This window comes from Struthio camelus, chromosome 18, assembly GCF_040807025.1.
Source record: "Struthio camelus isolate bStrCam1 chromosome 18, bStrCam1.hap1, whole genome shotgun sequence".
In the NCBI taxonomy this organism is placed as follows: Eukaryota; Metazoa; Chordata; class Aves; order Struthioniformes; family Struthionidae; genus Struthio; species Struthio camelus.
This window is the reverse complement of record NC_090959.1, coordinates 2,890,263-2,960,497: the sequence shown is the minus strand read 5'-3', so window position 1 is coordinate 2,960,497 and position 70,235 is coordinate 2,890,263. Positions and strand designations below refer to the sequence as shown.

General features: G+C 51.1%; 2 protein-coding genes across 9 annotated transcripts; both read right to left on the bottom strand.

The window, feature by feature from the left end:
* Positions 1–16,256: 16,256 nt before the first annotated feature.
* CHMP4B (charged multivesicular body protein 4B) lies at positions 16,257–41,659 on the bottom strand. 4 transcript variants are annotated; one of them, XM_068912787.1, is made up of 5 exons: positions 41,238–41,659; positions 21,408–21,585; positions 20,514–20,628; positions 19,991–20,117; positions 16,257–17,076 (listed from the first exon to the last, which is right to left on the bottom strand). In XM_068912787.1, the coding sequence occupies exons 1-5, from the start codon at positions 41,431–41,433 to the stop codon at positions 17,009–17,011; spliced, it is 684 nt and encodes a 227-aa protein (XP_068768888.1). In that variant the 5' UTR covers positions 41,434–41,659; the 3' UTR covers positions 16,257–17,008. The 4 variants fall into 4 exon arrangements, with proteins under 4 accessions (XP_068768888.1, XP_068768887.1, XP_068768885.1 ...); XM_068912786.1 differs by having other exon boundaries at positions 16,257–17,079; positions 41,238–41,655; XM_068912784.1 differs by having other exon boundaries at positions 16,257–17,079; positions 41,199–41,627.
* Positions 41,660–47,172: 5,513 nt separating this feature from the next.
* ZNF341 (zinc finger protein 341) lies at positions 47,173–69,960 on the bottom strand. Of its 5 annotated transcripts, none has more exons than XM_068912781.1 (16): positions 69,821–69,870; positions 65,368–65,463; positions 65,064–65,174; positions 63,314–63,501; positions 62,053–62,205; positions 61,169–61,408; positions 59,672–59,867; positions 58,353–58,437; positions 57,118–57,308; positions 56,055–56,248; positions 54,649–54,857; positions 52,941–53,037; positions 51,126–51,258; positions 50,166–50,277; positions 49,577–49,647; positions 47,173–48,274 (listed from the first exon to the last, which is right to left on the bottom strand). In XM_068912781.1, the coding sequence occupies exons 3-16, from the start codon at positions 65,170–65,172 to the stop codon at positions 47,760–47,762; spliced, it is 2,493 nt and encodes an 830-aa protein (XP_068768882.1). In that variant the 5' UTR covers positions 65,173–65,174; positions 65,368–65,463; positions 69,821–69,870; the 3' UTR covers positions 47,173–47,759. The 5 variants fall into 5 exon arrangements, with proteins under 5 accessions (XP_068768882.1, XP_068768881.1, XP_068768880.1 ...); XM_068912780.1 differs by lacking the exon at positions 69,821–69,870 and adding an exon at positions 65,600–65,722; XM_068912779.1 differs by lacking the exon at positions 65,368–65,463 and having other exon boundaries at positions 69,821–69,960.
* Positions 69,961–70,235: the final 275 nt, after the last annotated feature.

The window sequence follows — 70,235 nt, the reverse complement described above, 5'->3', positions numbered from 1 at the left end:
GTTTTCAGCCGCCGTGCGCTTCGGAAAGCCGGGGCCTGGGGTGCTCAGCGCCGCCGGCTGCCGCCGCTCTTCCTCCCCCCGGCTCCCAGAACACAAACTACTTGTGTTATTGCAACTTGTTCAAATGTCACCGCAGTGAAATGCCAGACACCTTGTTTGCCGCTGACATTTCCGAAGCGGCTGTCACAGCTGCTCGGCGGGCGCCCCGGGGCTGCGTGTACCGCTCGCGCGCTGCCGCGGGCCAGGCTTTCTGCCGTAGCTCAAGGCCTGGCGCACCTGCTCCTCCTTTCAAAGCCAGGGCTGCAAATGCTACCTATCCTCCCCGGCTTTCGCATCTCATCTCCAGATGAGAGAGGCCCTTGTTTTTCGGGATTCGAAGGCCGGGCAGCCGAGAGCACAGCTCGCCTTAACGCTCTTCTTTCCAGCCACGAGTTCTGCAGTGGGCTGCATTTCACATACAAAAAAAACAAAAAACAAAAAACCAAACCTATTTCAAGCACCGGTCTCGCCGCGGCCCCCAAGGCCGCTGGCTCCGAGTTGTTCTTCTCCCCGGGCTCACGCCGCCGCCGTGGCGGCCCCGGCCCTAATGGGAGCCGGGAGCCCAGAGCGAGCGGCTGGGGCGGGCGCGTAGGGGCCGTGGCATGCTGCCTGCTGGCCGTCTCAGGCTCTGCCCTTCCCTCCCACCCCCGAATTCCCACGGGAGCATCCTTCCTTCGCCCTCTGGAGAGGGGCCCGCTGCCAGCTCACGCCTCGCGCCAGCGTGGGAAGGACACAGGCACGGCCGTGTGTCCCAACCTCGGACGCCTCCAGGCCTGGTGACACCCACCTTCCCCAACTGCTCCTCCGTTTGCAGAGCTCTGTCTCTCTCTGCCGCGGATACCTGGTGTCCAGCCGGAGCCAGGACCCATCTACTCTCAGCAACCGCAAGCAACAGTTTCTACCCGCTGGCAGCGTGGAGACCAGAACGGGGCAGGTCAGCCGTCAGCCAGGGCCTGCTTGAGACAGCGGCCATCAGCCATGCCCAAGCAGCAGCAGCATGGTGGCCGCTGCCTCTCCCCGGCTCCTGTGGCTCTGACGTGCTCAGGCACCTCCTGTTCCACCAGCGCATGGCTCCGACCTTCCCGGAGATGTGCAGACGGCAGGGCTGCGACCTGCACGCAGTCGCTAGGAGGGACGTGGAACTTGGGCTCCTGAAATGGGGACTCACCCAGAAAGAACGTGCCGTGGCTGTGAAAACGCTTGCGTTGCGCCCGCCTCGAGCGGCGCAGACCCCAGGAGCTGCTGGGACCGGCGTGCCTGCTCCCCCTGTCCAAACAGCCCCCAACCGCCCGGGCCGCCAAAGTAACTTCCCAAGGAAGTCATTAGCTCTCGGCGACTCTTCCTCTCCAGCCTCTTCCTCCTGGCTGACCGCACTGATTAGATCATCGTCACGCTAAGAATTACCACCCAACAGATGGCCGCTGCATATCACTTTTGTGCAAAATGATGACAATTATCTAAAACATTTTTGTAAATAATTAGCAAAAGTTAACACAAAAGTCAGCTCTAATTATCATATCAAACCTAGCTTTAATTAGAAAGGAAGGACAGATGGCTAACCCCCCCCAACACGTGTGCAACACATCCCTTCACAAACACCTCCTCGTTCGGCAGGAAACGCATCTGCTAGATAGCACGCACCCGCTTAGAGAGATTCAGCGCTTGCCCCCCGGCTCGTGCCTGCTGCGCAGCGCGGGGTTACGGTGAAGGCTGAGATGCTCCGCCATGGAGGCTCCCTCGTCCCGTGCTTGTCCCCTGCACCGGCACGCAGCCCTGAAAGATGTTGCTGCTCCCAAGCCATCAGGGCTTGCTGCCACAACTATGCAGGTGCATATGCACCTGCATTTATTAGTGGGCTGGAGAGGAGGCAGGTGGAGGAGGGGGCTGTAAAAGCTGTGCTCGTCAGCCTTTCCCTTCAGGTGCAGCAGCCCCCTTTCCACCCAAAGCCACCCCCTTGTTCCCACCTCATGTTCAGCTGTGAGAAAGGCCCAGAGGGAGCTACGGTCTGGGGCGAACCTGTCCCCCAGGCCAGCACGGCTTGCACTTGGCCAGGCCACCAGAAGTGCCCGTTCATTGCAGCCATGCAGAAGAAGATACAGAAAGTTACCCAAAGAAGGAAGGAAATTGGTGAAACTCCCAAAAAGACAAAAAAAAAAAAGGACTTTCAAAGAAGCAGCACATGGGTTTTTGGGGAGCAGGTCCAAGGGGACCAGAGAAATGGTCTCTCTTCCTCGCAGCTCAGCCGTGGGTTGGAGCCTGCCTTCTCCAGCCGAGCTGTCCCTGCGCGCGGCGAAGGGCCCAGCCGAGCACTCCTGCCGCGGAGCCGCCGCCATGCCATCCGGCCTCGGAAGGGACAGCTCCATGGCTGCGTGTCGGCAGAGCTGCCCAACAGCCCTCGGGGATGTGCCCGAGGCTGGCAGCACGGAGACCTCACCTCCCAGAAGGTTTCTGCTTCGGGCAAATTTATGGCCGCCGACGCTCCTTGGGGCTGACACGAGCTGACTTATCCCTGCACTGAGCAAAGCTAAGTCGTCCCTTTCCTACGAGGCAGTGCCCTGCTGGTGCTGGATATCCACAGCAGACCTCGGTCACCATATCGAGACCTCAGGATGCATCAGGCAACAGGGAATGGCCAGCAATGCTCCTAGATAGAGCAAGCCAAACCCCTGGCCAAAGGCGGTGAGCCAGCAGGGACCAGCGCACGCAGCAGAGCTCACCTAGCCAAGAGCTGCACTGCAGCCTGCGGACCCCCCCAGCTGGGACATGCGGCTGCTGCGAACCTGCCTAGTTAAAAGCATCACGGAGGCAAAGAGCTTCCCATTCCCATTTAGTTTGACATTCATTGTCTAAAACTCTTCGTTTGCATCTGTAATTGCTCCACTTACAGTAACATGCTGTTAAGAAACCGTATGGCAAATTTCCACTTGCTAATCTTCCATGAAAGGTGAAGGAGAGGAAGGGTTGTAAGTATTAATAACGCTAATACTACAGACACAGGAGAAACGTGCCGCCTGTCTGGATGCCAAGGCACGAGGTGGCCCTGATGCCTGGAGAGGAACCGCGTGTCCCGGGACAGGCAGAGGTTTACTGAGTGCTGGCTTCTCCAGTTGACTCCTCTCCTGTCCCACTGTGCAATGCTGCTGCTCCGTGCCTCAGTTTCCCCATCTAGAAAACAGAAATGGTTAACTCGTCTCTGTGGTACCACTTCCACCTACAAGCCTGGTTTCCCCTGTGTCTTTCCCAGTCGCATAACCAAAAAAGGGATGGTGAAACTGCTGTAGGAGCTGCAGGTGTAAAAGAAGCCAGTTCAGTAGGAACCCCTTCACTAAGCCTTTGAACATCCCAGCATCCATCTTAATACTTTGGAGAACCTGGCCTGGAGCAAGTTTTACTTGCCTTCCTCTAAATAAACCGTTTTTTTCTTATTAGAGATGTGAGAGCCAGGGTCTTGCAGGATATAGACCATCCAAAAAGATCACACGGGCACCAAGCACCCCCCTCTTTCACATCAGTGAGCTCAGGACAGCCCGAAGCAGAGCCCGTCGCTGCTTGGTGGCAGCTGGGCTTCCCCAGCTACGTATTGAAAACCCTCCGAAGCAGGAGACGCAGAGATGAACGTTTAACGCCTGGCATCGGGAAGCCCTCCAAGTCACGTGGGCGAGGAGGGACAGGCGAGACTCACCATGTCCCAAAAGGACAGCCAGATCTGCCCAGCGCTTAACCAGCCTGCCTAGGATTTATTGCATGGGCCAGATTCCTATTTGCACCAAAGTCTCTTTATAGCCCTCCAGCCTTCAAGGAGGTGTAAACTTTAGATACGTTGCCACGGTGGGAAAGAAGAGCCTCGGATCTTCCCTGCAATAAAGAAGTATATTTTATGTTGTATCTCAGCGTTATCGCTAGGAGAGACAGGGCCCTGAAGGTTTTACTCCAATGTAGTTGTTGGCGATGCACCCAGAGCAAGGGTAGGATATAGGGACACTTTTCGTTAATGGAAACAAGAAATACTTGCATTTTCGGTGCCCAGGGATTTCACAATTGGGCAGCTGTCATGCCAGAGGGGTTTTGGGCAGCAGGATTTCAAGAGAGACCACCCTGCTCCTGCCCCTCACACTTCGGTGGGGGCAAGGGCACGACGCAGAGGTGAAGGGAGGCTGGCACAGGGTTACACGTGGTGGGACGGGCAGCATCGCTAAAGCTTTGTCTCACAGCCAGCAGGAAGGGGGCAGCTTGGGCACAGTGAATATGCCCACGCTAAGCCTGCCCACCTGAGGCAGGCGTGCCAGGCTCCACCAGCTACACGGGTGTCCTTCCTGCCCCCAGGGCACAGTGGAGACTTGACCCTCTGGCCTCCAGGGAGCAGGAATGGGATGCGTGAACACCAGAGCAGGAAGAGACTCCACCAAACCATGGAGCGCCCAGCACCATCCCTGTGGCATTTCACCCAGGGAGATGATTATCAAAGGAAAAAGAGCTGCTCCGGAAACAGGTTCACACAAAATGAGCCCTCCAATCTCCTCTCAGTCCCATGCTCATGACACAAACACAGAGCCTTTGGATATTGCTGACAGAGCAAATAGCTCTGCAAGGCTACTATCATTTACATCACCAACATTAGGTTTCAGAGTGAACTCTAGATTGGGAGAAGTGGAGCAGGTCATTTCTCTAAGACTTGTGGTTCCTAACAGAGCCTACAAGACCTCTTAAGGGACAAGCAGCTCTGGATCTACTCTCCTTCCCCTCTCCTCTGTGGCTTCAGCCAGTAGCAAGCAGTCTTTTTTCCCCAACAGAGATGGCCAAACAGCTGGAATTTCATCCTGTTCACGGTGTCCATGAGACCATCTCTTGGACTGTCTCTTTCTCTTGAGATCCCCTTAGAGTAGACATCCTCTGTGATATGATTTCCTGTTGCTATCTAATCTCCTGTCTCTGCCCACATCTCTTCTTTTCCCTGGAGAAATTCACCTCTCTCGCAGAGCAGGGATGCCCTAACCCTCTGGAAGCAACTGGGTCTGTGTCTCCCATGTCAGCCATGACCAGCCTTAAGAGCGAGCAGCTGCACCAAGTGGGGTGAGAGCGGTGCACGGGGAGACAGAAGCAGCCTGCTCTCCACCAGCACCCGGCAAGGTGGCAGCAGGGCTCTCCTGTTGCTTCCAGGAGGGATCAAGCCAGGATTCGCCTTCATGCGGGGTAGGGACAAGGCAGGCCTGAACCATCTTCAAAGATGTTTGGATGTGGATTTCTAGTCATAAATCAGCATGGATGTTTCTCAGGAGCAGTGAGAAAAGCCTGCATGACTGACAGTGCTGGAGATGCTGGGGCTCTCGGGGGCATCTCTGGCTCTGCACTTCTCAGCAGCTCCCAAGACTGAGCTCTCCAGCCAAGGTTTCTTCCATGACTAGTTATCCAATGTACTTAGGAGACTGATCAAGGCATAAACTAGCACTTGGGGATTTAAATCAAGCAAGGCTTATGGTGAAAACAGCTCTCTGATGGCATCTGGGGCCAAACCGGGTGATGGCTTGTGCTAACAAGCAGAGCCTGTGCTGGAGCATTGCAAGTTGAAGACGAGCCACAGCGCACACCTGGGAACACAGCCACCTAAGGACAGCTTTGCTTGCACCTAGCAAGGAGCTAAATTCATTGCACAGAGCTTCACAACCGGCTCTTGTGCCTTGGAGCTGATTAAGGCAGCGGGAGAAGATGAGAAAACGGGTCCCCAAGGTGCAGACAGTCCCAGAGCTGTCCCCAGTGACCACTGGCTCTGGCCACATGAGGTCATGGGCAAGGAGGGCTGCCTGGCTGGGATAAGCTGCCAAGAATTCAGAAAAGTGACCATCGCTTCAAGGGTCTGCACAAGATCATCCCTTGCACAAGTGTGGCCCTTCCAGTGCAGACAAAGGTCCGGCAGGGCCATCGGCCGCTCCTGAGACCACCACGGGCAGGAGTTACTGCTAGACTACTATTATTACTAAGTGAGAAGTCATTTCCTAGCAGCTCCAACCTTCTGCTCATTTTGCTCCTTTGCGGGATTGCTCCGTGCCTCCGGCTCCGGCCTGGCCAGGCCGGTGCTTGCTGTCAGCCATCTCCTCGCCAGCCTTCAGGCTCCCCCGCCAGCGCTGGCCCCACGCTAGGGCCGGGGGTGAGGCATCCCCACTCTTCCCAAGAAGAAACCCTTCTGCAGCTGCCCATCTTTCCGTGGCCCCTTCCAGCAGGGCAGCGAAGAGCAGGGGCAGGTTAGAGATGGTCCTTCCTGAAGGCAGAGACCAAGTCCCAGAAAGGCCAAGGATGAGGGCTCAGGACATTTTACTCCAGCCGTTTTCTAACTAGTGAGCAGGCTTTTGACTCCAGCCCCAAATATCAGGGCCAATAATGCTCTTTATCCATAATTGATGCTGGAGTGGGTGTATATTTAATAGTAAAGACAGCATATATTTTATTTATGATGAAACAGGCCTCCTGGTCCAGATCTTTTCACAAGAACAAGGCAAACTTCTTCCCCGGAAGCAAGAAAATACGTAATCTTGGAAAATGCAGACTGCAAGTCCAGACGGGGTTTCTTGGCTTTGGGGAAAGAGTGTGCTTGTGGCAGCACTGAGAACTGCAGCTTTACTGAGGGGCAAAATACAAGAATTAAACGTAAAGAGATAATGGGCTTTGCTTTAAAAAGGGGCAGGCAGGGGTGGAGCAGGCTCTGATCCCCAAACCTGGAGCCTGCACCCAGGGCAGCCCCGCAGAGCGGCGTGCTCGGAGCCACTGGCACCTCGCCTCCCAGCTCTCCTTCGGCTGTCCCAACGTCCCCGAAACACGTGCAGCCCCGAGCAGGCCGTGAGACTACCAAATCGCCCTGCACTCGTTATCTTGGCAAGACCGGCCGGGGTGTCGGTGCCTCTTCATGCTGCTGCAAAGCCGAGGCGACGGCCATCTGCTGAGCGGAGGGGCTGGTTTTGTGCCTCCAGCCGTGTCTCCAGCAGAGAAAGCCCGAGGGGGCTAATGCAGTTGCTCAGGACCTGCTCCGTGTCTGTGTCCGCACCACAGTGTGATGCTCCCAAAAAATGGAAGGCCAAAAGTCTATGCTCCCAATCCTGCTCTTGCTGGACCTACCCTCTGTCACCTCCAGAGACAGCCAGGTAAGAGCAGGAAAATGCAAGCTGCTTCTCCAGCGCTCCTTGCTTTGCAGTTGCTGCAGCAAAAAGGGAAAAAAACAAGCTTAAACCTGGGCAAAAATGAAGCCTCCGAGTCTCCCATCAAAGCTGCGAGAAGGACGAGGTGGGCTCAGAAACCATTGGTGGAGAGCAGGGACGGGGATCACGAGCGCTGCAGAACGGTATCGCGTCCCAGGCCGGCACGGCAGGGGCCGCAGGACACGGGCTCCTGCCAGGGCATCTCGGAGCAAGCTGTGGGTGCAGCGTCACTCACGAAAGATGATGCTACTTTTTTGCAAGATGGGATGCATCCCTGCATGGCTGAGCTGCCATGTCGCAAGAGCGTGCCACGTGGGCGCACCTTGCTTGCCCGGATGGCAAAGTGCAACAGTGGTCTATACCCTTTGCTGATAAAACTTGACTCACTATCACATGAATATAGCAAAAAACAAAAAAAAAACCTATATCACTTTGTGCTTGTAAGATCACAAGATTGCAGCTCGCTTGCCAGGGTCTGGAAACAGCTAGGGCTGGCACGAGTTTAACTAGGACGCACATGACGGTCCTGCTGCCGAATGCCACTCGGCTGTCTCCTCCCAGCCTCCCATCAGCGCTGCTTTGACAGAAGGCCGTGGCATCAGGCAGCCGCGCACGGTGCCGCAGCGAAGGTCCTCGCCCCCCGCTTTGGCCTTCCGCCCTACCACGGTGCAACTGCACGGCTGCTGCATCACGGAGACCTGCAACGCGGCTGCTCCCTGCCCGGGGGCAGCGAGGGCTGCGCTCTGCTCAGCCGCCACGAGACCTTCCCAGAGCCAAGCGGGGGACGGGAGCACGAGCCGTGCTGGAAGTCATTGCGTTGTTTTCAACAGGTTGTTAATCTGCGGACACCCGCCTTCCGCCTGTTCCATGCGGACTGGTGGATTTTAGCAGACGTGGGGGTCTTCTGCGTGGAAGAGCGTGCTTTCCTGCCGATAAGTGCGGCTCTCGCTTTGATCCCTCGCGAAGCGAGCATCCCCCAGGCCGTGCTGCGCTCCCGCCTGCCTCCTGGCTCCCGGCGAGCGCGACCGCCCCGTCCCTCCCCGGCTGCCGGCGTGGTGGACGAGAGCGTCGGCACACTGAGCAGGGAGGCCCCGTTGATCACCGCCGGCTGGAGGGATGCCGTTGCCTCTGCCGGCGGGGCGGGAGCGCAGACCCAGCTGGGAGGCTCGCGGCCGCACAAAGCGCTGCTCCCTGCTCCCTGCTCCGCGGAGCTTTCGCGAGCGGCGCTGAGGTTCCTCGCCTTTCCTCCCTGCCTCCCAGCGCAGCTCGGCCTGGCCCCGCCGTGGCAGCAGGCCACCGCGGCACAGCCCAAGGAGGCCCTTGCTCTTTGGGAGCTGCTGAGATGCTCAGCGCCATTCAGGATCCAGCCCCTTCCAGCTCCAAGCAGGGCACAGCCCCGCTCGCGGAGCTGGCTCCTGCTCCTGCATCTCCTGTGGCACAGCAGGGCCAGCGGCCTCCGGAGCAGCTCCCTGGGCATCGCCCGCTGCGCGGGGCTGCTGGGAGCGGGAGCAGAGCTGAGCCCTCCTGGCTCTCCCGCCCGGGCCCTGGCCGCCCTCGTCCTGCCTGCTGGCATCCTGCAGCAGCCCAGGCGGACGGCGAGGTGGCGGCGATGCCACGTCCCAGCCTGAGCTGGTGCCCCGCAGAGCCAGCGCGTGACGCATCGCTTAGCGAAGTCCCAGGCAGCCCCCCACATCCCTGCTGTCCCCCGGCTCCAGCCACCTCCATGCGGTGGGAAGCCATGCCAGGCTCCCCGGCCAAACCAGCCTGCGCCTCCCCCTTCCCCCGCCGGCCTCGGGTCACCTCGACGCCCCGGCACGGCTCCCAGTGGAGGCCGCGGCTGCCGAGGGAGCCCGGTCCCAGCGCCCCATCTCCTTCCCCTCCAAGGTGCCTCAGCTGCGCGGTGATGGAAATCCATCCCGGCATTGCCCTCTGCTGGCACGCGCTCCTGGAGAAGCCTTGGGCCGGGGGCCCTCGCGGCGCGGGGGCCGCCCAGGCCGCCCCTCGCTTGCCAGCGCGGCGCGACAGCAAGAGGAGAGCGAGGCGGCGGCGGCGCTCGCTGGGCCGGACTCTCGCCTCGCAGAGCTTCAGCTAGAAGCCTCAGCGGGAGGCGCCCGCTGCGGAGAGGCGCGCTCAGCCCCCGCGGCCCGGCCGCAGTCACGGCCCGGACCTCGCCGCCCCCCCCCCCCCCGGGTTTCGCTCGCGCGGCCTCCTCGAGGAAGGCGCAAAAACGCCCAGAGAAAACGCCAGGAGCTGCGCCGCCGCCGCCGCCGCTGGAGAAGCGCCCCGGGCCTGAAGGGCCGCTGGGGCCGAGCGGCGGCTAGGGCAGGCCGAGTCGGGGCCCACTAAGGTGGCAACGGCTGGCCGCTCCGGCGAGCTCACGGCGTGTCCGGGCGCAGGAGGCGGCCGAGACGCCCGCGGACAAAGCGGGGCGCAGGGCCGAGGAGGGGGCGGGCGGCGGCGGCGGCGGGGGGCTCTGCCAGGGCTCGGCCGCGGCCCGCGGGGTTGTGCGGGTGGCGACAGCGTGTGGCGACGCCGTCGGGAGCAGGGCGACGTCCGGCTGCCAGGCTGCAGCTCCCCGGGCCGGAGCGCGAGCCGCTCGCCCCAGCTCGCAGGCGCCCGCCACCACGGCCCGGCCCGGCCTCAGCAGCGGGAGAGACGGCAGCACCTCGGCCATTTGCAGAGCACAACCGGCTCCGAGAAATCAGTTTTCATGCCCGAGCTGCCAGCCCTTCACTGCAGGGGGACGGAGCAGCCCCCTGCGCCCCGCTCCCAGGCAAAGCCCCCCCCAGCAGCCAGTGGGTCGGCGCCTCCCCCGAAAACGGGAGCGAAGAGCTCGGAAAGGGGTCTCTCGGTCCATGTGGACCTGCCGCCGCTCCTGCCAGCCGCACCAGGAGCCCAGGCCTGAGCAGGGAGGTGGGAGCGGGAGACGGCACGGGGGGGAGGTTGCGGCGTCGGCTGCGCGTCTAGAGATGCAGTTTTGCCTCCAAGCGTCCAATTGCGATATTGCACTTTGATGGTGTTAGCTGATCTAATCCTCTCACATGGTTTACAAGTTGCGTTTGCATGCACTAGGCTGCGTCCGGCATGCAGAGGGGCGGTGTGGGCGCAAGCGTGTGTGTGTGTGTGTGCGTGCGTGCACACACGCGCAGCAGAGAGCACAGGACAGCCTAGGGCAGCAGTATGACGCTGTGTGTCTCTGCACCTCATAGCCCATCTTGCGCCCTAGTGGTGCCTAGGACATTTGGGAGCCTAAGGCTGAGGTGCTGCCTACCCTAGGCCCCCCAAAAGGCCATAGAAGCCTCCATTCCACCGAACCCCCAAAGCATCACTCCAAAGCCATCTTTGGTGCCACTGCCTGAGCCCCTCGACACGGCCGTCCCCACCGGCCAGGAAGGCTGAGGCAACTGATTTTAGGAACTCACCCGAGACAGGGGTGATCTGGGCTCTCGGTGCTCCCTGCCCAATCCCTTTGGCCCCGGGCGTCACATCCCTTCACGGAGGAGGACGGTGAACTTCACCCTGTCAGCCTAGAGGGTGATGAGAAGAGGAGCGCTACCGGAGGCAAATAACTACAAACCAAAGGGCAGGAGAAACCCAAGAAGGGCAGGAATGGGTGACACGAGCTGGCCAGGGCAAAAGAGTCAGGAACTGAACCTAGACCCATCTGGAACCGGCCACATGTCCTCGCTTTGCACCTTATGCACAGGAACTTTCTTCTCCTCCCATGTCAGCCAGGGCTGCGAGCTGCTGCCATGGGACTGCCAACAACGGGACGCTCTCGGCCGCAGATCCAACATGACACACGCAAGGACATCGCAGGGTTCCCATCCCAGACAAGACAAGGGGAAACCTCAGATAATGCGCCAAAGGGTCACCTCCAAATCCTGCCAGCTGACCAGCTCCAGGCTCTGGAGAGACAGCCAGCAGAGCTGAAACACCCAGAATCAGGCAACGGAGGGAAGGAGGGAGGAGGGGATGGGCTGCTGAGAGCTGCAAGATCTGGAAAGTATCACTTCGATTTAATGGACCTCTATGTTGGAAAATTAAATCAAGAAAGCTCTTTTCCTTGCCACTGGGTTGAGCGTAAGCTGAATGCGAGCAGGATTTAGAAGGGAAGAGCTTTCCAGATGAGCAGAGTGCAATTTTGTAATGAGGACCAAAATAATGATTAAAAATAACTAGCAGGGGGAAAAGGGAGCTGAGCGCGCAGCATACAAATGTCAAGCTCCAGCTCCTCTCAGCAGAGCCATAATAAAAGGGTTTAACCTATTATATCGATTAGTGGTATTACACCTCTTGACTGAGAAGAAACTCATTCTTACAGGCAAGCTAATTTCATAAATACTCTGCTTTCAGAGGCTTCAATAGGCTGATCATTTTTAATGAAAGGGTTGGGATTTAAATATACATCTGCAAAGGGATTAGCAGCGGTTGCAACTGGTGAGCGGCGTCTCTGGAGATAAAGTGACATTGCCATAGTAACCAAAGAGGCTGTCACACTCTGGGCTGTACGCTCGAGTGTGACAGAGATGCGGAGAAGCCCTCGGCATTCCCGGGTGCTCCCCAGGGCTGCTGCCAGCTCCCCAGGATGGCTGCGGAGAGACCGCCTGTCCCTTGCACATCCCCTGCCCTTCCCGAGCTCCCTGCATCCAAGGAGCCAGCAGGATGGAGGAGACTCGAGCAGCTCGAGAACAACCTGCGCTTGGGCACCCGTGCGGCCAAGGCTGCTGCTTGGGGTCGCAGCGATCCGCGACACAGCTCCTCGCCACGGCGCCTGCGGAGAGACCCCCGCAGCGAGGCAGCACTGCGGCCCAGGAGCTCTCGAGCCCGCTCCACCTCTTTGACGTCCTCTTTGATGTTGAACGCCCTCTTGGCACCAGCGATGCACAGGGCGCTTTCCCCAACACGGGATGAGGAAGGTGCTCTCCGTACGCTGGAGCTGACAGCGCAGCAGGGGCTGCGGCTGGGAACAGAGGAGCAGCAGTGCCGCAGGAGATGGGTTTGATGGGTTTCCATGTCGGAGTATGACAAAGGCCGTGGGCTGGGTAGGTGCAGGGTAAAGAAGAGGAAGACAAGAAGTCCAGGTAGAAACCTCCAGGGCAAGGCTGGCCAGGGGACACCGGTTCTTCATTGCCAAAACGCACCAACTGCCTCCCAGCGAAAAGCAGGCAGGGGCTCCTAGCTCTGTAACAGATAGGCAGGCTAGCGCACCCCCCGCAGCACCCGCATCTGCCGCTCCTGCAGAGCTCAGCCCAGGGCACCCATCTCACCTGCAAGAAAACCCAGCAATGAGACACTGAGCGGGAGTCCAGAGCCTGAAGGCCAATTAAGGAGCAAGAAAACTGCAGAAAGAATCCACAGGACAATCTGCATCAAAGACCCTGGGGCAAAGATAAAGAGCGCTACGGAGCCCTGCCACCTTGCTGTGAGGCCACTGAGAGCTGGAAGCAGGGTTTATTTGGCACTGAAATAAGATTCAGCTGTTCCCCAAACCAGCACTAGGTCCTGAGGGGGGATCCAGGAGCTTTACAGCCACACGATAAGAGGCTATTCGAGGTGGGCCAAGGACAGAGGTGGGATGGCGGCAAGCATTTCAGACAGGGAAAAGGAAGTCTCCAGGGAAAGTGTGGCAGCTGATTTATGGCACTAAGTGACAGCCATTAGCTTCTACTCCTAATCAAAATGCCATGTCGTGTGCATGCCCAGGGTGCAGCAAATCCTAAAGAGGACTGGGAAAGTGCTCCTGCTCCCTCCCCTGGCAGTACAAGCACCGCGGAGACACCTTCTCGGACTGCTTGTAAATGTGAGTTACTGAAACCGAAACAAAGGCCACCAAGGTCAAAACGCCTCCGGTTCTCTTTGCAAACACACTCGGGAGCTGCTCAGGGAAAGGAAAACGCCCAGAACAGTGCTTGACACATTAGATAGGGACCGAGTGCATTATCTGGTTTGCTCCTCATCTTCTCCGCTGTGCCCTTCTCAGCACACACCGCTCCACCTCCTTTCCCTACTCCACTCCCTCCCCATCACCTCTTTGCTCCCTCTGCAGCCGACTGCCACGATCACAGCTCGGCTCCACACTACAGCATTGGCTGCGCAACCACAGACTGCCGACCACAGCACGCGACCACGCGCTCTTCTGCCCCCTCCCTTCCAAATCCACCTTCCTTAGCTGAGGACAAAGGTGCTGCGTATGGGGAGGGAGCAGTCACATCCCAACCCATGAGTGAGGCGACCATGCTAACCAACTGCTACCCCAAAGGCACTCAGAGCAAAGGGCGCTGGGTTCAGACTTGGCCAGCCTTGCCCATGCTGGCAGAGGGAACCACGGCCGCACGCAGCCGGCCAGCGCCGAGCTCCACGCTGGGAGAGGGAACCACGGCCGCACGCAGCCGGCCAGCGCCGAGCTCCACGCTGGGAGAGGGAACCACGGCCGCACGCAGCCGGCCAGCCCTGAGCTCCGTGCCTCACGCACACTGAATCTGAAACACCTGAACTGAAGTGGATGGAAGAGAGAGCTCCTCATTCTCTCAGCACAGGAGCTATTATCCTCACAGCCACAAAGCAGGCCGTTCACTGATGGCAGACCTATGAACGCAGTAACGGTTGCGGCAAGCCTGGCAGCAAAGCCTTTGGCCCACACAAGACCCATAACGTCAAACAACTGGGCTACATCACTCACGCTCAGGGAGGCAGGCAGCATTTTCCTGCATGGAAAAGCAAAGACAAGGGTCCAGTGACTTTCTGAAGAAGTCACTCTTCCTCTCACAAATGCTCAGATGCTCCAAGTACCAACAAAAAAAGTATTACACATTTTAGTCAGCATAATGCCCCCCACCACACCCTGAGATGGCTCCCGGTGTGCTGCCTACCCACCTCCCCCCTCCAAGGGCAATTGCTTTGCTCCTACAGCATCTGGACCTGCGTGCAAGGCCAATCACTCTTCAGCTAGGTCTCTTGATTACTCTTATTAGGGAGGTCCCATGAAGCACTTCCTGAGAACTCATTACTAAGACACATCAACAAGCTAACTTGCTTTTAACTCATCAGTTGGGAAACTGCAAAGTGATTTGCTGCTCCGGTGCCTAATGGGAACCCCTCTAGTTTCCTGCCTATTTAACTACTTAAAGTTTCCCTTAACTACTTAAACTTTTTGCAGTTAAATGCCTGTATCGTAGGAGTCCCCAAAGGAGTGTCTGTTGGAGAAGTCCATGAAAGGAGCACAGAGGAGCTATTTACACCTCTGGGAAGGTAAAGATCCAATCACACTAAAGATTAACTTCATGCATATAAAGTAGTATTGAGCAGTGCTATGGATTTTCATTATTCCTGAGATGGAGTAGTCCTGCCTGCTGCACCAATGCAACAGCGTTCTTCAGCCCTCAGGAAGGAAGCATACAAAAGGTTTATATTAGAAGCAGTGAAAGCAAAGCCATCTTAACCACTACCTCTCTGTTCTTGCTTTTACAAGTGCTCTTTGCGTTGTTCCCCCTTTTCTAAAGATAGACAGCAGATACTTTGTGCATCTGAAAACCTAGGCCTTAAAGCAGTCACCATGCCAAGATTTCTTTACCGACTCCCCCACCCCAAACACATAATATTTAGCTATAAAATGCAAAATGCTTCCCTGCTACTTCTGGTAAAACTGCTATGCTTCCTTAGGGTCTAAGTATAAATGAAGTGTCCCAGTTTCTCTACCTGCACAACAGATAACAACCACCCCCTCTGTAAAAGGCTGGAGGCATTATAAGGGCAAAGTAGTAATGAGGTTCATCAGCCTAGACTATATTTTTGCCCTACTTTAAATAGGTCAGTATTATGCATACCTATAACAGCAGCAATGCTTTCCTTCTTTATTGGAAGAAAAAAAAAAGGGGGGGGGGGGGTGAATCACAAACTGAAAAGATCCAGATCCCATTTTTCTGCCTGCCTCCTTTAGCATACAAGAGATCATCACGAAAAAGCTGATGCAGCTGCCCTCAATGAGGGCAACTTAATTGCTAATAGTTGCCTGTCAGGAGCTAGAGTACCTTTCCTGGGAAAAAAGGGAACTGTAGTTAGATACTTCTTTCTACACTGTATCTTGGTGTTTGTTACAAACAGGTTTTGCCCACAGAATGAGTCCAAGCAAAGCAGAAAGGGTTTTACTCTAAGAACTCTAGCTATTCACTGATACTATGCAACACACCGAGGAATGCAGCAACACTTAATGCAGAAAGAGGGTGATTAATCCTCAGACATGCTAATAAATTGTAGGATTAAGAAACCAGCCCTAACAGTTCTTACTCAAGGGAAAAAAAAAAAAAAAAAGCAGGCTATAAGAGAAAGATTGTCCTAGCTGTCTGGATAAGAGTAAACAGGAATCACTACACTCGCTTCTTTCTTATTGCATTTTCTTCTTGCTGTGCAAACTAGGTTCTTCCTTTAGTTAAAGCAACTGGCTGAGTGAACAGGAAAGAAAACACAACCCAGGAAGCAGCTGCGTTGCCAGGTGATGCCTCTGTCACTTACTGTTTGAGCTTCTGCATGAGTAACTGCAAAAAGCAGTAACAATACCATGGGATTTCCCCCCCCCCCCTTTTCCAGCTAAACCTGAACATTTCTCTTAAGATACTTTACTGAACCTGAGATGCTCAGACATAACCCCTAGAAAAATACTAGTGCTTTAAAATACAAGCTTGTCAGTAAGGTGCACATCAGATATCATTTCTACGACAAAAAATACAAAGCCAAGGCTCTCAGCTCTCTCCTCAAACCTGTAGCTTCTGTTGGTAATTAAGCTTTGATTTCTCCTTACGGTGTATTTTGACACAGTGGCCCAGGATATTCCTACAATAAGAAAACGGCTATTGGAGCCCTCTAGCAATTTTACTCAGCTAAGGCTGTTGTTTTATACAACTAATCACAGTCACACAGCTGAAGACTGGCTAGCATTAAAGAGCCTATGTCATTTATGTAGAAAGAGACCAAACTGCGCATGAGTTATAAAGTCAGATTCCTTAAACATCACAGAATTATGACAGTAGCCAAGGATGAAAATTAATCAAGATATTTAATACAGTGCAATCCATAGTAGTTTCTTAATTAAAATAATTGTGTGCATGTATCTGAATGGGTTATCAATTATCACAAAAAGCAATAAACATTGTAGTGCTATGTAGAAAAATGTACAGCTGAAATTTAAATCTCCCCTACTTCCAGAACAGCACTTGTCCATTGCAAATCATTATCACCAATTAAAACAGGAATCGTGACTACACTGTTGCAGTGACAAATGCAAGGCTGGCCACACATCAGTCAAGGGATATAAATATAAATTGCAAAGAACTAAAAATCTAAAGCATTCTTACACCTAAACACAATAAGAAGCCGGTGGTGGCTTATGACTTTCTTTTTTTTTTTTTTTAAAAATGCCTTACGAGACTTCTAGACACACTTCAACTGACTTAAAATTACAGACTGTTTTTCAGTTTATTTCAGTTCAATATGGCCCAAATTTTAGAAGATGAAGATCCAACAGTGGCATTAGCATAGTCCAAAAGCTGAATGTTCGATTTTGCACATAACTTTTTACAGAAATTCAACTGCTTAAACTGCAGGTGATTCCCCCTGCTCCCCTGTTTCCTTCGCGCAGACCACGCTATGCGGAAAACAGCAATGCAACTCCCACTGCTTGGGGTTAAAATTAAAGATAAAGACATTTTGCTTATACTTTCTCCTCAATACAACACATTTGCACCCAGAATAGGCAACCAAAGTCTTTTTTCAGCCAGTTACTGCTGTGGTTACATGGTTCCTGCCCAAGCTTCCAGCTCTTTCATGTCATCATCTTCTTCCTCTTCTTTCTTCTTAGCTGCTAAGTAACAAAAAAAAGCAATGAATTAGGAGTGGGAACCATGACAGAATCCTGCAATTTCTTGATTCTTTGCAGGACAAAAGCCTCTGTGCAGCTAATCGAACTAATGACCACTGCACTAAATGCTGTCGGGGGGGGGGGGGGGGGGGGGGAATACACAAGACCTTTTTCAATTGAAGTAAAAGGTGACTTCCACAAAAAGGCCAGCATGGACTAAACTTTCTAATGTTACTGCTTTAAATGGGAAAAGAAAATGGCTTACATGGGACAAATGCAAATGTTTATGTAGGTTTGGATGCATACACCAGCAGCATCTAGCATTCTTCCATAATCAGCAAGCCTCAAAGCAGAAAACGCTGAGCTTTTGGCTTTTGAACCCCTCCAGGAGATATATTTTCCTCACAGAGAGAGGTCTCCCGTCTCCAGTTTTACAATCTTTCCCCCCCACACAATTAAATTACTTACTACATCAGTAAGTCCAAAACACAGCACCTGTTTGTTGCAGTTCGAGGTCTGGCTATGTACAGAATTGGGAAACCTTCAACTCTTGTGTCAGTTCAAGCTCTTCCAGTGGCTGAAGAAGTTACTGGCACGAGCTAACTAGCACTAGGTATGCGCTATTCCCCTTCTCTTGCCATGCCCACTAATAATTGGCTGCACATGCTCTGCTATCATTTTTGGTTTTTACCAGGGAAGTAAATGCTGCTATTTATCATAACAAGACAAATCCAGTTTCTGGAGATGAAAAGCATTAACCCAGTAAAAAGGTTTTAACTCAGAAATGGCTGCAATCATTTTGGAAAAATATCCAAGAAGTAGTAATCGTTTTCAGATAGTGTTTTTACTTCAAAATAGACCTATGCTTCAAAAGGGAAAAAAATGAGTCAAATTATTCGCACTCAAAATGGTTTGTGCCATTCTGAATGAAACATTTACTTGTGATCATCTTCCATTTGACGGATAAGGACACAATAGAATCGGCTCTGCTTCAGAAGACACACTACTTATTTTTAAAAGCGGTATTAAGCACATATCTACATTGTTAGGTAAATCCGACCCTTTGAAAATCTGACCCAGTGATCAGAAAAAGCCTTTAATCCCAGTGTATATTAAGCCAATGTTAAGTAAAACATATTTTTGATTAAAAAATACAAAAACAATCCCCTCTCCCCAACCAAATCCCAAAGTTCCTCCAAATCCCAAAGTTCCTCCAAATCCCAAAGTTCCTCCAAATCCCAAAGTTCCTCCAAATCCCAAAGTTCCTCCAAATCCCAAAGTTCCTCCAAATCCCAAAGTTCCTCCAAATCCAGGACTTGTTTGAAGGCTTCCCAGCACACCTCCCAAGCAAAAACCACATAACATGCTGTTTTAATACGCTAATGGAGGCTTCATCCAAATGCAGCTTAACATAAACCCTGAGTAAAACTCATCTAGTAAGTAAATACATTCATAGTTTTTACAACTTTTATTATGTTAGGAAATGGTATGCTTGCATAGATCTTATGCTGTAAAGTTGCTTAACTATGTGTATAATTATAATGCATCTGCCTAGTTAGCAGTCCTTACTAATATAAAAGAGGCATATTTAATTTCAAGTCAGTATTTTAACGTCCATGTCCAGCCATCACTTAGAGAACAAACTTCATTAAAACAGAGTTGTGAAATATAAAGGTAATGCATATGTTACTTAAATCTATTTTTCCCTTTTATTGGATCTGAATCTGGATTAAGTCTCTGATTTAAGATACTTTGACATAACTCCGCTGTCATCAACATTTCTCAGCAATTCTGCCTACCAAAACAAAACTAGAAGAAATGCAAAATCAGTAACTTCAAAATAAAGCAGCTAGCTCACAGGCAACAAACGTCACCATCTAGAGCAGAACCTTGTCTGTCAGTGTCTGTTTCACAGGTTCTTACCAGCCATGAAAAGGCAACAAGGTAATTACAGATACTACCAGCTGAGACAGTTTTCATCTTCTAGTTTTTGAGTTTGTTTTTTTTTTTCTATTAGACAAACACACTGAAGTAGAGCCACAAATTATACAACTTATTTTTAACACATTAAGGTAGATTCAGCAAAATTGGGTTGTAAAGCTTCATACTCCATTAACGCATGCCAAAGATATTCCATCTCAGCTATGTTGCATGAGACACCGCTTCTAGCTCACAGAAGAGTGACTAATTCAGATATAACAGGAGCTTCGAATTGTCTTTGTAAATACAAGTATTTCTTGTCCATTTTCCATGTAGTAACATCATCACACTAACTAGAATTTCCTAGATGTACTTGCTCCAAGACTAGCAAGACCCTAACTCTTGTACCATCTAGCTTGAGTACCTGCACACCTTAGCTAGAGGAGGCAACAGCTGCCCCCCAAAGAGGGGGCTCTGATGACAGCCAGGTCAGTTCCTCCCAAAAGCAAAAAAAACAAAAAACAAACACCCACCAACGAGCATTCAGGAAGCATGGTTTACTCTGGGTATTTGAACCACCCTGAGACTAGTTCTAACAGTTCATTTACACTCCACTGCCTTCCTTTTACATCCTTGGTCTGCTTGTCAAGATTACTTCCCCGTTGGGTCAGTAACAACTGGCAGAACACTCCCGCTAGCTTCCTTTTTCCACATCTCTGGCTCTATCTGGAGCCTCACATGCTGTGGATAAACTGGAAGTGCCAGAATGCACAATAAGTGTTCCTGTATGCTAGCCATTAATTTTCATGGATCTAATGAACGGCAGGTTAACCCATGGAGAGACAGCACTAGATGTACCTCATCATTCTCAAAACAATTCTACATGAAATGTCTGTGTTGCCTACAGTTAGGTCTCTCAAATCAGCAGAGCTAGCAGTTAAATGAACGTACTTGTTAACAAACCAAGATCTTTCTGGTAAAGGTACATACATACCTGGCTTTGATGGTATTGATATTGAGGGCACATTTGGTAGTGGTACTGCCTCAGGACCACTTATTTCCAGCAAGTTTTTGTCTAATTCTTCTTGCTCTAGTTCCTCTAGTTCTGCCATGAGTTCATCCTAGTTTTATAAGGAAAAAAATAAATTTTTAGATCATATGTATTATCAAGCAGGTTTAGATGCTAGGGCAGAAAATGGCTTAAACTCATAGGTTCGGAGCAAACTGAGAAGATGGGTCTGAATCTTCATCTGAACTCTTGTTTGCACTCTCTTGCAGGGAGTGGAGGAGGAAGCAGAAGAGGAGAGGAAAAAATTTTAATACAAATATTCTCTAACTAGACTATCCAGATCACTCTTAGCATTAAGTCAAGATCACAGATGCTGTGCACAAAGGTAGTAGCAGCAATTAACAAGTTTTAGAAGACATTTATATCCTAATACTATACCTAAACACATGCGACATACAGACCTCAAGAGAAGGATTTTATTTAAAACAGAGGAACATTCAAGGTATACCTCATCAAATTCTTCCCCAAATCCTACAGGCTTTGAGATGGCTGTTGAAATCTCATCTGCCAGTTCTTGCTGTTCTGCAATGTCCTGCATTAATTCATCTACTTTGTCAATATCCCTGTAAAACAAAGGAAAGGGTTCAGTACAATCAAGCACTTGCCCGTTCTGGCACTTAAGACTGTATTTCCCGGTTCTGTAACAATGCCACACCGTGACATGAAATATACTCGGAATGCAAGTCCGAGTTTAATACCCCATGGTCACAGCAAAATTATGCATATATATATATATGTATTTTTTAATTTTCTCTAAAAGCTTAACTCACAGGAGTCATATGCCAAGACTTCACATAAAGAGGTTTTGTTTTGTATTATTAGCATTAATCATAATTTGCTCTATTTCCTGATCCAGCATTATTATATTGCTTCTCCAATACTTGCTTTTGGAGTAAATGCAACATTCCCATAATGCAGTTTACCTTTAATTACTGCTACATAAACAAACTCCACTGCAGAGCTCCACTGCATAGGAAAAAAGTACAAGACTCCCTTTGAGGCTTAAAATTATTGCTGCTGGTAGGTGTATTTGTAACTGGTACACACTCCCATTTGCTTCAGACTACACTGATGCTGTCTTTTGTTGCACAAAGAGCATTTACGGTTAGAGGCTTCACACCATATGAAATGTTGCCAAACTGAGAAAGTATTGGTACTTCACGTTTTGGTCAATAAGCAAATACAGCTAGTGCTTTAGTTGTATTTAAGTTCTAGTCTTTCAAAAGAACGTTTTGGTACTCTAGCTGTACCTTTGGCTATAAAATACTTAGCATTTAGCAGATCAAATGAACCAAAACTAAAGAGAAGGGCCTACATAATGATACAGAAGGGAATGACTTACATGTTGTCATGAGCAGCTTTCATAGCTTTTGCAGCAAAACCCATGTTCTTGAGCACCTCAGTGTTAGTGTTGGCATTTTCAAGGGCTTCCCTCTGAAATTCAATTGTTGATAACGTGCCATCTATCTGCGCAAGCTGCTTCTCGTACCTCTTCTTGCGCTTTAGGGCCTGAAGAGCAGCTGGACAAAAGTAAAAAAATAAAGTCAGGATTTGAGAGGTTTGCACCTGAAATAGCTATTTGAATTTTCTACCAAGTGCCACTCAATACAGAACAATGTTTCACATGTTCTAATTTTTGTCATCTACTTTTCTTCCTAGATAAACCATTCTGCTTGCCTCCTTAAACAAGATTAAGATTGTTAAAATGCCTTCTGTCCATCCCCTGCCACAGGAAGGATGCAAGCCAAAAAAATGACTCTAAGTCACTCTTAGCACACCACAAACCAGAGACTGTGCTACAGCACACGGCAGGCTTCAATACGTAAGCCGATCTAAAAATATCTTTGTTTTCCCCCTGCCCAACACATCACAGCCCAGTTAATAGTGTAGTAACTGTCAGACAAGGTTTCAGTGCTGCTGCAGGGTCCCTGCCAGCCAGCCAAACTTCTGCGCAACTGCTGGGAGGAAAAAATCTCAAATACAAGCAAGACACATGTTTCTTTACCTTCACTACTTAATGCTGTGAAATGCACAAAGATTGTTTACATGTACACAATTTGTACACATATATACTATTAATTATATATTACTCCTACTACAAGGTCTCTAGAGATGAGAGGAGAGATGCTATCACTCAAATTGGTTTAAATGCCTCAAGCTTGACCGGTAACTTGCCGCTCGTAAGCACTTGTACAATGTCTGCTCATCGTAAGCAACCCAAACTGTCCCAGCGTGCCCTTGCACACCAAGGGTATCTGGAGGAGCCCATGCACAACAGCATCAACACCGAGGTCTACACCCACAGAAGAGCAGCCCAGACGAGGGCAGGAGGAGAACTGGTCCAGCTCGTTGCACAGCTAGGCTTCTCCAGCTCCTCCTGCAACGCTCTCTTCCACCCACCCGGACAGGCATGTATCGAACCGGAACAGAAGTCAACAGCTAGCTCGTCCCGACACACGCTGCTGGACTGGAGACTCAACTGCTTGCAAGTTTGTTCCAGAAACACAGACAGCGAACACAATCTTCACACGTAATCTTGCCTGTAAGAGGCCGTAAGTTTTGGTAGGAGCTCTAGCGTGGGCAAGGCCCACCAAGCACTGAGCACAGTCAGCTGAAAAACAAAGGTCAATTATACCAAGGAGTGAAACGTATGACTGTAACTATGGTTTTAAATGTCATTACAGTAAACCTGAACGACCGAATTAACTGTTGCTACGCGACCAAACACAATACCTTCCTCCACCAGCACGCGTTTCTAGCCAGTTGTAGACAATCCAAGGGCGCTAAGTACAACTCCGCTTTTCCAAGGTAAGATGCACTGAATGAAACACGGCATTTCCACCTCCCCTTTCCAGTACAAACCAACTTATTCTCCACTATGTAACAGGCTTGGTCATTTATTATCTACTTCAAAAACTTAAGTGGGACACGTCTCGCTGCCGTAACAGCCTTGCTCTTAACTTCTGAACTCAGCCACATGCACACTTCCTTGCTTCAATTCTCTAACCCTTGTGAAACTCGTAACAGAAAATGGTCAAGGGGAGGCAGGCACAGCTGTGCAGTACAGCTCCGAGACGCACGCGTCACAGGAACGTGCGTTCTGCTGCAAACCAGCATCCTGGGCCTCCCAACAGACCAGTCACACATGCACCAAGAATGACGGTAAATAAAGGCTTCAAGTCCTGGTCCAAAACCTTTAAGGCATTATTTCCAACCTTTGCATCCCCATCCCTGTTACAACTCCAGAACAGCTTTTTATTTTTAATTTTGGAGGGGAGCAAGGCAGGGGAGATCTTGACAGAAGACAGCTTTCCTTATCTCCTCTACTAGACGAGCGACAGCTTTGTGGCGCGCTGAGGATGTTCCTGAAACACAAGCAAACTGGCTTGTCTCCTAAAAGTGGATTAAGCCTGCAGGCACCTCATGTATTGTCAGATGCCATCTTGAGCAGCTTGACAGTCCTTCAAGATAACGTCCTGGCACCCAGAAGCCTTACATATTCCTTTAGTTCCAAAACTGGTTGCGAATATGCTACATTTCATTACTTTACAATTACTCTAATGAACTAGAGAATAAAAAATTGTGAAGCTGCAGTTCAGTTTGATCATTTGAAAGTACCACAGGCTGATTTAATAGATGTGAGCAAAAAGGCAAGCAAAGGTCACCTCAGTTGTTCCAACCCAAGCCAAAGGACTGAAATCGAGTCCATTCAGCGACTTTCACTGCAGTGACTATTAAGTCCCTCCACTACTCTGGGGCCAGTCCAACATCCTTTCACAGCAGCGGCAGCTTTTCATTTCACCCAAGTGGGAGCAGGACTGGGGTTTCGTACAACACAAAGGCTAATGTTTGCTCTGCAGAATCAAGCACAACACAAATATCGCCTGAAACGTTCCAGCTTTATGCCCGATCACAAAGTGATGTGCAGCACGTTACTGGTATATTTAGTCCATTTAATATATCGTTAATTGCTTAATTTAGGATATATAAAGTTATCTTACCTAGAAAGATGAGACTGATAACAGGTTGCACTAATAGTGACAGATGCTAGAAAGGAGTCAGACAGTGACCGAACACCGTTTATTCAGGATTTTGTACATCATGGAGAATTGCTGCCAAGACCAGACATTTTATAACCATTACACAAATCCAAGTAAAGTACTACAATTTACATACATCTCCCTACCATAGCTTCCCCTGACAACAGCCACATTTTATCTATATCTCATGATCACGTACTTTTGAAACAAGCTGCTCAAGTATCAAATATTGCAAGCATGAACGTAAACGGACTTGTGATCAGGAGTGTTTATCAGAACTGTTGGGCAATCCTACCCTTCCCACGCAAACTCAGTGTACGAGAATTGCGCTTCCCAGCCTTTGCTTCCTTCACTGGGTTTTATAATTCCTTCCCCTGGTTAACTTCTCACTTGTATATCAGGCTCCTGCTCATGAAAACCTCCGGGATGTGTCTGCAAAAAGCTCTGATGGACAAGTTCTCACCAATATCAGGTAAAAAATAGGCTCATTTCACATCCCACAGAGCCTTCCTTCCCCCAGGAAGGCTTCTGGTTTTACAAAAACGCCGCAGGAACTCTTCTACCTTGCAAAACTAAGCAGGGAACCCCCCCACGACACCGCAAAGACAGCTCGCGTCTCCCACACGGGTTCAGGCCGCAGCGCTGCTGCCTACCGAACCAGCTGCCGAACCTCCGTGAACTCCCGCTGCTCTCTCGGGCAAAGCACTGGCCACACTCAAATCCACTAACGCAGGCTGCCTGACACAGACCACAGTCCAGGGGATAGGAATAAATACGTTAATTTTAAAAACTTGCCTTATTTCAAGCAAAAACTCAGAATGGATTTCTGGTATTTTCTAGACACGTTCCCAACTTCATTGGGCCAGAAGTGGCCAAGGAGTGAGTTCATGAGTTTCTCTCTCTGTAATAAGGCCAGTACAAGGATAAAGTTTCCCATGGCCACATGCCTCCACTACTCCAGGGATTAAGTGGTAGAAATTCCTATACGTTTAAGCATGGAAGGAGCAGCCTAAAAGGAGTATAATAGAGCCAGTACAAAGCCCTAAAAATATATATAAATGCAGAACCATGCAAACACTTTATGCGTCTGGACAGTTCAGGATAAATATTTAACACAGGCTAATTAACATCAAAGCCAAAAAATGAGTTTCTGCAGTGAAGAAAGCCTACACAACAGCATAGCAGCTACTTCTTGCATCTAAAAGCAAAATATCTTGTAGAACAAGATACTCAGTGTCTCAGATCAGATGATCGTAACTTCCTGACATTTTCCTCAGTTGCGTTCCCTTGCTTAACTAGCTCGTATTTTAATGCAAAGCTCTTATTTATAACTGCAAGATTTTACTAAACTGAAAAGATAAGAAAATACCAAGTTAATTGAGGTCATTCGCATTCATTTCATCCTGCAAGTTGTAGTGATTCATTTCCCCACGTTCCCCCCCCCACAGAAAGGGACGTGCATTTTACGCGCGGAGATCTCCTTTTCGCAGTCGCCAGCCGAGTCCTTCCCCGGTGCCCCCGCCACGGACGCAGCAGGGCACCCGCGCCAGAACCCCGGCGCAACGGGAGGACGCTTCCCCGCGTGACCGCCCTTGACACGACTTGGATGAGACCGCTGCGCTCTGATGCGGACCCTTCGACTTGGTACCTGTCCCAGCCGGGGGGAAGAGAAGAGCCTCCTGAACTCCTGCTTGAAACGTCAAGCTAAGAGCTGCCTTTACTCGCGCAAACACCAGGGCTGCACGTTTTCCATACGCTGCTATCCCACTTTACAGAGTGGGATACTCTAGCATCATCTTCTTTCACGGGTACGAAAGGCGGGCGCCAGCGCAGCGCAGCTCGGCTTTGCTCTTCGCGGAGGCTGCTGGCACGGGAGGCAGCCTTCGGCATCCGCACCTCTACCGCTTCCCGGAGAGTAGCTACAGCGGCAGGCAACGTAATTTAATATCCAGCTTTAATCGCCCGATTAAATACCCGATGTTCGGAGGCTCTAAACAAATAGGAACCGATGCTTGCTTTCATCAGGCTGACGTGCTCCGGAACTGCCCGTGTTATATGTGAAAACAGTAAAATGGGTTCGAGTCACTGGCGGTTTCAGGAGGGCTTCTTTGCCTTTTTCTTTTTTTTAAATTCAGATTTCTTGTCGATCATACATGAGAAAGGGCAGTAACTGCTGACACCTCGTACAAGAACAAACTGATTGATTACCCTCTCGACCCGCCAAGAAGCCTCCGATTAGATGAGCTGATGCAAGAAGAGAAAACTGTTGGCAGACTTAGAATTTGCTGTTAGAAGAAATTCAAAACCTCAACGTTTATAAGATAATTTCCACTGCATGAATCAGAACAAATCCAATGACAGCAAACGTATCTGATTATTACCCGAATAGTTGGTTTTCATAAGACGATACCAACAACCCCCCAACAAACACCCAGTATTTTAGACGACTCTTAGAGCTCATCCTAACATTATTCTTAATGGGGGCAGCGTGTGTTTAGGTTGTAACCTCACTATGCACGATGATAAAATATCCTCTAAACTGTAATAAGAGATAATAAAACTTAGTTGCCCCAAACTTGAATTTTAGTAACATTTTCAGCTGTGTAAAACAGCAGAACATTACATAGATAATTACGCAGTAAGGAAAAGCACTTATCTTAGTAAGTTAAAATACATTTAAAACTAACTGGGTGATTCCTGCCGTCCATCAAGAGATGGTGAGCAGGCTCAAAGCAATCTTCTCCATTTGATATTTTGATCTATCCTGCGCCTTTATTAGCAGCTAAGATAATCAGATATTGGACCCAATTTTCATTCACAGATTTCACCACAGAGCTCTGACCAAGTAAAATTCATCAAACAATTTATAACCTTTTCTCCACTAACAGAGCAAAATAAAAGGACTTAGTGTGAGTGAGAATCGGCTTATCTCTGAAGTTTCTTTTTATACAGAAATACAAAGAAAATTTAAGCTTCCAGAGAGAGGAGGCAAGACCTGTAAAAGAGCAGCCAAGTCAAAAACAGTTCAATTTGGATCGCATGCTTTAATTACCTAAATGCGAAAAAGTATATAAAAGTGAACTTAAGAAAAGTACAGCCTTAAAAAAAAAAGTAATATATTAAAAAGACTTTCCTTCTTTTTTTTGTTTTTAAATCTTGCAACTGTTGAGCTGCTTACTTGCTGTTTGACCGCTGCGCACAAGAAGCGGAGATCCCAGCATTGTGCCTGCCACAACCGCACAAAGTTCTCCAACACAACCGGTAAGCAGGAACGCGCGTTAAGGTTTTCAGTCACTACTCTTCCTGATTAATGAACATCTACAAGTGGAAAAGGTAGTCGCTTCACCACACTATCCTCCTCTGTCAGGACTTGCAGTCTGAAAAGCTACTCGCCCAACTAAATTTAATTTCGCTGTGTTTTACAAAAAAAAAAAAAAAAAAGCCACCTGCAAGGATGCAATGTTACGTAATTTTTAAAACAAGTATTTCAATCTGTACATAAACAAGCTAGTTATTAACAGAGCTGTTGTAAAACTGATTTTCCTTGTAATATTTACAGCAGTTTTGTACTAAAATAACTTTCACTGTGATCAGAGATAAGCAGAATAGAAATCTAATTTTGCTAGACAGTACTGCTTTCAGAGAGGAAAATTAACTATGAACGTATCAGCGATTTCATTAAAAATCAGCAGCCCTAGTGCAAGTAAGTGCTGCTTATATGTTTGCAGGACAATTGCCTTAATGGGACACTTATGCATAAAGCAATTTCATCAAATTAATGCTTTCAAATACCATTAGCAGGGAAGTACAGGTTAGTAGAAAAAAGCAAGAAAGAACAAGGCTCCTTTTTCTATATACTTACAACTAAGAAAAACATGTTTCAATATGAAAAGAATAGGAGGACCAGCTGCTTCAAAGAGTACTGGAAAAAATTTGGAATAAAATTCAGGAGTTCCACTGAATTCAAGAACATGCACTTCTACAGAGGTCCACATGTTTGTGAACCCCGCAAATTTCATCCTGGCTGATGGCTCACAACGCATTCATATACTACTCATCCATCTCCTCTCTCTCCTATTAGGTGTTACAGCAAAAAATTTCAGTAAGAATCACATCTAGTACCTAAAATAGAAAGACATCTCATCCAGTGCAGAATCAGGAGTTAATAGCTCTGATTAGCGCAACTGAGAAAAATCTAACCTCATACCCAGTTTTTAAGTTTTCTCTAGCAAATGAAAGAAGAAATACCAGAAGCAGATACACCGCTGAAAAGGCAATCAGCTGTATTCGCATGGGATGAAAAAGTTCCTCAACAAGCCTCAAAAATAACATATGTCAATTGCCAGCCATGCCAAAATAAATAGTGCAAGATAGCAGCAGAGCTTTGCAAATGAGTCTCTCTTGGCCCTCTAGCAGAAAGCCTCGACACTAGAGATAACCGAGATAATCAACTGGGTAACAGTCTCGCACAATACATTGAGTATCCACCTGTAATTTGGTCAACAGAAGAAGGCATCATTATTTTTGCTGCTTCTAAAAGTGCGATTCTATCTTCCTGGCGCTTACCCGGGCACAAAATGTAACCATCAACAGCACCCTTGCTGTCTTTGAAATGGGATAAACAAGAGGCACCACTAGGGGTAAGAAGTAATTTGCTGCCTTGCCAGCTGTACAATCATAGTGGCTTAATCTTAGGCAGGAACTGTGAATCTCTCAAACTATTGAGAATTAGCAAACTGCCTATAATAAACTTTAAAAATTCCTGAGAAGAAAGAGGCTAATTTAAAGCAATTCACAAAATATCCTCCAATGCTACATGCAGATAAGAAGGGAGAGATAAATCCAATAATGATAAATCCCACAACAGCTTTACCCAACTGTTTTCTTACCAGACTTTAGCCTTAAATAAGTGTACTTCTACAGGGATTTGACAGCTCAGGAAACTGTTAGTTAGGCGTAAGACATTCACGGTGGTTCAAACCTGACCCAGGAAAGAGGTAGCCAGGCAATGTTAACTTGCCACAACAGATCTGCAGTACGTACCTAGAAACGCTCATCTCGGACCGGTTTTTGTTGGCTGGGCTTACAAGATGCAGAAGCCGGTGACTCTTGACTCTCTGTTCACACTCCTAAGGGCTAGACAGTCCCCTTTCAGGGTACTGTGGGAAACCAGACAACTGTTCGGGGTACAACAACTAGAGAGCACCCTCGTCTTGCACGCTTCTGCCTGAGCATCGCTGTTTTGATGCGACCCTGGTACCAGCTCTGGAAATACTTCCTGCCCTTCATTGGCTCCAGAAGAACCTTGCAGAGGGCCTGCATCTTAGCCAGATTTCTCTGGATAAAAAGAAACATAAAGCCTTTCAGAGACAATAACAACATGCAGGCCTTGTACAAGGGAGTGACTGTAAAGGAAGAAAATAAAGCACGGTCGCTACTTAAATGACTAACTGGCTGCCCATTATTTAAACACCTGAGCACATCCAGCCAAGGCAACCGAGAGCAAGAAGTGTCAGAGGTCCGAGAATAAATCAGTTTTGATTATAAGCATCACGGTATGCAAGTAGCTGGGGGAGAGAGAGGTACTGAAGAACTACCAGCAACAGCATGGTTAAACTCAATCCACTTTAACTCCCAGGCTAACAGTGCAAAGCAGCATTACTGCTTTTCCTCTGAAGATCACCAAAAACTATGTTCTATAAAGGTTACATACAGGCCTAAAGGTCACTTTATGCCGAATGTCTGAAGGTATTACCACATGTGTCCCACTAATGCCAGGGCCTAAGGTCTCCAACTGAGCTCCAAGATAGTTTGCAAGAACTGGCAGCAGCTTCCTGTGCCTTCTTTTCTTTTGGGGAGAAACTGAGATTTTAGCAGGGAACTGTGAGTGGAGTGCAGTCTTCAGTTCTCCATTTAACTTTCCATGACTTTCTCCTAAGCATCCAATAAAAGTTCCCAAATTTTCTCTTTAAAGGCAGGCAACTATTCCCAGCTCTGAGCTTAAGTGACTGATTAAAGCTAATTCAATAAAGCATCTAAACTCATGTAGGAAATAAAAGGAGGTTTCTGTCTTATGTGTACTTAAAACAACAAGATTACAACTTCCTCTTGAGCAAAGTAGTGCAAGAACATTTAGTCTATTGCGCAAGAGATTAAACTAAACAATAAGGATTCCCCGATTTAAAAATCCAACCCACACAAAGAAAAAAAAACATAACAAGCATTCCTCTACAGCAGCAATCAAAGCTCTGGTACACGCGTGGAAGGAGCACTACCAAAACAAGCAGTGGGCATCAGCTTCGTGCAGTTACCGACTGCAACACGGCTCAGTACTCTGTTTAATCGTCAGCTCAACTTTTACAACAGCAATTGCATTCCCAGTACTCTGATACCAGCTCAACAGGTCCTACATCTCATAGCTGGCATATAAGACAGCTATATTTGAACTGTAATGCACTTCCTTGTTACAAATGAGTCACAAGTACTCATTTTCCTAAGGAGTGTAGAAAGTGTGTTTCTGAAGGTCAGAAACCATGATTACAGAGCTGTTTATCTCTGACACAGCCACCAATTCATTCGGGCTGAAATTTTACAGACTGAAACCTATTGCATCTGTGGGCCCAGAACCGGCAAGCTGAATCACCTTTTCCTGTGCCTTGGCCACCTGTGGGCAACACAGGTCAATTCTCCATAGCTGAAGTGAGCTTCTTCAGCCTTGGAAGTTAATTCTTCGGCCCCTCAAACATCGAGGCAACAATCCTCTGGGTCAGTAATCTTCACTGGGCTAATTCTGAATTGATTCGGGGACAATTTTGTCCAGAAAATATGAAAAAGTCAACTACTGTGAGTTCTGAAGCGCAAATGAGAAAATCAGGAAAGAAAGATCCCCGTTACAAAGCGGCTAACGGGTTTGTTTTGAGGAAATCTCAAATCCCAACGCAGGAGCCGAAGTGAGCCTAAAGAAACCGCTGGATTAGCTAAGACAACCTAGGCCTAACACTTCAAACGATTAAACTGAATCTGATCCATCATCTGGAAACAAAGCATATACTATATTATCCTAATTTTCAATATTTTACTTCTTGTGGTCGTGCACGTCACCGGATTACGGCAGTGAATTGTAAGATATCTCCAAAACTGACTTACTAGAATTTTTTTTTTTTAAATAAAGACCAGACATTTTTCTCAGATTGCTGGGGTAGATAATTCTCCCTTACCCTTTTAAACAGTGTAATTTACAGGGTAGTTTAAAATCTGCACCTTATTTCACATCAGATTTCTATATTTATACATACTCGAAACAGAATTATTCAATATTCAACAAATAACTTTTTCCTAGAAATTTAAGCATGTCCCATAAAGGACGTTCTTGGATTCTCACAACCTGCAACTATTCTCTCCGACTTTCCTTTTTTTATTTTGAGATTGTTGTCTAATGAAAAACAATCTTCTTCTGAATCTCTTTGCCAGCGATACATCAGGGAGAGGTTCAACTTTACAAGAACAGAAGTATCTCTTCTTAAGTATCTCAAAAAACAACAACTAATCGGCTACAAAAAAAAAATCCTATGCTTGGCAATAGTTTTGTGATTAAGACACTGAACACAGAGATCCTACCCCCAGGTGAAAGACTTGCCTTAAATACATCTGGAAGAATTTGAGGCCCATTCTTCCTGTGGAATGAAACAAGGGAGTAGGTAATTTATCACTCATTTTCCAGCTTTGGACAATTATTCTTACAGGGCTGTCAAGCCTAAGAATTTTATTGAAACGGTCATAACATTTAGAGTTTCTCTTAATATTTCATCTGGCAAAGTTATGCTATTTTGAGATGTGAAAATTAAAATTTGTGATGAAAGTTCAGATTCTAACACGAATGACTGTAAGGGAAAAGAAGTTGAAAATACAAGACTTTAGATGCCCAAAAATTATAAAGTAAATAACATGAACCACATTTATTTTCCAAAAACACTGTATTTTCTGAATCAATTTCTAAACACTTCACTGGCAACACTGCAGACCAGACTTTAGGCCAGACTTTCATTTTTAGTGAAAGCTCACACTCTTAGAGAGTGACCAACTCCAGAAGCTAGGTTTAGCAGTAAGTATTGGTATCGCAGTCCTCGCATCACAAGGGTTAATGGTGCTGCCAGGGAAGCACTTACCGGATGAGCTTTTCCCAGACTGTTTCTTGCCAGGACATTGCACCTGAGGGGCTCCCAGCGGGGATGCTGACAAGCCGTTTTATTAAGGTACCACCTTCGGGGGAGATGCAGTGACCGTGCACAGTTCCTAGTTAGCCCATTATGAAATTTAGGTTTGCTAACCTACTGCCAGTGATGACAAAGGTGGTTTTGTACCAACTTGTTTTACTGCATATTGCAACAGTCTAAGTCTGCTCATACGTCAGGTGCTTCCACTCAGCTAAAGGAGGGTAATATCAGCTGTGGGGTGGTTATAAAGTCATGAGCAAAAGTCACCTACCAGGTTCTGACCGCTCTGTCACTCTGACGTTTAGGTCTCTACAGTTCCACAACAACTAAACAACTTCTGTGTTGTCACCAGGAAGTATAGATGGCATCTTTAAACCTGAATAAGTACCTGCCTGCCAAGGCATGCAGAGCCACATACAACCTGGGTGTTGGGTAATGACACACCCCCACGTTCGCGAAACTGCTCTATTGCCAACGTGGCTGATCACAGCCTCATCAGAAAGGGAGGCTCCAAAAAGATGGGTTTTATAGCAAATGATGAGCAGTTGCAGATTTATGTATGCACTGAGTAACCTGACAGCAGACATCCAAAACAGTTCTAGATGCAACTACACAGCCAAATTTACAAATGGTCACTTCTAGATTAACCTCAAGGGTTTTTTGTTAGCAAGATGGTGACCGTGTTACCTAGTATCTTGGTTTACCTTGTGCCTGAACCGACTTTTGACTTCGACACATCAGACCTACTGGATCCCTCAGCTGAGGGGCAGAAACCTGTTAATCTTGTATTCTGTTCTGAAGCAACTGAGGTCAAGGAAATAGCTGTAGTGGAAGATGGCAGTACCTGGCTATCACCCCAGACAAGACCCTGCAGCCTGGGACAGCACAATCCAGGGTAGACTGTCAATTTTCCCGATATTCCTGCTGGCTTTTTTCCCCCTCATTTGTGGGGGAGAGGAAGGAGCTGACCCAGTGGATCAGACTGCAGGAGCACAGATTGGTACAGAAACTTGGGAAGGGGAAGGGCAGTAGCCATGAAAGTCTGTACCATGCTCTGCTCTCACTTGCTGCACACAAGGATAAGCACACACCTCCCAGTGCCTGCAGAGGAGATGGCTGTCCTGGTTATCCAGACAATGCCAACCCCAAACTCCCATAGTTTACTGCCAATCACTTGAGAGTTAGGAGGGCAACAGCTGTCTGTGTAATTAGGTTCTATTTAAGCAGCACCTATAAAACAGGTTCTTGGCAAGGCTTCATTTAAGCAATGAACCAGCAGGAGGCCATAGCAGGTTCTTCCCAGCTGGATTTCCAACTACATGGACGTTACGGACAGAACTATTATTGCATTTACTTGAGCCTGGCACAGAGATTCATCAACTGGCAACTTCTGCTGTACTTTGATCCCACTAGTGAGAGGTCACAGTGGCCATTTCACTTTCCTCAACGCTAGTCGGCCTAGGAAGGTCCAACAGTACTCCCAGGTTCCTTAACTGCAACCTACCTATAGCCGAGTAGTACGAGCAGATCTGCCTGCATCTGCCAACATCTACAGCAACTGTGACATCACTTCTTTTTAAAGACCCCGCATACTTACAAAGCCATGCTCAATCACGATGAATGCCAGCAGAACTATCTCCTTATCACCTGCTACGTGCTGGGGCCTTTGGCTGTCTGAGGGAAAGGCAAAGGTCTATCAACATCTGATGTGCAGCTTACTAATGATTCTCCAACTGCAGCCTTTCTGTTTCAGCTGCTTTGAGCCAAGAGTTCCATTTTGCTGGACACTTGGCTGCATACTTCACGTACAGCATGTTCAAGCACAGAAGCTGCTCCACCTTTCACTTTTGCAATATTACCCATTTATTAAGTGGTGCAGTTTAACAATAAGATTTTACTTTACAGCCCCTCACACATACGTGCACACTCTTTCAGGCTTGCTGGCTGCAGCAGGTCAGGCCGCGTCTTCCCCACTTCCCCACTCATACCACATCCTATGCAAAGTGTCTGGGCCAAAGAGCATGTCCTGCCCCAAACAACTGAAAGGGCAGTGTTAACATTTGTTTTACCAAAACTCATGGGGGTTTCACAGCGGAGAGCAAAGAGCTGCCAAAACCATGGTGGTTTTATCCCAGCTAGATTCACAAAGTGTCAGCAATGCGTCCCCCAGCCTGGTGCTACTCCAGCAAGTACAAGGGCCCAGCAGCAGCGCAGAGCACTGCTCCAAGGAAAGCTCGTGGCACGCACACCTTGGAGCCTGTGCTCCCAGAAAAGATAACACGTACACCGTGACACAGGCACAAAGGACCTCCCCAGCAGGCGCAGACCTCTTGCAACAGTGTCCAGCGAGTCCAGCAGTCTGCCATGAGCCCTGCAAGAGCTTAGAGGTGGTGGCACCCTCCTTATTTGGCATCCATGAATAGCCTAAAGAGCAACTGCAACACAACTACAGCAACAAAAAAAAAATGCTTCTCCTGGATAGCACTGGCTGTAGACCCCTCTTGATGCAACACTGCCTTGTCCCTTCTCTATTTTATATTAATCTCCTGCTCAATGATGAAGCATTGGCAGGTACTTCATCAAGTTAGGCCTAGAAGCCCTGAGATCCCTCAGGTAAAGTAGTGATCGCTTTCACTTCTGAACTCCATACCTTCTCAAGCGTCACTGGAGAACCCTATGCTGATCTATCTGCTCAGCCGTTATAGGTTACGTCACTAAGCATATCTTCCCAATAAGAGATTGTTACATAGTCTGCCCTTCCCCCAGCATCCCAGGAGGTTCACCTGCGATCCTGCTGCCCAGATGATGCTGCACTATGAGCACATGGTTTTTATTGGAATCAAGTCAGAATGAGGTCAGTGTCCTCTACTCTAAAGCAAAGCCCAACGTAAGCGTTGGCAGCAGAATGGCTCCCTTCTCCCAGCAAGCACTTAAACTGCGCTGAAGTACAGAGCCTGCGCTTGTAAAGGAGAAGGAAGTATCTGAAGACTGCCACTTCAGTGGCCAAAGGTCAAGAACGTTCGACAGAAAGGCCTGAAGCATAACTTTCTGATCCAGGCAAACGTTACGTAAGTCCGCATAAATTTCGCCAGTAAGAAACAACCCGGCAAAGTTTTCCAAACAAGTCTGAATAAGTAAAGGAGGGACGAACTGGATTAGCTATTTGCATCATCTGCAAATTACAGCTTTGAACTAGAAAACTTTGAGCCTGCTTCAGTAACTAGGCCTGGAGCTTAATGAGATACTAAAGAAAACTGGTACTGGATGAACGCTAGATTGAAAACTGCAGTAGCTCAGCACCTGCTTCACCAACAGCTCAAATCATTTGTGACAGAATGAGAACCTCAAAAACAAAAACGCTCACAATTCAGGTCTACAGCTCTTGAGAAGCTGGGGACTGCCTTGTACCAAATCTCTTGGCTTTTCAGGGCTCGTCACAACAGTGGTATCATGCACCAGGTTCTGTATTTTGTCTTGTAGCATACGTATTAAGTTAGGGCCCTTCATACTAAAACAGCTCACCAGTAACAACAGGGGTTTTCGTGAACCAGGCCATCATGCTTTTTGTTAAAATCCAATATCTAATACGTTTGGAGAAAAAAATAATAAAGCTGCAAACATGCCAGGTTTCCTTTTGATAGAACTTGGCAGAGAACAGGAATAGAGGAAGGATGTATTGCATTAGATACAGTTATCAAAATGCAGAATCTGGCAGAAACATGCATTTTTTTTTGTTTGTATTGGTGCTGCTGTTGAAAGTTCTTTAAAAGCCCCCCCTCCCATCCCTTCCAAATTGTCCTATACTATACCAGTCTGTCTCAAAAAGACTCTTAAGTAGAGGCAGGAAGAACTGCAAACTGAGAGTTTACTCATTTTTAAACACTTACTTAAAACCAGTAATCCTCACATTCCTCCAAAGCCAGGTGCTTAACACTCTACTCCTATTAATCTCTAAGGGAGAGGAGGGACTCAGGCCAGCATTGCTTTCACTGCTCTTATACGGAACCTGTGTTTTACAGTTAAAACACCTGGAACTCAAAGATGCATTTTAAATTATCACAGAAAAGGCAAACTTAAGTATTACAAAAAGGGCAAGATAATATTTGCTATGGGATCCCTGCTTCCTCTACACCTCAGTATCTTACTGAATCATGAAAACAAAACTAGGTTTATGTTATTTGATTTTGGGACTAGAGATCATTTTTCTTGCCAAGTGTCAAGCAGGACCTTAAAAACACGTTTGCAAGCAAAGCATTAATATCTTTAAGCCAGAACCTAAAGGACCACACTCACATGGCCACAGGTCATTTGAGTCTCTGTCCATACCCAGGCCTGAGGTTGCAGATCATTCCAACATTTCCAACCACTCAAGCTTATAACTAAAAAACGTCCACAGCATCTTGGCAGGCAGGCTTCACTTTTTTAAATAATGATCAGCTAGCCCCCTTGTTAAGAGATCTCAAGTCACCCTCAGATTTTAATCCTAATGAATTGGTCTAAGTTGATCAAGCAGGGGACTATTGCCAAAAGAGGAAGAATCGCCCTCCTCCTTCCAACCACATTCCCATGCCCTCCTTGTGCCAGCTCTGGCATTTGTGCGCTGAAAGTCATTTTTAAGAGTTTTCGGTTGGATCAGCAAGCTGATCCAACACACGCACTGCCCACACAAATGCTAATGCCAACGCAAGGGAAACAGGAGGAACAAGACACTACCCCTTCCGGCGAGTCACACAGTCTGAGATCAGCTGAAGCCAATTTCATAACCACACGAGCACGGAGCAGTTGTTTATTTTAGCCAGTTTAACTGAGCTGCTACTGAAAGGGACAGTTCTGTCTCCTCTCAGGTGTCAGATACAGTGACATTCCAGGCAAATCAATTAAGCAGACCAATCTGACATTAAGAAAAAAAGTAGGTGAATGGTAAAGAGTTAATTTTCCATCAGAGGAGCCAGTTGAACTGACTTACCTGTGCCTGCAATGTGATCTGTTACAAGCCAGAGGTGGACATAAAAATCATGCCTTTTGGCTTCAGCTTACACCAAATGTTTTTTCATGGGGGACAGGGAAGGGGGAAGAGAACAGGAGAATCCTGAATTTCCAGCAGAATCCTGAATTACACAGCGGGAATTAAGCAGGATTTTTATAATCGTTTTGTACTCGGTTTCCAATGCCAGAAAAATAGCATTTATTTACAGTGAAAGAGAACCTTTGACATCAGAGAGAAAAAATACTGGCTAACAGAAATTAGAGTTGACAGAAAATCCATAAAATGCCAGTTTCCTGCTATAGCCTGAATACATCTACTAGCACATTAGCTCAATGCTAGCTTCTTGCTCGTTCCAGTGCACACGGACCTAGTGTTCATTAACAAAAAGGTAAAATCTAGTGACAGACAGGAACATAACTGCATTGATTTATTCCGGATTTAAACGCTAAAGTGTACTGCTTACAAAAGTGGCACCCTAGAACAGCGCCAGGTTTCTCCCTCCACCACAGGCTTTGCATTTAGACAAAGCCCAAGCTTGCTACCAGAAAATAAAATGCAAAGCATCCTGGAAGTCTTATACCCAGAGTAGTTAAACAGAGGTCAAGGAATACAACTCATTTTTGCAGTGGTAGTTTCGCAGCAGCTTAGCTTTGTGAACTAGCTCCTTGTGGGATCAGATGACAGCCACAAGGCGAGGGACAGAACTGGAGCAGCGGTGATTAAGATCAGCTTGAACTATCCTGAAAGTGAACGCTAAGTGCCAGTACTTCATAACCCTTGGCAAGATCTAGTCAATTAGCTTTGTTTCACGAAGCTTGAGCACTTGATAAAATATCCCAGCATACACGCAACAGCACCTTATACGCAAACTGTAAAGGAATAAAAAAATGCAGGAACTGGGTACTACTTCCAAACCATCAAACTTGCAGCGGCCCATTTCTTCTGTTAAAGGAAATTTACTTTCAGGACAGATTAGAAATCTAGCAAGCTATTGGTTGCTTTACTGTCCCAAACCACACTAGACTACTGCTACTTCCATTAACTTCACTGAGAGAGCATTACTCCCGAGCAAGCTAGAGCAAGTGTTGATGAGAGTAGAGTCTCTTCAGAAACAAAGATAAACACACACCTCACACTGTTTGCAAAAGAATATAGCCTAAACATTTACATCTGAGATAACACAAAACAAAACAGACACAAACATACTCGAAGTTCTTTCCCGAAGAAGGAATTTTAACTTGCACATTTTCCAATAATCCCTTTTAAGGCATCTAAAGATGATCATTATTCTCAGCAGTTTGCCATCCCACGGGGAAAGAATTATGTGCATATTAGAGTCATAACTGCAGGTCTCCCTAACACACTGTAGTAGCAGCATGAACACCATTGCAGCAACCTAACACTTGCAGATTCTTGCCTTCTCCCTTCCCCAGGAATTGTTCTGATACTACGAACTAATGAGAAGGAACTGGTGGAGTGAAAGCAAAAAAGCGATCTTCTGTTACAATACCAATGCTCAAGTCCCTTCAGAAGGCACTATAAACATAAAAATGCCATGTCTGCACAGTCGGAAGAGAACAGAAAGCCTATGAAAAAAGATACTTAAATAGAAGTTGAGAGTGTCTCATGCCAAGAAACAAAACGGACTAAGGATATTTATACCATTTAGCTGCTCATTTTAACTTTAGAATTTCATGAGAAATGGTTATACAGCCTATATATTTTAAAGGCAGATTGTGAAAAATACATACATAAAATAAGCTTCGGACAAAAAAAAAAAAAGGGCCACACACACACACAGGAGGCCTATAATAAGCTTCTGTGCTTTCTTTAGACTCCAGAAGTGCTGAAGAAATTATTCAATGAGTCTTTAGAAACTCCGCTCACTTGGCATCCGAACAGTTGTGCAGTGTGTTGGAGACCAGAGAATGTTTCCTTTTGTTACTCTGAGTGTGCAAGACACGTATCTCTCCTCTAAGGAAACATCATTCCACATTTTCCAAGTTGTCTTAATTTTTCATTTAAGTTACTTGCCCCAATAGCATAGATGTATACGTTCTACTGCCTGCTTTACCGTAGCTGTTTCTGTTAACATCAATGACAGTGTCCAAACAAGCATTTTTATTTTCACTTAAATTAGGGATTTAAGTGGCATTGCATCAAAATCACATATCTCTGAATTATAAAACTGTCTAAAGTCAGAGTGGGAAAAATCCTAACTATTATGTGAAAAAAAAATGAAATTTGTTACAGTTCAGCTAATGAACGACATCTTGAACCCAGAATAAAGGAACAGTCCCTTGGTCTGTCCTGAGGAGAACTCACTTCCCAGCAAGCTATCAGATAACCAGCTCCCTTTCCCAGCAGCCCAATAATAAAGTTGGCCTCTTGGTTTCAGAAGGCCTCTGGGAAAAAAAAGGTTGCTTTCTGCCAGAAAACCATCCCCAACCCTTCTCCTTTGCACAATTCTTTAATTACTCAGGGAGATCTCTGTTCTTCTGGGATACCTCAATTAGCGTGACCCAGAATCCCTCTAGACAACAGGCAGGTTTTTCTCCTTCCCCCGCCTCAAAAGAAATTCAATCCTTCCAGTACCCAAAGTGCTTTAGTCTGCACTGAAAGGGAGACACATGCAGAAAGGTATGAAGGGAGGCGACATTACAGTGGAGCAAGATAAAAAGTGGGAGAACAAGCAGCAGCGGAGGAAAAGAAGTTTAGGAGAACTTAAACAGGACCGATGAAAAACAGGATGCAGAAACTGCAGAACACGAAGGCTAGAAACATCCATGTTTTAGTTCTCCTTTCAAGCTGGTTAAGAAATTAGGCCAAAAGCCTGCGCAAGAAACTCATACTTAAACTATTACAATAAGTTACAATTGGATTTAGAAACTCATTCAGTTAAGTAGACGCAATTATTCAGAAAGAAGACCCCTGTAATCAGGCTCTGCTAAGATCCTTCAGAAAACACACAGGGCAGCAAGACAGCCCTCTTTTGCATCTTTGCTGTGTAAAATTCCCACAAAAATTCATGAACTTGCTCCACTTATACTGTTATTTAAATACGATACAAACGAGCAGCCCTGATACAGCATGCTGTGTGGAAGTTTTAGAGGGCTTTAAAAATTGATTAAAGTAGTAACATGAAGCAGAAACCAAGAAGAAACTGTTGTTATGTCAAAACCATGGCCCACATAGCAAGGATTAACTTACAGCGGTGCGCTAGCTCCTGGCACCTCTCGCGCGCTGAACTCCCGCTCTGCTCCACCACTCTGCTGACCCACAGCGCGGAAAGGGGTAACGTCAACACGGAAACCCAGAGACGCTTGCCTGAAGACGCTGCGTTTCATCGCCATTGTGGAACAAGCAAGAAGCTTATGGCAGCACTGAAGTACCTGTGCTGACAACCCACTCCTTATCTTCACGGTGACAGAAGATAAATTGGTCCCGAGCAGCAACCGCAATTACACAGCTAGACCTTCCCAGGAAGGCAGAGCTCGACTTGGTCAACACCCATGTCTAATAACCATTCCTAAATCCCCAATCCAGCTATAGTTTTGCAGCACTTCCAGAACAATCAAAAGATATTTACCCAAGCCCTCGATTTAAGCTGGGTCCTAGAAAGAGTTTTGTTTAAAAAAAAAAGAGTAAAACAGCAAGAACTAACTCGAAGCTGAGTCGCTGCTTTCCCCGGGAGCAGCCCCGCGCCTGCTCGGCGGGGTTTCCCCGGGGCTCCCGCACCCCCCGCCGGGCCGGGCCGGGCGGCACCGCGGAGCGGCCGCCCCGGGAGGGCGGCGCTGCCCCGCGGAGGGGCGGGGGGGGGGCTGCGCGGCGGGGCGGGGCGAGCCCTGCCGAGCCCCCCCGGGCGAGCCCCGCCGCCGCCGCTCCCCGCCGACCTGTTGCGGCCCCGGGCCGCCCGCCGCCGCGGCGCTCACCGCGCTTGTTCTTGGTGCCGTGCTTGCGGGCGGCCGCCAGCTCCTGCTCGATCTTCTTCTCGAGGAACTCCTGCTTCTTGCTGAGCATCTCCTCCGTGTCGCGGAGCCGCTGGATCGCCTCCTGCGGCGACGGGCCCTTGCCGGCGCCCTTCCCGCCGGCGCCCGTCCCGAACAGCTTCCCCAGCAGCCCCGACATGGCTGCGCCGCGGAGGCCGCGCAGGCCGCGGGGCGAGGCGGAGGGAGCGGCGGGGAGAGCCGCGGGGCGCGGGCAGCCCCTCACACGCTCGCCGGGTCGCTCGCTCGGCCGCTGCCGCGCCCGTCCCCGTCAGCGCGGACACCGCCAGGAAGGTCCGGGCACCCCCGCCGCCGCCGGCCGCTCCGCACGGCGCCCAGCTGCCCCGCCCCGCCCTGCCCCGTCACTCGCCGCCGCCGCCGCCGCCGCCGCCGCCGCCGCCCCCGCGCCGCATACAGCTCCCGGCGTGCCCCGCGGCGCCCCGCGGACGTGGCGCCCGGCCGCCTCCCGCAAGGCACGCTGGGACTCGTAGTCCGCGCGGGAGGGAGGCGAGGGGCACGACGGGAAGGGTGGGCACGGCCGGCGTGCGGGGAGGCGCGGCCTGCGAGCGGAACCGGGGCGCGGCATCACGCGGCGCGGTGACGTCAGGAGCCCGACCCGAGGGAGGAGGGAGCGGCGTCATGGCGGCGCGGTGCTGGCCGCGCCGGGGCCTCTGCCCTGAGCGGGGGGCGGCGGCTCGGGTCGGGGGCCGGAACCGGAGGAAAGGAGCTGGGAGGGGGGGGGGAGGCGAGGGGGTCAGCACTGCTGATGGGCGGCTCCTGCTTCCCTCGGCCGAGTCCCGCGCCGCGGCCGATGGGGGCGGCGGGAACGCAGCGCCGCGCTGGAAAATGGAGTCGCAAGTATCTCAGCCCGGGGCCCGCCTTCCCTGGGTCCCTTTAACTTCTTCGCCCTTGCTTGGATCGTACGTAAAAGTAATAAACGGCTCCCTCGCCTGCCCCCCTCTTCCCCCCCCCCCCCGGTGCTGCTGTGAAGGCAAGTTAATTAACAACACACCCGGGCAACCGCGGTGATGTTCAGCCCAGGAAGCCGCCCAAGAAAATTACTTTTGAGCAGGGTTGAACTAGTATTCTGTAAAGAAGGCCTGGATCTATACACCAAATGGTAAAGGGGAGGGAAAACAAAACTGCTTATTGGGTAAGATAGCCTTTTTGTGCCCTGAGCAAACCGGAAAGACACTGCACGGGCTAATCTAATTAAAGGCAGCCTCATTATGTACAAGGCAGGGAGACTCACAAGCGCTCTCAATTCTCATTTTTGGCATCAGTACTTCTAATGCTCTTTTTGTGGCATATCTCTAGAGAAACGCACGGGAACTCCTCGAGGAGGGGCTGTAGCGACAGCACGTTCTCTAAAAAAAGCCGCTGATGTATTTAGAAAACTCCCAGGTTTTCCATCCTCCTGTGCTTTATTGTGAGTTCAGGCCTTTCGTTCACGCATTGTTGAGCGCGCTTGGCCTATTTTCTACTGTTACTGAACATATGTAAAAGATTTCTAGAGCTCCAGTCAACACAGCATTTCATCATCCATCACTGTCCTCTGCTTAGGTATCAAAACTGGAGGCTGGAGAAAAAGCAGCGGTGGGTAGGCTTAAACTAAAACCCCACGCTAGACTGTTACAAACCGGCCGCCCTAGGGCGGTTTGGACATAGTACGTTTGAATTTGCAGTGCACTGAACAGTGCAAGTACCCCCTACGCAAGCCTGGAACCTGCAGAACAGGAGGAGCGAACAGAAACAAATCAACAGCCTACAGGAGTTTAGTAACAAAGCTTTCTAACCAGATCCTGCCTCAGTCTGCCCTGTTAACTTTGTAATATTAGATGCAGAAGAAACCAGAAAAATCCACAGAAAATAAAATGTACTGAGGCTTATAGAAACCACTCTCTGAGGTCAGGAAAGCACCCAAACTGCCAGCGTTAGAGACTGGACGAGTACAAAGGGTGATAGTGTTTTACCTGCCCTTTCCTTACTCTCAAATAAGCATCTGCTATTAGCAGACGCTGGGCACCACAGACCTTTGTTCTGATCCAGGATCAGATCCAATTCTTACCTAAATGCTGCCACTTCATCCAGGCGATGGGCCTGGCCCGTGGGGTACTACAGGAAACTTCCAGAAAACGCCAAGATGCTTCTGACAGTGGTTCCGTAAAGCTAACGATTGTGTCTGAGAGGCAGGATTGAACCAGTCTTGTGGAACGGGGCTAGGACAAAGTCGATGCTCTGAGCACACAGGGTGCACAGCACCTTAAATCTGCGTGGGATGCGCTCCGGCCTGCACTGCAGTGCACCGCTAAGCAGTGGCGAGGCTCCCCATCAAAGGAAGCAAAAATGGGATTCCTAGGGAGAATTAATTCTTTGCCTTTAGTGCCTTGGGGATGACATACTACACAGCAAAATCTCAGGTGCATTATGCCTGTGAGAAGGCTATTATCCCATTTTGGCCAGCACAGAATAGACAGAGCAGGTTGTATGCATCTTAATTGACTCTAATGTAGTTAGGTTTTCAGATGAGTTTAAAGACTGGGACAGCAAAGAAGAGAGAGAGATTTCAGAAGCTCCTGGCCTGTTGTGATGCGTCATGTTCTGTGCACGACTGTTGGCTGCGTACAGCACGTAACAGCATGTAACTCGCCCTGTCTCAGTGATAACATGTACTTTTTCTAATAAAATTCTCTTTCCCACGAGACTTCCGTCCATGTCAAAATTTAAACTGCAGGCAACATGGCTGCAGAAAAAGGTTGGGTTGTTTTTTTAAATAACTGCAATTGATTGTTTCTTTTTTTTAACCAAAAGGGAGGATAAGGCTCCAGTAGTCTCTACCGAGGCCTGCAGGGACTGCCAAGACCTGGAAGGAGCTGCGGAGCCAGCTGCCAGGAGCGCTGTTGCCCCGGTGCAGCTAGCTCAGCTGCGAAGCGGGGGGACAGCGGCTGCCACTCCTGCAGGCAGTCGCTCATCCTTCCCTCCGCAAATCCTCCGGGGTCGGAGCATCCAGCAGACATACACGAGACTCGTCCACAGAGCTTCCCAAGGCAACAGCTGCGCCATCAACCAGCCCGGTTTCCCCTCTGACCAAGGACCTCTGTTACTTTATAATCTTACGTGCAGTCACTTTGAAGTTTACTCTAAAAGAACAGTCGTTGTGGTCAAGATAAAACTCAGTGCTTGTGTTTGGCTGAAACAGCACCACACACACAAACGCACATCCAGCAAATAGCGCAGCGTCTGTCTGCCCCCGCCTCCCAAAGTCACATAGGAAGTTGTTTTGAGCCTCTGCTCTCAACTCTTAACTCCGTTCAGGGTAGCCAGCAAAAAACAGTTTGCAGCATCTCATTTAGACTGGCTGCCCTGTGATCAAGGGCTGATGGAAAGCAGAGGCCAGAAAGGAAGGGAAAGCCTCCAGACCTTTCCTCCCGGCTGACGGAGTGCTCTACCCACACATCATCATCTCAAAATAGACCTGACTGCAATGCTGCAGCAAGCACCGAGGCCACATAATGACACTGTACAGTATGGCTACAGAGGGAAGGAAAATAGGAAAAGTATATTTAGCAAACCATTTCCTGGTGACTGTTCCCCTCCCCGGCATGAGGGCCAAGTATTTAAAACAAACATTGTGGGCAAATGAACTCTGCCCTTCAAAGCAGACAAGAAATTTTGCAGAAACACATAGGTCTGTCTGGAGGTCTCTATGCAGTCAGAGCAGGATGCTCTTGCCGAGTTCTGAATATCATCGAGGATGGAGATCTCACAGCCTCTTCTGTGCCCTCGTTCCAGTGTTTCACCACCCTCTTGGTAGAGCGTGTCTTGTTTCTTTACATTGAGTCAGAATTTCCCATGTTCCAGTCTGTCCCTGTTGCCTCCTGTCCCTGTGCACCTCGAAGAAGAGCCTGGCGCCATCTTCTCTACAGCCTCCCACTGCTGGGGTAGACGGCAGTAAGGCCTCCCCTTAACTTCTTCTTAAGACTGAACAAACTCAGTTCTCTCAGCCTTTCCTCCTAAGTCCTGTGCTCCGTTTCCTAACAAACGCGGGCGGCTGGAAGTACAGAAGCATCACATAATAACGGTGAAACAAGCCGAAAGTGAGTTAGGAGGGTTTAAGAGGATGGAATTGAGCCCAAAAAACTGGTGACAGGAACCATACCAATAGGGACTGTGTGACAGCCTTCCAGGGGTGACAGTGGTCTTAGGACTGTAATTCATCATTAGGCTGGCTGCAGTCTGGGGGAACCTGCCATCAGGAGGCAGATGTCCGCAGTGGGCAAGACACCAACACGCTCTGCCCCCGTAAATTGCTATTATTCCATTTAAACAAAATGCACTGCAAGGAGCCAGGAAGAGCACTTTGAGGGAGCTCAGGCAGCTTGTGGACAGGCGTCAGGGTCAGAGCAGTCATGCTGGGCTGACTGCTCCAGCTGGCAGACACACACAGCTCCCCCGGTGCGACAGCAGGAGGGAAGGTGGGAATCCACAGCCAGGGCTCCAGCATCCAGAACCAACCCAGCCCACACTCTGCCTTGCACCACCACAGGAGAAAGCAACTGGAAATGCAGCTTCCGGAATCTACAGGCAACTCGGTAGATCATCACACAGAAGCTACCAAGAAAGGCAAGCTCAGCTGAGCTGGAGCAGGGAGAGCAGTGGAGAGCACAGCACAGGGACAGCGTGTCCCAGCTGGAGCCGGGGGCAGCAGCAGCATTCTCCAGCTGGGTCGAGTTCCCTTTCCCAACAATTGGGACCTTCCTGTGGCAAAACAGACCCAGAGGCTGAGAGCAGAGCGGGACAGAAGAGGGAGCCCAGGAGGCCAGCAGAGAAGGGAGCAGCATACTTGATGGCTATCCTACCTACCTCAGGCCCCAGACCTGCAGGTGTAGCTCCTTTACCAGCATTACCCAATGGTATTTTTCAGTTACCTCCTATTAGGCGCCCCAGGTTCAATGCTCCTATGTGCTGCGAGTCCCTGGGCCAGCGAGGGATCGCAGAAAGCTTCAGTGAGAAAGGACAGTGAAGAACTAGGAAAAGCTCTCTTACAGTATGGGGCAACAGGCACCTTTGGCACAACAGGGAGACCGAGCAGACAATTTCCCCTGTCGTCTCTTAGGGTGACACAGACCATCAGCACTCCCACTGATGAAGCATCAACGACTGAGCTTGACCTGGATGTAAGCAGGCAGGAGAGCTCTCCTGTGCCCTTCCCTCGCACAGTCTTCACTGTACAGGCAAGATTTCTGGCACTGCTCCTTCACCCCTTCCCATTCTGGAAAAATAGGTTGCCAAAACGAGACTCTACTTGGGAGCTCAGAGGGAAAGGAACAGGGAGGGACTCCTGCTTGGGAAATCAAGGAACAGGAGCTGAGCGGACAAGAGAAGCTGTCCCAGTGACACCAGGCTTTCCTGCTCCCTCACTATGCTGACTGCCTACTTGCCAGTGGTCCACTGAAACCCTAATAACTGGCCCATAACACTGAGCTAAGGAAATCTACAGGCTGGGACGCAGCTAACAGAGAAGAGGACGTGTACAGAAGTATCTTGCAGCACTTAGGCTGGAGCTGATACAAGAAAATTGGTTCCTGGATGTATCCCAAGTCTCCTGCGTGACCCTGGACAGATCACTTCACCTCCATGCCTTAGTTTCCGCTGCTATACACAGGAGGTGTCAGGAAAGGAGGTGTCACGTTTACCACTCGTGAGAATTGACTCCTTGGTGTCTAAGGCACTTTGGGATCCTTGCATATGAAGAAAAACCATGAAAAGAGCAAACGCTGGGGAGAGAACACCAAGCAGACAGAAGAGCCAGCACACACATGCACCCAGACCTGGCACCGCTGCCATGTAGCTGCTCCTACCCACTGACTCCACACAGCACTTCAGGTCCATGGTGTTTATAACACAGGTAGTACAGACAAGGCAATCTTTCTACTGATAGAGACAGAGAAGAGAAAGATAGCAGACATGTCATTCAGGGTATTTCTGAACAGTGTTCCCAAAGGATCTCAGGATGAACTTGCTTCCACTAGGAAGGATCATTTGTTTGCTCTCAGAAAGGCCACCCAAATACTGGGCAATACAGATTTTAGGCCAGAAAAACCACAGATGGGACAGGCTGTGATTTGCAAAGCCACCTGGTTTCAGCAGCTCTGTTTGTTGTGAGGCTGTATGCTCCTTTTCTCACCCTGATTCAGGGATCTTAGTCCTTCTTGCCCTAGGCTGACCACTGATGTAGAAGGACAAGATAATATGGAGCTATTCCCTTCAGTGCCTTCTAGCCATCGGTGGCTTCCAAGTAGTCCTTTGCCCAAGGAAGGGAAGAGCAAGTGGAAATGAAAGCCATTCTCTCTCATATCCATCTACTTCCCCACAAGAGCTTTGGTCTTTTTCACTGTGATGAACTTCAGCACTGAGTCTGACACCCCCAGCAGCAGGGCCCCGGCCACACAGTGGCCCTACACATCGTCACTCAGTTGTTTGGATGTAAACAGGGACAGCCAGCATGGCGCAGGGGCCGTCCGAGGCAGTCTGCAGCTCCGCCAGGGCCAAATTGGATGCGACGCTGCTGTGCTGCCCAGGAACGACAAGGTCCGATTCAGCAGCTCCTGACCCCCCCACCACAATGGACAAGACAGCGTCCGACTCCTGGAACCGTTCTTTGTTCGGGCCACCCTCCCGGGAGCTTTCCCCGGTGGCACCGTCCTTCAGCTCTGCGAGGGCCAGCTGGTTGGGGAGGGAAAGGCCCGCCTTGCGCCCCCGCGCCACCCGCTTCTTCTGGGGCTTCCTGAGCTGCAGGTCTTTGTCCTTGGGTGAGCCCAGCCGGCACTTGTGGTCCTTCATGTACTTGTGGCGTGTGAAGCCTTTGCTGCAGGTGGGGCAGCGGTACTTGTAGTTGCCGGTGTGCGAGCGCTGATGTTCCATCATGTGGGCTCGTCGGCTGAAGGACTTGTTACAGTACTGGCACTTGTGGATCTTCATCCCTGCACAGAGCATCGGAGGAGAGGAAGCTCTGTTAAAGAACCCCGCGTCAAAACGCAGATATTCAGGAACAATCTGCGCTGCACTGAGGGAGGGCATGGAAGCTCCAGCTCCTCTTCCAAGTGCGTGTTTCCTTGTTCCCTGATAAAACATCCACCCTAACTTATGCCCTCTCTCCCTCTCCTACCCTGTAGCTTGAAACAGCCACCTCCTCACCCAAGCGGCCACGTGCTTTCTTGGTTTGCTAATTAAAACAAACCCCCCCCCCCCCCCCCCCCCGCCATGGTCTAAGACGACATTGGGCCAGACGTATTTGCAATCAGAAAAGTAGGTGCTGCTACACCTTGATGTCAGGGTTTAGGAAGGGTTAGAACATTAGTCCTTGCCTCAAATAAGAGTTTTAAAATATTACCAGAAAAATATGTCAGGGGATTGTGGTGAAAAGGCGAAACATAGTCTTAAACTCTGATTTTTTTTTCAAGTGTATTTGGTAGAGTGAAAAAAAAAATTGCTTCACTTTTTTTCCTCCCGAGTATGGGAACATACTGGAGTTTGAAACACAACAGCCACTGCACTGTCAGCACAGTCCCATCTGATTGCCCGTCCCAGAGTTTTGGACGTGACAGGCACAAAAAAGATTCTCAATTTTACCCCAGCAGACAAAAACCACAGAGTTCCCTAGGGCCCAGGAAGAAATGGTTTGTCTTTATTAGGAGTGGGAGCATCATTTCTGCAACATAGACAGAAGGGAGTTGGATCCCAAGAGTTCTTCCCTTGAACGGAAGATATTATCAGTGAGGAGAGGACAGAGAACTGTGGGCAGTCATTTGATAGTGAACACGCTGAATAATCCAGCACTGCCTCAGAGTCTTGCCCAGTAAGCCCTGCCTACAGATTTATATTGCTTTAGGAAAGAGCCAAAAGCTTAGACACAGCTGTAAAATAAAAGCTCACATAAACAGGCCTGCAACAACAGAGATAAAAAAATCTAAAGCTAATAAACAATATTAAGAATTTAGGTTTACGTACAGGAAACACTGTGCCATAAACTACGGAAAATTCTCCCACAAAACTATGCACTAGCTGTGCTAGCTGAGAGGTAGGCGGAGGGACACCGCGGGGAAAGCATCTGAAGGGAACATCTTGCGCTTCTGGGGGTCACAAAGCAGAAGCACCTTCACAATTTGCCACCGCCTGTTTCTCCGGATTACTCCTCCTGTAACATGCTACCCCAGTGTCCCAGCAAGTCCCAACAACTTCATTCCCATCTACTGGCAGCAAGGGCAGAAGCCAGCTGCACTTACCTGAATGGGACAGTATGTGAGCCTTCAGCTTGTCAGGCCTGTTAAACTCTTTATTGCAGCCTGTGTGGCTTCTGTAAGAACAATAAACACTAGTGAGCAACATGAACCAACCGGGGATTGATGCACCGAGATCCTGGGCCATACCACAGACCTGGGAGGATGCACCTGCTAAACCTGGCTCTCTTTGGCTTGTGCATTAGCTCTCACATTGCCAAGAGCTTTTTAAGACAGGGCAGTTGGGGAGATCACATCATTCAGGCGACCTTGCACTTTGCGCTCAAATAATACTCCTCCTTTTCCCCAGTGCTCCCCAGGAGCAATCCCCAAAGCCTCCCAGGCAGGCAGGCATTATTTCCCACGGGTTGATGAACTGAGATGAATGATGTGGCCCTGCAGGAAGTCAATAACAGGAACTGACATTTCTTGATTCCCAGCTCAACAGCACCCAGCATTACTGCCTCCGCAAGAAGCAGGGGATCGGCAAATGCCATACATCTACCCTAGGGGAACTACAAGAGACATTCCTTCCCTCCCAAATCCCATCGTGACCCATTAAGACGTGGCACCATGCTGGAGACGCGCTACGTACGAGAAGGGACATTTATACTTCTTGAAAGGCTCGTGAATCAGCATGTGCCGCTTGAGTTTATCTTTCCGATTGAAGGCTGCATCACACACCGAGCACTTAAAGGGCTTCTCACCTGCGTAAGAAAGAGACCAAGAGTCAGGGAGAGACCAGGGACACAGGGCTGCTCTCGGCAGGTACAGGATTCACTCTGGCAGCAGAACCAGTCTCTGCTTCACTAGAATATCTCTCAGGTTTCCCTACCCTGCCTGATGGGTGAATGGATGGGTGGCTACAATGCCCACCACACACCACTCCTCCTCTCCAGGGCCAGCTTCCTTCGGCTCTGCGACCCTGGGCAGCAGGGATGCCAGCTCTGTGTCCTACTCCTAACTGGTGCAGTATTGGGCATGAGGCTGATCCAAAACCATGTATTTCCCAAAAAACATGTTTAATATAGATGACTCATACAGTTGATTCTGTTTTTCAGGAAAACAGCCAGGGCATTACAGGGTGCAGCAAGGACCATGATAAGGAGACTGTGAGCAGTAGGCACAGGCCAGTTTGGATCCAGCAAAAGCAGCAGTGTACTGGAACTGGTAAAGCCTCTTGGGCCCAAAGCAAATTATCCAGAGCCACCCAGGTGTCATCTCTGCACTACACTCCCAGAATTTCTGGGTCCAGCCTGGGTGGCTCCACTACGCTAATGCGCATCATCCCCAAAAGTCAACCTGCTTCCAGCCCAGAGCCGAGCTTGGAAGCTGTACAGCTGCACTTCTGTGGCACTGTCCTTGGGATAACAAGCCCTGACAGCCCCAAGCTGATCTGCAATCTGGATAAGGTGCCCAAGGTTACATCTCAGCTGAAATGGGATCACCAGAGAGCTGGGAAGAGGCAGGTCCTGATCACTGAGCTCTGATCCCAAAACGTCTGTTCCTGGGGGCTGCCAGCAGGAAGGCATTCCAGCTCCGGGAGCACCCATACCCGAGTGGATGTGGGCATGCAGCTTGAGGTAGTGCTCCCGGCGAAAGAACTTCTTGCAGATCTGGCACTTGAATTTGCTGCCCCCGCCGTGCGTGGGGATGTGTCGGCGCAGATACCTCTCACAGGGGAACACCTGTTAACACACAAGAATAAAACTAAGAGCGAGCAGCATGCAAGGGATATCACCGAGCCTACAGGGGCAAACGAGGCGTAGCCTATATAGAAAGCAAATGAAGCCCGTGGTGACTCCTTTCTTGGAAAGGAAGCACTGAAGAAATCTTTTTTAAAAAAAAAAAGAAAAGAAAACATTTCTTATCCTTAAGAAACACATAAGCCAAAACCTCGCTGCTAAATTTTATAACACCATAGAAGTACTGAGGACCAGCGCCCCAGATGGACACCCTCTCAGAGCCATCAGTAGGGCAGGCTGGGCAAGGAGCCCCAGTAGCTGCTACCTTCCCACAGTGATGAATTTGTTTTGTGCTTCCCAATCATCTGTTATCAAAGGCTCCCAATGCATGTGTACACTCATTCGTGGTCTTATAAATGGCTTCTTTGGCTAACGGGGATACTGAAAGTACCCAGGCTAAGTGAATTCCTAAAGAGATCGCTGCAAGCACACATCAGGGGAGCACCGGAGAGCCGGGAGCTCTGGTACCCAGGGCTGTGCTCTCACAACATCTCCAGGAGTCAGCAATACTAGGAAGAATACAAATAGAAGTAAAAAACGCTGCTGCAGATAATGGGCTCTCAAAGCCCTATTGCAGCTGCATGCTGAGAGTCCCACCCAGGCCCAAAAGGCCATCTGTCACCTGGTGGGGGAAGTGGAGGAAAGACAGGTAAAGAAAGATGGGTTACTAACCATGGCAGGAGTGCGTTTCCCCTTCCTGAGCTACCTCAGTACAGAGTGGTCACTCCTTTGAGATTGTCCCTGCCCCCACTGCAGGATTTTCATTTCCTTGGCTATAAACAGAGGAGCAAGGGTCCAAATTTTAGTCTGGATTTCAAAAAATAATTTATTAGAATTCAAATCCCACAAAATTCTGCCCCTCAGACCCCCTCGGGGGCCATGCTGAAGAGAGTATTTCCAGCCAAAACCTACCCGGGCATCGTTCCAGTCCCAGTCACATCACTCAGACAGATTTCTCTTTTCCAAGGACACAGAGCATTCATCCATAAGAGGGGAACATGGGGAGACCCAGAGACTTCTACTGCGGCAGGAGTTGAGGAGAGCAACGTGGGCATCCAGGCTCTCCCAGGACCCAGGGCTTCCCAGGCGCAACCCTTCCAGCCTCAGGTAGCCAGGCATGCTGGGTCAAAGCCCTTGAGATATGGGGCACCGATGCCACCCTAACACTTCCCCAAAACCTGTCTCACTTTTCCTGGCACACTCGCTTCTAAGAAATAAGGCTGGCAGCCCAGGGTGTGAAGTCCCGTGCTGTCAAAGACCCGAGCCAGCACAGCACTGAGTGTGCCAAGGGAGTAAGGGAGCTCAGCTCTTTGCACAGCACGAGCCCAACGCAACACGTTGGGCGCGCAGAGGGCGGACAGGGAGAAACATCCCCTCGCAAATTCTGTGCATCAAACGGGGCCCGGGAGAAAAGCCAGCACTGTGGGGAGGAACGTACTCTGCACGAGAGAGGCAAGAGAGCTGGAGGCCAGGATGCAATCGCCTCCCTCTCTGAAAAGCACCTCACGAGCCTGCCAGTCCGTACTGAGGTAGGAAAGGAGAGGAAAGGGAGTCAAGGGTTCCCATCCCCCTCAGAGTCCTAACTGCATGGCCAGGATCGGCTCTGGCAGCGGTCACCCACCCACCTTCTGGCAATGAGGGCAAGGAAAGTTGTGCGTTGCTGTCTGCAGATGGTGCTCCAGGGCTTCCGGGGTGGAGTACTTATTTACACACTTCACACATCTGAATGCGGAGAGAAAGGACAGAGCCTGTGAACAAGGCTACCGCCGGCAAACCCCATACCGCCGGCAAACCCCACGCTGGGCTGGACGCACCCCCTCACCAGCCACCTTCCAGGTTGATTTTTGGCAGGGATGGTTCGGTACAGGTGATACCAACTTCGAGACGTTCTGAAACCTCAGCAACCCACATGGCCAGATCACACTCACACTTAGCTTCCTTCATAAGGGGAAGATGCAGGAAAACTGGGTGGAGAAGCTAGTCCTTACAATTGCTGGTCCTCTGCTATACTAACTCCCTACACTATTTGCATGAGAGCATCCAAGTACCCAAGCACATGTTCCACATTTTCCTCGTGGAGACAAGCCTTAAATAAAGACTTCACCTTACTTAAAACATCTCTTCCCATCGTCATTGCCAGAAGACAACTGCTCCCAGTGAAAAAGTTCTTGGGTGACTGCACAGTGCAACGGAAGTGTTACCCGTGGCTGGGGCAGCTGCAAGGTGACATTCTCCCACGTGGAGTTTCTGGTGTCTAACCAAGTTTGAGCTGACATTGCCACCTCTCCTGCACCACCTGGGCTGTCCTGTACCTGTCTGCTTATTCTCACAAATCTTGGAAGTATTTCTGAGACCTCCGCCACACCTGACTGATCATGGGCAATGGGTACAAGAATTATCAACAATGAATACAAACACAGGTGCTCACACAGTGTATCTGTTGTGAAAACTCTCTTCGTTTGGAGATCAGACTAAAACCTCCTCAAACATAAGCAGCGTTCTGATCTCAAAGACGATTGCTGCTAGCAAGCTGTAGGATAACAGCACAAGGATAACTAGACATTATAGCCCAACCAGCAAGTAGCAGATACTTATTTCACGAGGCTCCTAAGTGACTTCCAGTATCCGCTGGACTTCTTACTCTTCCTGTATGTCCCTACGTGCATTTCAACTGTTCCTGAGTGCTTTTCACGAAACATTCCATACTTCCTCTCTACATTAAGAGAAAGGCTTTTCCAGGCAATGGTCCCCTTTGCAACAAGAGAAAAGGAGAAATAAGTCTTTTACCTGGGCACAGCTTCTACAGCCCTCACTTCCTTCGCTGCAGGCGACTAGAGAATCACAGAAGACAGGCTGGGAAGGGGCTCCACCAGGTCTCTCGCCCAGCCGTGCCCACCTCACTTGGCGCCTGATAGAGGACTCGCAGTGACTGGATTTTCCCATGTAACCCATCCCAGCGTTTCACTGTCTTTCCAAAAGATTCCTTGCTGGAATTTCAGCCCATCACTCTCTATCCTGTCTGCCACTCACATGGAGATCACCTTTTGCTTTTGCTCTCTTCAGGAGACTGTTAGCACCTCAAACTGGCTCACACTCCAGGAGCTGAGATTGAACTATAATGGGTCACGCTCTCACGGCATCCTAAACCTCAAGCCCAGGTTCTGCATACAAAGCAGCAGCCTGCGCCCTCCTGTTGCCACTCGGGTGCCCAAGGGAACTGAGCTGCTGAGCAGCCAGCCCCCTCACCCCTCTAGTGTCCCAGCAGCTCTCAGCCAAACACACTCAGCACGCACACACTCCTACAAGCCTTGCAAGCACCGATTGCTACTGTACTTGTACACGGCCACATCCTTCTTGGGGCTGTGCTGGGGCAGCAGGCTGTGGGAGTACTGGTGGACACCCAGCTCATACAGGGAGGGGAAGTCCTTGCTGCAGAGGTGGCAGCGATAACTCAGCTCCTCCTGGTGGCTCTTGATGTGCTCGAGGAAGGACTCCAGCTTCTGGAAGGTCTGAGCGCAGCTCTTCACCACACACTTGTACACCTGGGGGAAGACGAGAGAGCCAAGTGGAGCAGCACGCCATCAAAACCAACAGGGTAAACCCTCTGCTGACAGATAAAGCAGCCTTCCGATTCAGAAATTGCTGCCACTGGGTCCACTTCCAGAGTGCAACCATTATCCCTTTGTCCCCTGTGTTGCGGAGTGGCTGAGCTGATGCTACAAAGCAGCACATTTCCCGTAGACTCCCACGGTGCCCACGGGTCCGCCACAGGGCTGTTAGCCCTCAGGAAGGGGCACAGCAATGAAACCCTGCCCTGCACTGCAGCAGGACAACGTGGTGGTAAAACATCCCCTTCCTCTGCTGCCTGCCTCAGAGGAAGGTCTTTAAAGAACAGTGCAGAGCAGCTCAAATGCCAAAATGCGGCTGACGACTCTAGGTCAAGACAACAGCAGAACCTCCTGGAAGCGGAACAGGAACCAGAATCAACTCCACTCACGCAGCACAGCAGGCATCGGGCTGATATCCAAGGCCCACTTTGCCCACAGGAGGCCCCCCCCCACACAAAACTAATCCCACACAACTACACTCCTCCCCTGACCCACACAGCTGCTTCAACTGCTGGCCAGCAGCTGCAGAGGACATGCAAATTCAGCACAACTGGGCCAGGTAGGGCTTGCTCCCTTTCCACCATGATCACTGGGATTAGATCAGGCCCACAAGCAAATGTAGCTCCAGAAGGGGAGTCCCACTAGCCCTCGCCTCTCCCGCCTCTGGGGGGTGGGCAGAACCTATTCAACTTCCGCCTGACGCTTGTTCTGCAAACACAGAACGTCAGGACATATCCCCTGAGGACAGAGAGCGAGTGAGATAGAGAAAGGGGTGTTGCTGTGAGCACCCGAAATCACCCAAGCAGGTGAGATCACAACACCCCAGCGGTGACCGTCCCGTGACCTGAGAGCTGCCACCTACACTGAAGACTTTGGACTTTGCTTCCTTCCTTTTTCTTTCGCTGCCCAAACCTGCTTGGCTGACTTCTCACTGGCGGCTCCGCAGGGCAGAGGCAGTGGAGCTCTTCAAAATCACCCAGACCACGTACCTGCAACCCAGCAATGCAGCGAGCCACAGCGCAGGGGGATCGCAGGCAGCTTTAGAGAGTGAGCAGTGTGCCGGGGACAGGCACTGGGAGCCAGGGCGCAGGACGAAGCCCCTGACACAAGGCACCCTCCGTCCCCACCCACCTGCTCGTTCTTGTGCTGCGTCATGTGCGATTTGAGCTGGAAATAGGTGTTGAATTTGTTGGGGCAGAACTGGCACTGGTAAGAGCTATCGATCAAGACAACCTGCTTGGCTTCCAGTTTGCCTGCCTCACTCTCCTCCATGGGGGCCATGTCCTGGGGCGGTTGCACAGGGTTCCTCGAGGGCTGAGTCAGACCTGCAAAACAACGAGAGACAAAGTCAAAGACTGCAAACAGGCAGCTCTGAAAGCTGATCTGCAAGCCCTGCATTGCCAAGACACCCCAGGCCTGACTCTGGTTCCAGGCTCTTCCTTTCTTTCAAAGGCAGATTCTTTAGATCAGATGAATCTCATTCTCTAACTCTCCCGTCTATAGATTATTAAGGGCTTTGATTTCTCCATCTTCCTCTCCTTGACCCGTTCTCTTTACCATAGTGCTTCCAAAGAAACAAATGTGCCCCGCGGAGCAGTCAGCATGGCAGGCCCCCTCCCGGGAACCAGAGCCACATTCCCTCCCCATTTCAGGCAGGAGATGGGAGGGAAGATCCAGCTAACACACACAGCCCAGCAGCAGCCCTGACATCTGCAGAGGGCAGCTTCAGTGGGACCTTCCCCTAGACGTGATATTGCCAGGATTGAAGCAACCAGCTGAAAGGTTATCCACACCACCGCCCGCCAGCAAGGAGCTCTTCTCTGCCTTCCAGTTGGCCAGGGGGGACAGACCCACCCCAGGCATGACTTCAGCGCTGCAAACAGGCCAGAGCACTGACCTATGTTAAATCGCACACTTGTCCAGCCACTAGACCAGAGCTGCCAAGTGTGTCTTGCCATCAGTGCTTTGGGTACCCACAGCTTCAGCTGCCAGCAGGACTTGAGCGCATGAGACAAGCACCCAGTGCGCTTGTCTAGTGTGTGCTGCTAAACCCCAACGGGTGGATGCAAACATCAAATGCACACACAGTTCCTGTCTCCTCTCCCTCCTCGCTAGGCATGAGAAGATGCAGGAGCATGCAGACTCCCCACATTGTTGCTTTGTCTCCAACATGCGCCGTCCCCAGGCAGCAAACCTGAGTTCTCCTCGTCCTCCGGCTGGTTGGGATTCAAGGCCATGACCTGCACCGTGATGGAGTTGCGGGAGATGGTGCACCCCAGCCCTGGAGGCCACACTTTATGGGTCTGCATATGCTTCTTCACGTTGGACTTCTGGGCAAAGGCTCGGCCACACACAATGCACTGGAACGGCTTCTCGCCTGTGTGACTGAAGGCAGGAGACACCGTGTCAGCAGCCAGGAGGAGGAAGCCCCCAGGCAGGCACCACAGCAGCAAGGCTGCTGCAGGACTGCACTGAACACTTGCTGCTTGGCAGAGCAGCTCCTGGACCTGCCAATCAACGGCTTTGAGACCTGATTAACCAGAGCAAGCAGATGGCGAGAAGCCTGGAGAGACAAGCCTGCCACACAGATGAAACACTCATTTGGGAGATGACAAGGGATCAAAGGAAGAAGTGGGAGAGGAGAAAGAGCTCTGCTGCAGCATAGGACATTCACTCTCAGGGTTTCCACACTGACCTCTGGGAATCCATTGCTCTTCCCAGGAGTACCATCCTCCTCTTCCCTGTCACCCCTCCCTTCCTTGCTCACACGCAGCTTCTTTTGCAGCAGAAATGTCTTTCTGCCCTGCTTTTCTGCTGCAGGAAAGAGAGCTGGCTCTGATACATGGTGCATACCATGTGAAGAGTCCAGGATGGGAAGGAGAGCAAAACCACCACTTGCTCCTTCTCACCTGCCTCAAGTTCTGCGGTATCTGCTGGGCAGACACTAAAAATTTCAACTGACTCCTGGCAAAGGCCTATAAGGTCTTATAAGAGTTCCCCAACTAGGCACTAAGCTTGACTTATGGTTTGGTAATACCAGCCCCCACGCAGACATCAAGGCTGCAGCTTGCAAGGGTGAGAAAGGAGAGCAAAGGGCAGAGGGAAGCAGTGGAGATGACGCTGCTCCAGCAGTCAGATGACAGGAAGTTAGACTTTCAAGGTCTCGTCAATGAGGAAAGAAGTGTCCGGTCCCAGCCCATAATCACCAAGAAGGTTAAACCTATGATGCAGCTTTCACCTCATCCGCTAAGCTACTCCCTGAGAGAGATATATTGGAGGGAGGGGGTTGAGGGATCACCTCCCAGAGCGGTATGTATTTTAGGTGACGGGACAAACGCAAGGCATATGGGACTGTACAGGCTCCCTCCGCAGGGCTATGCCTGACCCACCCTAGCCATTCAGCTGTGTCCACGCTGGTGGCACCATTACCTTCTGATGTGCTGCTGCAGGTCAAAGTTCTTGGTAAAGGCCTTGTCACAGTAAGTGCATTTCAGCTTGGGGGACTTGGGTTTCCCTGCAACCGGAAAAGCGTACACAGGAATGAGATCATGCGGCATAGTCCTGTCCCGCCTGCTCTGCACTAGCACCTCAACACACCTCTACTCAGGATAAAGAATAAAGCGCTCATGAAGGGGTAAGATCTGCCTGGCCAGAGCAGGGAGAGGTTTACGCTACATTTAATGTAGCCTGAGCTAAGTCTAGAAGCAGAAGCACTGAGAAGAGCAGAAGTTGAGGGAGCAGGACACCCCACCATGGGCAGTTATCACTCGGGGGATCTTTCCAGCTGTGCTACAAAGCAGCTACTTTAAAGGCATGGTGGGTGTTAGAAACAGGTACAGGATTAGGGAGAGGAGGGGCCCCAGTCTGTCTCTCCGTTATGAACGCACCAAGGTCAGCTGTTAGCCAGAGCACGTGCATACCTCTCCCATCTGGAAGATCTCTCAGTCGCATCTGCTGTCTACTCTTATGGGGTATAAGCCAATGGAAAGAGCAAAACCGTGGGCTGCTCTAGCAAATTCTGGACTGAGAGCTGCAGTTGTGTGATCGTTTACACCTTCGTAAATAATGTTAAAGCCTAGTATAGGTACCGCTGTATCTCCACTGTTCCAGCCTTCCCAGTGAGGAAGGCCACATGACGTTCCTCCATCATAGGCTTGGCCTATGGTCACTTGGCTAGATGTGTGTTGGTCACAAGCAACAGGCAGGCTCTGCCAGAGGAGGGTCTGGTGCTCATCTGTCCTATAACTGGAGATGCTCCTGTCCTGCCTCACCTAGAGACAAGCGCGTTTTGTTCGCAGGCAGGATACATACTGAAACACATGGTAGGGACAGGTCTGTTGAGCGCTTGGAAGAGTGTTAAGGACCAGGCCACATCCAGCCCATAGGCCTTGCAGCTGGGCATTCTTGCTTAGCTTAACATGGACTAAGCCCTATCACCTTATTTGCAGGATCTCCTCTTTTTCAAATGTGATCCGACAATACATAGCTGCAGAGATTTAGCAGAAGTCTGCCCTACACCGCAGCACAAAGGCAGTCTTTTCACATGTCCAGAGGTGACAGACAAGAAGCATGTCCACGCCTCTGCCTGCTCTCAACAGCCTTGGCATGGTGTCATGCTCCTCCTCTGGAGCGGTGTGCACAGCCAGTGCCACCCAACAGTCTGGAGAGCCTACAGCTCGACTGTGCGCTACAGGACAAGCACAGAGGCCTCCAGGCCAGAGCAGGGCAACAGCCATAAGGCCACCTACCTTCATGCAGCCCACTCTCGGTTTTGGAGCGCCTACTCTTGGCAGCAGAGGCAGAATCAAAGCCAACCACATTGCCTCCTCCTGCACCGGTCAAAGGTGCGGCAGCGCTGGTACTCTTGGATTTGAATCCCTGCTTCCCAGGGCTATACACAGGAGGAGAGGGATACACAGGACTTTCCACACACTGGCTCGGTACCTGGAAGAGTGCAATGATCAGTGGAAAAACTGATTTGCTACACAATGTCATACCGTTCCAAGTACAGCACCTATTACTCTCCACCTCCAGCAACGTTTGCCACACTGGGCTATTAGTTCGGCTCAGTTTTCTGCCTTCTGCCAAACTGGATCAAACTTCTGGTTCACCTGATCCGACAACGTGTCTCTAACTAAAGTTAACACCAGGCCCTGCATGAAACGCTCTTGCTGAACACCACCAAGTATCCAGGAGTTATTACGTCAGAAAGAGGACAAGAGAAACTCTCTGAAGGAGCTCCCTAGTCCCCCATCTAGGTCCTACATGCAGAACAGGTTCTCATCCCTCCAGGGCAGGTTACCAGAACCATCATCACTGACCCTGGGGATTCAAACCGCCCCCGCAGGCAGGACTCTCCAGGCCCTGCTGCCAACCCCAGAAGCACTGCAGAAGGGAAGGAAGCACAAGAAAACTCCAGATGGCAGAGCACAGCCGTTTACGCTGGCACTACTATTAGGAAAGGACAGGGGGCAACGCTTGGAGAAAAAAATAGAGACATCGGTCTGGAGTGACGTGGTTTGAGGGCTTTTTTGTTACCCACTCTGATAAATTAACACAGAGCAGTAAGTATCCAAAGCCACCATCCATTTCTGAACGCCTGCACTTCCAGATCAGATGCCAAGCACAAAGAGAAGGCTGGCAAACCTCTATCACACCCAGCGGTTTCCAAGCTGGTCCCAATAACAAGACAGGTGCTGCTGCCATGCTGGGAGGCAGAAACCACAGGTACAGAGTGATAAGAAACCCCTTCCCTTCCCAATGTGAATGGTAATGTCAACATAGAGGCGATGAACAGCTGACGACAGGCAAAGCCACTAACGCTCATGTCTCTCAAAGAGAAGCTGAATTTTTCTCCCCACTTAAGCCTGCAATGTGCAGCACCGTGCTCGGCACCCCTCTGGGACAGCCCCCTCACCTCTCCTCACTCTCGCTTCCAACACTTGCAGGTATCCCTCGACCACAGCAGACCAAACTCACGTGTTCAGGCCTTCCAATCCCTCGTCAGCCAAGCCCTCCCGCCCTCTTAATTGCTTTTTTTGTTCTCAGAATCCCCTTCCTCTCGCTGGCATCTTTCTGATCAGTACCTTCTCCCAGAGGAAACAATCAACGTTTGTAAAATAACTTAACACATCTTCCCAGACTCTAATTCTGCATTTCTAGTCCGGATGAGTCCCAGACAGCACCATTCCCTGGCTTGTTAGAAGAGGCCCTGGAGGTCAGAGCCCCCACGCACTTGGCCTTACCTCTATGGGCGGATAGGGCTGCATCCCCAGCGTCTGAATCTCCACCGTGCTGTTTGCTGCCATCGGAGCAGGCGTGCTGTACACTTCGACCACGCCGTTGCCCCCGGTGCTGGGCTGCCCCGGAGCCCCAAGGCTCGGTGGGGGAGGTGGCGGGGGCTGAGGAGGGGGTGGTGGGGGTGGCGGTGGAGGTGGAGGGGGCTGGGAGAGATAGCCAGCTCCAGCGTGCATACTCAAGCTGCTCTGAAAACAGAACAAGGAGGGACAGATGCACAAGGCATTGAAAACACAGCAGCGGTCTAGCAAGGCCGAGGTGGAGGAGCTGCTCCCTCACACCCACATCCCCCATCAGGATTCTGAACGGCAGAGCAGCGACAATGTCGTCCCGCAACGCACCACTGTCCAACTGCCAGGTTGGAGCAGATTGTGCTGGCTTGCGGAAGGTTGGCTTGATCTGCCAGTAGACATTGTCTCCAAGTGTTCAAGCCCCACTGTTTTTTTGCTTTGTTTTTATAGGTTCTAACCTTTCTGGTTATTAAGAACTTTTTCAGAGCACGGAGAGTGTATCCAACCCAGCAGTGGCCTCATCAGCCCAGGGGAGAGCCCAAACCAACCATCCCAAGAGGAGATCCATGGGGCAAATTGATGAGGACTCCGCAAACTAACCGTTATATGAGAGAGAAAAAAAAAGCTGGAGAGATCATGTTACAAAGATTGGGGCATCCACCAGCAGAGACTCCAGGTGGGAGCAGACCTGTCATTATCCATCAGGCCTTCCTGAGCCTGGCTGTCATGCTGGGAAGGTGCCCAGGACTCAGCATCGAAGCAGATTGCTCAAGTCTGATTCCACGCAGTGGGACTCTCCAGGGCACAGGCATGCCCCTTACCTGCGTCGGGGGCTGCACCGCCGGCATTGGCTGGTCCAAGGATGTAAAAGCAGACATGGCCGACATCAGCACCTCATCGCTAACTAAGATGTTCCCCTGCACGAGGGTCTGAATCAAAGGAGACGGAGGAACTGTGATGTATGTAGAAATTTGCTGAAAGAAAACAAGTTGTTGCGTTGTTGATCAGCAACAGGACAAAATAATAAACTCAGAAAAACAACGACACTGTGGTTTTTACTGAACCTCTGAGTCTGTTTTCACAGCCACCAGTCAACAGACGAGCTAAGGCAATTATCTCCTGCTTCCTACTGAGTCCACTGTAGTTTCTAGATGTAACAATAAGCAAGCTCTGGAAATATTCTTCACAGAAGGAGGTATAAAGGTTTCTGATGGTTCAGGGAAGCGGCCACTGGCTCAAATGACTGGTGATTAAACAAGACTTGCAGAACAAACTGCTTTGCAGACAATTTCAGGCCTTTACCGGATGCTTTCCCCACGCAGAAAGGTGGGCAACTGAGGGAGGCTGCTCTGGCTACAGATGGTGAACATCCGGCTCATCTCTTCAGATTGGAGAGGCGAAGGGGAGGGGAAGTTGGGCTGCCCCCATTTTGTTGGCAGAAACTACCAGTGTTTGCAGACCCAGGCAGCACTGACCACCAGCGCTAAGTTAACTTCAAAAAAAAAAAGTTGGCTTGAAGCACTTCAGAAGCTGCCATGATTGCAGGCACAGAATACGTCATGCACATGGGAACTGCTGCACAGACTTGCTCCTGAGAAGTCTGTTGGGGAGAAGAGTTCCCAGAGAACGTGTCCCTCACACACATCACATTGCACCGCATGGGGTTATCTGCAGGAGACTGGGAGGAGGGATGCAGGGGTGAGGGTGCCACAACCACTGCCCTCCTCTTCTGCCCGCAAGTCAGACTACAGTCCAGGGGAGAGCGAGACCACCCCAAGCAACGCGGAGCACGTGCAGGCCTGCCACCGGTGCTCGTTGGTGGAACCACAGTCTGGCTGTAACACAGACGTGATAAGAAACTTCTCCTGGCCTGAAAATCAGAGCTAGACACTCATGCTGAAGGACACCTCACACCAGGCAGATTTAACATGAAGTCAAAATCCAACATGACCACAGCTGAGCCTCCCAGAAGAGAGCTCAGTCATGAGGTATCACTGGATCTAAAAGCATCATGCAGAGGTTCTCCCACTCCCAAAACAACAGCAACAGAGCCACAGAGCCTGCTGGCTCACAGCACGGTACCTGCCGGCTGGCGCTCGGAGCCTGCTGCACCGATGTGATGGATGGGGTGTACACGCTGTTGGTGGCCAGCGAGACGGTGGAGAGGGAAGGGGTGTTTCCCTGGCACTGCTCTCTCTTGTGGGTCATGAATGCAGGTAATGAGTTGAACTGCTTCTTACACTTCCCACACAGGAACACATCTTCGTCATCTGCAATTAGAGAACCAGATCACCATTCCAGCCTCCAGCTCCCTTTCTTCTGCATTCCCCAGTGCTACATCTAACTTTGTTACATACAACAGCCACAGCCAGAAAAGACAGGAGAAGAGACACTTCCTGGACCTCTAGGACATCATCATCAGGAGAGAATCAGCTGCAAGGGTAAAACTGTCCCTCCTCCCCGATCCCCAGCTCTCCCTAAAGCCAACTGATGGGAACACGCCTGTCTCAGTCCTGCTCCCACATACAAACCCCACAGTCTCCCAGTGACAAGCTGAATCCCGCTGCCTGTCCTCTCGTCCTGAAGACATGAATATCCAACCCAGCCCTGCTCCTGCACCACCTTCTGCTTTCAGTCACGTTGCTTCTTCCAAAGCATCGTGATTATTCTGGCTGATGCAGATTTCATTACTTAAGTCGAACAGAGGAAGAGGAGTCATTTGCATCAGGGCACAGAGTCAGGAGCAAAATCAGGCCACAGCTTGCACCTCAAACCTCCCCTCCAGGAAGACTGATGGTTTTTGGTGCCTCTGCTTGACACCAGAGGCAGAGAGAAGACAATTCGGCTACCATGCTCTAGATAAAATTTGCAGCATTCCAAATAGGCACAGGCTGCTTTTCATTCAAGACAGTTGAACTGAAACTTATTGGGAAAAAATACCTTGTGGCTTACAAGGCTGTGGCTCCTGTCTGATTCCTGGCACAGCCTGAGGCAGGACTGTGCTGGGGACGCAGACTGCAACTCCGCCAGGAGCACTGCTCAGAACGTGCTCACCACCAGAGGCTTTTTCAATAATAGGGTGAAGTAGGAACTCACTGTCTGAATCAGTCTCATAGACGGGCTGGCCTCTTCCACACAACGGGAAAAAGGGCAGGAAGAGAAAACACACTTTCGCAAGGAAGCGCTCAAAGTATCAACCCACTGAACAGGCTCTTGGGTCTTCTGCCAGCAAAACTGTCAGCTCTTGACTTGCAACACTTGCAGTTGCAATCTGTGATAGGTGATTATGATTACCCTAGAGGGTAATTCTGCACCTACCCAGCAAGTCGTGGTCCAGCACTGGCTGAACTACACTTACCAGCTCTGGGGGACTCAGCGCCAAAGACAAGCACTAGCTGTAAAATCCTGAACGCCTAAACATGAGTTTCCATGGGCACATAAACCACCAGTTCCCGTACTCATTCACACAGATTCACTCAGTGACTGCACATCCGCAGAGCATAAGGAACTGCTTATTACATTACAAATACAAACAGTAGCAAGCACTAGTGGCAGGGAGGACACTGCTCCCCTCTTCCATGCCTTTATCACAATGCCCAGTCCAGCCTATTGCCAAGACCAGCTCCCAGAGCATCTCTCTGCTCACCGGGGCACTTGCACAGCCCCATTCCTCCTGCTCTACCTAGCCCAGCTGATGGCTCACAACACCCGTAGCTGTGTCCTGCACGTACAGTCTGCATCGCTGCTCTACCTGACCATCACGGAGAGCGCGCTGTAAGAGACTGCCAGCCCACTGCCCCCTCTTCTTTCTCTCCCAGTGCTAGAGACTCACCCATCGACTGGATGGTGGCGGATGAGTTGACATTTTGAGCAGATGGATCCGTTACACCTCCTTGACCATCCAGCAAGGACTGCACAGCCAGCACCGTCTGATTATCCATGCCTGCAAGGGAGACACAAGCAGGGAGGGTAAAGCGAGCACGTGCCGAACGCAGAGGGGCCTCGCTCAGAGAGCGAGTCGCGCAGGGAAGCCGCTGGCCGGCTGCCCCTGCCTGCTCCGCTTCTCCCGCGGAGCCGCTGCCGCCCTCACACCCCCTCCGCTCGGCAGCATCCACCGCCGTACTACGGAAACACACCTGCCCGTTTCTGTTTCGCTCTTGACACAAGGGGAGGAAAGGCAAGAGGAGAAAGGGAATCCGGCAGTTTAAAGAGCACTTGGCTTCAGGCGCTTGCTGCAGAGAGGACGGACGTTTGCAAACGGCAGGTACAAAAAGATCTAAGAAGTGGCTATTTAGGATGTCACGGCCCAGGCAGGGTAACAGCCTGGACGGACCTCGCTGGGGAGGCAGCGCGAGACGGCACAAGCACCTGAGCTCGCTAAGGACAAAATCCCTCGTGGGCAGCTGTTTCGTGTCAGCCCGCAACTGAGCTTTCCCACGAGGCAGGAGCATTCGAAAGGCTGTTTCCAAGAGCAGGGCTCCCGGATCTGACCATCCCCACAGGGTTACGAACGACGGCAGCACTGAGTTGCAGCTTTTAGAAGGGACTTGCAAGCGTGCGCTCCCAGAAAGGATGCTCAGGGGACCCCCTCGGCCACCGGCCGCCCCCCTGGGACCCGCAGGAGAGCTGGACGGCGGCTCCATCCCCTCCTGGCCACGCTCCCCGCTGCGCCGCTCACGCAAGAGCTGTCGGTCGCCCTCTCTCATTTCCGTCTCCCTCAGGACTACGTGAAACACACGCACCCAGCCAGATTTGTTGTCAGAATCAGCTCGCTTGCTTTGGCACAAATATTGTTCACTACAGCTAAAATGTTCTAAAATATTCCAGATAAATACAGGAGACGGGGACTGCTCATCTAGGGAGCCAACCCGGCCAGCAGCGCGCAGCCCACGGATCAGGCCCAAAGCAATTTTTTTTTCTTTTTTTGGAAACCAGAGGTAAAGAAACGCAGAGCAACCCGATTACGAACAAATGGCTAACAGGTGTGATTCACGTGCACCACTCCTCTCTACCAATTCCTTTACCATAAGAAACCCGTGAATAAAACAAACGGCCTGCCAGGGTTATATGTTATCCTGCGGGGATTAAGGGAGAACAGAAACGGTGTGGGAGCTCTTCGGTTGCTTTTTACTTTCCTTCCAGAGCTTTGCAAAAAACTGTAAATCTCTTACTAACGCCAAACTCAGAATGATGTGCCACAATACAAAGAATACACGTAAGTCTAACAGTGCAGGTGAGCACAGCTCCTGATGAGAAACCAGCTAGCAAACAGCATCAGCAGGGACAGCAAAACGATGCGAAAAGATCACAGCAGAGAGGAAGGGGAGAGCAGACGCAGCAGTCCCGTCTTCCCGCTGCGGCGTCCTCTGTATTTAGGGTACGAAAGAGAGCAAGAAAAATGCCACAGCTTATAGAAACCTCAACGTCCGCAAGGTTCAAATTTTTACATTTCTGCTGGACGCAGGGAAGTGCCTTCCTCTTACTCGTGCCACGAGCTGCCATCGCTCCCGTAGCACAGGCCAAGGGGCAGACACCGCAGGAGCGCTCCTGTGCGGATCTGCTCATCCCTACTGAAGCCCTGCTTTAAAACACACCTCCTCGTTCACAAATATTCCCCCGGTCAACTGCAACCGCGATACTGCAGGCTCTTGTCAGCGCACCCGAACCAGAGTGAAACGGAGGAGCCTTTCTCAGCGCTCACGTGGAAGTGAGCGAGCTCCACAGCCGGCAGAAAACCGGGAACCACCGATTCAGGTTTAATAATTTGTGGTCACGAGTAAAAGCAGCGGGAATGAAAGCGCTAAAGCCTTGCCGCTGTTCGCACCGAGGTCGCCACGACCGGCACTAGACGGCCGGCCGGCTTCCTGCCTGGCGAGCAGCCAGAGCTTCAGAGCGGAGAAGCCCCGTCGCAGCCTGGGCCCGCCAGCTGGAGGAGGCCTGAGGAGCAGCCAAGCCCAGAAGGCGACAGGTAACGCAGCAACGTTAACGCTGCACCGAGCGCTCCGCGCCAGCACGGGGGCCCCCACAACAGAACTATATCGCTGTCTTCACCTGACGTTTTGCACTAGCAGCTACCAAATTTGCACATTGAGACGCCGCAGTTTCACGAGTTACACAGTTAATACGGAGGGAAACCGGTAAGCTCAGGGTTTAGTAATTAAACTAAATTAACACGAGTACAAGCACAGTTACTTGCCAACATGAGCAGCCGGTGTCTAGCGGCAGAGGCCTTCGAAGACACGTCAGTGCCCCCCAGCGCTCACGGGGGGACGCGAGCGCGTCCTCAGCTACCGGCTAGAGCCGCCACGGCTTGCAGCCAGCGGCATGCCCTCAAGCGAAGGGAAACCGGCGCGACGCCGGATTTCAAAAAGAAACACGAAGCGGGGAGCAAAGGAAACGGAGACCAACGCGGAGGGGCGCGGAGACCAACGCGGAGGGGCGCGGAGACCAACGCGGAGGGGCGCGCAGGCACGACGGGCTCCCTCGCGCGCCCAGGCAGCAGCCCACGCGCAGCCCTCGCGGCGCCGGAGAGCAGCCCGCGCGCGGACACGCGCCGCGGCCGGCACCGGCCCGCCGACGCGCGCGGGGCGGGAAGGCGCGAGGCAGAGCTGCAGCTCCCACCGGGCCCCCGCGGCCCCCGGCATCCCCCGACGCTCCCGTGGCCCCCGGCGTCCCCCAAAGCCCCACACTCTCCAGCGTCGCCCCGTGGCCCCCAGCATCCCCCAATGCCTCAGCGCCCCCCAATGCCCCACACTCCCGCAGCTCCCCGCGCCCCATGGCACCACCCCACGGCCCCTGGCGTCCCCCAAAGCCCCACGCTCCCCAGCACTGCCCCGCAGCCCCCAGCATCTCCTGATGCCCCCATGGCCCCCCCCGTGCCCCACGGCCCCTGGCGTCCCCCAATGCCCCACACTCCCCAGCATCGCCCCACAGCTCCCCCAAAGCCCCCAACACCCCACGCTTCCGCACCTCCCTGCACCCCACAGCACTGCCCCACGGCCCCCGGTGTCCCCCAATGCCTCAGCGCCCCCCAATGCCCCACACTTCCGCACCTCCCTGCACCCCACAGCACTGCCCCACGGCCCCCGGTGTCCCCCAATGCCCCACGCTCCCCAGCATCGCCCCACAGCTCCCCCAAAGCCCCCAACGCCCCACACTTCCGCACCTCCCTGTGCCCCACAGCACTGCCCCACGGCCCCCGGTGTCCCCCAATGCCCCACGCTCCCCAGCATCGCCTCGTTGCCCCCGGCGCCCTCCAATGCCCCACACTTCCTCAGCTCCCTGCGCCCCACCGCACTGCCCCACAGCTCCCAGCCACCCCCAATGCCCCACGTTCCTGCACCACCCCCCCCAGCATCGCCCCATGGCACCCGGCATCCCCCAATGCCCCACGCTCCCACAACTACCTGTGCCCCACGGCATCGCCCCATGGCCCCTGGCATCCCCCACTACCTCACGCTCCCGCAGCTCCCTGCGCCCCATAGCATTGCCCCACGGCCCCCAGCACCGCCCCATAGCCCCTGGCATCCCCCAATGCCCCACGCTCCCACAACTACCTGTGCCCCACAGCATCGCCCCATGGCCCCTCGCATCCCCCACTACCTCACGCTCCCGCAGCTACCTGCGCCCCACGGCATCGCCCCACACTCCCGCAGCTCCCTGCACCCCATAGCATCGCCCCATGGCCCCCAGCATCGCCCCACGCCCCCCAGCATTGCTCCGTGGTCCCTGGCATCCCCCAATAACCCACGCTCCCGCAGCTCCCTGCACCCCATAGCATTGCCCCCGGCCCTCAGCATCGCCCCATAGCCCCTGGCATCCTCCACTGCCCCACGCTCCCGCAGTTACCTGCGCCCCACGGCATCGCCCCACGCTCCCGCTGCACCCTGCACCCCATAGCATCGCCCCGCAGCCCCCAGCATCGCCCCACAGCCCCTGGCATCCTCCACCGCCCCACGCTCCCGCAGTTACCTGCGCCCCACGGCATCGCCCCATGGCCCCTGGCGTCCCCCAATGCCCCACGCTCCCGCAGCCCCCTGCGCCCCACGGCGCCGCCCCGCGGCCCCCCAGCACCACCCCAGGGCCCCTGGCGTCGCCCCCCGCCCCCCAGCACCGCCCCCGGCCCCCCCGCGCCCGAGGGTCCCCGGCGCCGCCGCGCGGCCCCGCTCCGCCGCGTCACCCCGGGCACGGGGGGGCCCGCGGCGCTGGACACGGGGACGGGCGGGGGGGGGGGGGGCGAGGGCCGTTGAGCGGCCGGCACGGGGGTGACGGGGGCGTCCCGGTGCGCCAGGGAGAGGGACAGAGGGGACCGGGCTGCCGGTGCGCCAGGCGCAGCCCTGCGGCCACAGGGCCGCCGGGGCTCGGGGGCAGCGGGGCCGGGGGCGGCGCGGGGCCGCTGCTGCCCCCGGAGCCGGGGCCGGGGCCGCGCGAGGCCGGCAGGGAGGGGGCACGGCCCCGCCCCGCCCCGCTCCGCTGCCCCCGCCCGCCCGGCCGCCACCCGGTGCGGCGCGGCGGGGGCGGAGGGCGGCGCGGAGCGGGGCGGGGGGGCCGGTCCCGCTGTCCCCCGGCGCGGCCCGGCGCCGCCGTTACCTTCCAGCGCCTCGAAGATCGCCTGCGCCATCTTGGAGCCGGGGCGGCCGCGACCCGCCAGCCTGAACGGGCATTGTGGGAAGGAGGCGCCGCCGCCGCCGCCGCCGCCGCCAGGGGGCGCCCCGCGCCCGCGCCCGGGCCGGGGGGGCGGGATTGCTCCCCTCTGTCGGGCTATGTGAGCGTGTGGTCAGGGGGGTGCAGCGGCGGCGCGGGCCGCACGCCGAGCGGGAGGAGCGGGAGGCTGCGGGGCCGCAGCGGGCGCTGCCCCAGGCGGACGGCTGATCTCCAAGCCGCCAAGGCAGCTGGGCCCCGGGCTGAGCGTTGGCACCGCTCGGGGCGCGACCTTCGCCTGGCGCCGTCCCGCACGTAACTTCCCCGCGGTCCCCCAGCGGGACCGGCACTCCCCGCCCGCGGT

Bases quoted from the DNA above. Each gene is read 5' to 3' on its own strand.
- CHMP4B (XM_068912784.1), bottom strand. From the start codon at position 41,433: ATGTCGGGGCTGCTGGGGAAGCTGTTCGGGACGGGCGCCGGCGGGAAG. The intron at 20,118-20,513 runs GTATACCTTGAA...TTATAAAACTAG, and splicing joins TTGGGGAAGAATTTGATGAG to GATGAACTCATGGCAGAACT. The intron at 17,080-19,990 runs GTATGTATGTAC...TTTGTTACTTAG, and splicing joins ATCAATACCATCAAAGCCAG to CAGCTAAGAAGAAAGAAGAG.
- ZNF341 (XM_068912779.1), bottom strand. From the start codon at position 69,851: ATGGCGCAGGCGATCTTCGAGGCGCTGGAAG. The intron at 57,309-58,352 runs GTAATGGTGCCA...TCCTGCCTTCAG, and splicing joins CTGCAGCAGCACATCAGAAG to TCACACAGGCGAGAAGCCGT. The intron at 48,275-49,576 runs GTAAGTGCAGCT...TGCTCTGTGCAG, and splicing joins TCACATACTGTCCCATTCAG to GGATGAAGATCCACAAGTGC.